Source organism: Dendropsophus ebraccatus, chromosome 1 (genome assembly GCF_027789765.1).
Source record: "Dendropsophus ebraccatus isolate aDenEbr1 chromosome 1, aDenEbr1.pat, whole genome shotgun sequence".
In the NCBI taxonomy this organism is placed as follows: domain Eukaryota; kingdom Metazoa; phylum Chordata; class Amphibia; order Anura; family Hylidae; genus Dendropsophus; species Dendropsophus ebraccatus.
The window spans coordinates 8795956-8861800 of NC_091454.1; the positions used below are offsets into that span (position 1 = coordinate 8795956).

A 65845-nucleotide genomic window follows, 5' to 3' on the forward strand; every position below is an offset into this window, starting at 1 on the left:
TTTTTTTTGCTTCTTTTTACGCAGCTTTTCTCTAAATTTCCACCACATATATTGTTAGGTAGTCCAGAGCATTTGAGCATTTATGTGTATGAGAAGGATGGTAGGGTTGTCAGCCGAACAATCACTGAATATGTATGGCCACCTTAAAAAATAAAAAAAACTCACGTAACATTTAATAATATAAGAAATTTATTACCATAAAAACTTTATTACCAGATGACAATTGTGATACAAATGAATATTTATCATCAGTTTAATTAATATTTTCATCATTTATACATTTATCAGGTTCAACAGTTATACCTTCACCCAACGCCTAACATAATGCATGATACTTGTCTTATTCTTATCTTCTTGTTTATTTTATCTTTAAAGCTTTCTTCCAGAAACATCATGACTCTCGTCTCCAGCTTGGCTGTGGTTTTGCAATTAGGCTTATTCACTTCAATGGAACCAAGTTCCCCACTTGAGACAAGAGTGGTGCTGTATTTGGATGAAAGCGGCCATGTTTTTCTAAGCCTAGATAACCCCTTTAAATTTAAAGGGAACGTGTCAGCTATATAAAAGCAAACTGTACTTTTCCTGCAGCTGATGGTGGTTGCAACCAAGTGTCAAGGAGGTGGAGCTGAGCTGCTGAAGTGTCACCGCCTAGCATACTTCATTTTATGCTCTCTCACCCCAGCTCCTTTTTGACTGATGTATAGGGCCATGAACATCAATCATTAAGTGTCTGAGAGAAGAGGGCACACAAGGAAGCATGACAGGCTGTGGCACTTCAGCACTTTGGTTCCACCTCAACACTTGGCTGAAGCATAAACGAAGAAAACCACTATTAGCTCCAAGAATAGTATAATTTGCTTTTATATCCTATGAACTATCCAACTGTACCTGAAGCCGATAGCAGCAAATACAGCTGACAGATTCCCTTTAAGCTCTAACTGGTGGTTTTAGATACTGTGGTGCTTTGAGGAGGAGCTACAAAGGAGAAGTCACACAATTTCCTAAGTACGTGTTTTAGATTTCTTTGAGTGCCTTATTAAAGTTTATTAAAAGAAGAAGAGACTGTACTTACCTCCCTCGCTTCCCAGCAGTCTCTGTTATTTTGATCCCACTTCCTGGTGCTGGCAACAGCATGAGACATTGCAGTTCATCCAATCACTTGTTGAGTTGGGACCCTCCTCTAGCAATTGACATGCTGAACAACATCAGAAAATGAAGACTGATTACCAGAAAAACAGAGGCTTCAGGGGAGCGAGGGAGGTAAGTACAGTCTTTTTTCTTTCATCACACAGCCTGGGAAAATTTATCTAAAAAAACAAACAAACAAAAAAACTGTAAGATTTGTAGCGTTTTCCAAGAAAAGCTTTTCCAGTAAAAGAGCAAAAGAAGTTACTGGGCCAAATCTGAGACAAATATGTAACCGGTCACTGGCAGATCACCTCTAAGATGGTTTCTCACTGCTGACCCTCCCATACACCTAACACAGCATGAAGGGGCTCGGTGAAGGTGGCGGAGAAGGTGTGTAAGTGTCTGATGGAGTCACCCAGCTCATAAAACGACAGCCGCCCGGCCTCATAATCCAGACAGATCCTGACTCTATTACTGAGGATCTGGTGAGGCAAATAATATATTTTCCTGTTATGTCTCACAGCATATGGCTTATTAAACTGGTCTCCATGGCCTTTACACAAACTCCAGGATTTTTTATTATTTCCAATGTATGACTGACGCCCGCTCCTGTCTATACTGGGATAACACATCCCCACCTTCCATACTTCTTCTTCTCTACTGATCTCCACATCCCAGTAATGTCGTCCTGAGGTAAATCCCTGTTTGCTCATCACCTGAAAACTCTGAAATCTCTCTGCAGTTTCTGGCAAACTCTGCTTCCATTGTATCCTGGTCGCAGTTTTTAGGTCATCTAATACATGAATATCATTCGCTGCTGTGTTAATATCCAGTACTATGTCTACAGGTCCCTGCCCATAGATCTCTCCCTCTTCTGCGGCCAACACCTTCTCCCCAGCACCCCCAGTCCTGACTATTACACCATCGCCCCCACATTCTGTACCTGACACAGCTGAAGCTTGTGGCTGACTGGCTGAAGACTCTTCTACGTGGTGGCGTTTCCTCTTGTTTTCTGGTTTTGCGGGCGAAATGGTTGGTAGATATGTCATAATATCAGAGAAACCTGCCTGTATCATCTCTGTAATTGCATCCACATCTACATTGGGCATCTTATCATGTCCCCCTGTGTCCTCATCACCTCCATCATGTCCCCCTGTGTCCCCATCACCTCCATCATGTCCCCCTGTGTCCTCATCACCTCCATCATGTCCCCCTGTGTCCTCATCCCTTCCATCATGTCTCCCTGTGTCCTCATCCCCTCCCCCCAAGTCACCTGTGTCTGGATCCTGTAAGACAGTCAGTGGATCCGCCATGTTACACAGCTCCTCAATGTGCCTCATCTTTCTGCACAGCTCTTCCTTCTTTATTTCCAGCTTTTCAAACAAATCATGCATTGACAGTGACAGCTGCTCCTCCTGCCTGGAGATCTCGCTCAGGACCCTCTTCTCCAGGTCATCCAGACGTCTTCTGATGTCTATAAACAGGGCAGTGACTCTCTCAACTTCTCCATCTGCATTCTCTTGAGCTATTCTCCAGTGGTCCTCAAAACTCTGCAGTCTTTCCTCGGTCTGCACTCTCTTTGTGGTCAGTTTCCGTAGGACATTTCTCATTTTCGTCTTCTTCTTCTCAGAGGCCTCATCCAGCCTTGCCACCTGATGTCCCTCATGTTCTCCAGCCAAACCGCAGAACACACAGATACAGGCATTGTCCTCAGTGCAGTAATATTCCAGGACCTTCTTATGGACAGAACATTTCCTCTTCTCCAGGGAAGTGCTGGGATCGGTCAGGACGTGTTCTGGTGACTTGCTGTGATATCTCAGGTGATTATCACACAGAGAAGCCTCACACAGCAGACAGGATCTCACAGCAGGTACAGGAGAGTGAATACAGTAAGAGCAGCAGATCCCGGTGATCTCCTCCTGATGGGGCTGAGTAGACAGGAAACGTTCTGCTTCATTACACAGAGTTATGTTCTTTATCAGTGTCGGACGCTCCTGAAACTCTGCTTTACATTCAGGACAGGAATAAACTCCAGCCCCGTCCTGTGTATTCAGGACCTTATCAATACAGTCCCGGCAGAAGTTGTGTCCACATCTCAGGGTTACAGGATCTGTATAAATGTTCTCACAGATGGAGCAGAGCAGGTCGTCTCTCAGATCAGCAGACGCCATGGCTTCAGGATGTACAAGAGATGAGAGAGTGTACCTTACAGGGTGTGTTCTAGAACTTATAGCGTTGCACAACCTATGAATAGAATAGTACATTATTCGAAATACTCAATTTCGATCAAGTATTTGATCAACACCTTAGTAAAAATTGTATTCCCCTTCCACCTTCCCTGGCGTTTTTTTCTAACCAATAACTATGCAGGAGGGGGGGGGGGACAGGCACTAGGAGCACACAAGCAGTGAAAAAAAAATCACCTACATTCATTGGCTGGCTAAACCATGTGACCTTTACAGTTATAGAATAGTGGATTTGAAATTCGTTTTCAGATGAGACTTGGAGCTAGAGAGGGAGACACTGTGTAGAAGGGACAGTCAGGTATTAGAGAGGGAGACAGTGTGTAGGAGGGACAGTCAGGTATTAGAGAGGGAGACAGTGTGTAGCAGGGACAGTCAGGTATTAGAGAGGGAAACAGTGTGTAGCAGGGACAGTCAGGTATTAGAAGGGAGACAGTGTGTAGCAGGGACAGTTAGGTATTAGACAGGGAGACAGTGTGCAGCAGGGACAGTCAGGTGTTAGACAGGGAGACAGTGTGTAGCAGGGACAGTCAGATATGAGAGAGGAAGACAGTGTGTAGCAGGGACAGTCAGGTATTAGACAGGGAGACAGTGTGTAGCAGGGACAGTCAGCTGTTAGAGAGGGAGACAGTGTGTAGCAGGGACAGTCAAGTATTAGGTGATTTTAGGCAGGAGAGACCCCCAAAAGCCCTTGTTAGGGCTAAAATTATAGAAAAAAACACTACTGTACTACTGTTCTGCGTGCTGTGTGCCACAAAGTAAAGTCGAACGCCTGTTGCCTGCTGTAAGGCATTCAGCTATGTCATAGAGAGGGAATACGGCTGTATACTCCTTGTTTGGCATGATTCCCACACTCCCTTATGAGTAATAAGGGCATATGGAAGTGGCAGATGATTTTAAAAATTTAAAGAGGACGTGTCTCACCGCATCACACACACAATGACAGTTAGCGGTGGGTGCTGTTTGATTTCCCCATTGCCTATGCCATCTGTGGTTGTCCTAGGGGTGCAGGAAAATAACTTAAAATGTGGCTTCCTTTCCATACTACTTTAAAGGAAAGAAGGTTTTCATGTATTTGTTCCATTTTACATAGAGGTTATAATGTGTTTGGAGTGTATACTTGATAGGATGTGATAGTGGTGCAATGATGTGACTTTGGCGTGTTAGATGCACCCAGGCAAGCTTCTCCTGCTGTCCCAGATGCATCCAGAGGGGTTGGCATAATTTTCTGAGGTGTCATTGTGGACTTGGTGACCTCCAAGTGGTCGAATTTTGATTTCCAAGAGTCGAGCATTTTTCTCCCATAGACTTTAATGGAATTGGATATTCAATTATTTAATATTTTTTAGTATCGGGGACTACTCGACTCGATGTTCGAATATTCAAATATTTGACTACTCGCTCATCTCTAATTCCAAATCCCTGGGCCAGAGTGACCTGTAGTTGTGCATACGCCTTTAGGCTATGTTCACACTACGTATGAGTCCGGCCGTAGTTCGTACGCAGCCGTACATGTGCGGCTGAAAGTACGGCCATGGGAAAAATAGACATGCGGGCGGATTGCGAACATGCGGGCGAACCGCGAACATACGCCCGTAGTTCAGTTCTGCTTCCCTAGCTTGTTTTGAAGCGATCTGAAACAGGTCATTTACTTGGAAATCTTCGCCCAGCCCAATAAAACACACAAAACCTTTTGGATCGAAAAATCAAGTTTAATTTGGCTGAAATAAGTACTCCGTACGGGACCGCATTGCAATCCACGGCCGTGAGTTGGAACATTTCTGTCCTCAAACAATGGTCTTGTTCATTTTTCACGGCGCCATATTTACGATCCGGCCGTAAGCTCATACGTAGTGTGCACTGTGCGGGCGTATATCGTATACTTTCAAGCGAACGCATCAACCTCAAAACTACGTGCGTATATTCGCGGTTCGCACTACGGCCGGAAAGATATGTAGTGTGAACATAGCCTAAGGATGCATGCACGGTTAAAGGGAATGTCACGCTGGAGGAGAGACCTGAGCACTTCCCGTGCTGGGGGCCTCTGTAGAGGGGACTACACTATACAGGAGCCTACATTGCACAGAGAGCACTATACTACACAGTGGGCTTATACTACAGAGGCTGCACAGAGTGTAACTCTACTACGGAGGGGTCTATACTGCAGAGAGGGGGCTATACTATACAAACAGTTGATCTAGTCATCCTAAAAAGAAGAACAAATAGCATTTCAACATGTAAAATAGTACAGGCAAATCACCACTAGATGTCCTTCTCACACAAGTGCAATACACAGGACTGTAGACAGATACGATACTGTTAGGATATCAGATTAGAAAAACTAATATAAAAAAATTGGAGGTCATGGCATTAGGACTGTTGCTTTATTGAGCCCAAAGACATATAGTGTCTAAAGACGGAAAATCTTTTTTTTTTAAGTAATCTATCAAAAGTTTGTTCTGGCATCTGGTCAATGGGATAAGCCTTATTGAGACTCTGTTCATCTGTCAGCAGTTTTACTGCTTTGCGAGGAGTGGCCCATTCTCTTTCTTAAGACGGACGTTGATGATTGTCATAATGCATTTAGAGTATTTAGCCATTTAAATGTCCTGATCACAATATTTAAAGGGTTAAATGACTGACATGTGCAATTACACTGATGTCGGTCATCAGCGGCGGGCAGCTTCTCCCCTACAGACGTCAACAGCCAGATTAGCAATGTGTAGTGGTTAAAGACCGCAAGGATTATTGCTGATCATGATCAGGATTTCGTCTCTTTAGCGACCACGGGATTCAAATCAGAGAAAGCAGTATATAGTGATTACGTCAGCTATGATAAAGGTCAGTTTGTCAGTCCATAAGCTTGAGAATATGCTTAGTGTCCTGGACCCATCCAAGCACAGAAGGTTTTCATACTTTACTCACAAGCAAAAGTTTTTCTTCATCCAGCCAATGCTGTCCACAATCGGGTGGAGGAGGAAAGGGAACCGCCCTTAGTGAATTTTAGGTATGGATCATCGCTGTGTTTGGCTGCTCCACCAAAACGTACACCTCTTGTTTTTTCATCAAAACTCCCAGATAAAGAACCCTTAAAGGTATTATCCAGTGCTACAAAAACATGGCCACTTTCCTCCAGAGACAGCATGACTCTTGTCTCCAGTTCAGGTGCGGTTTGCAATTAAGCTCCATTCACTTCAATGGAAATGAGTTACAAAACCCTGCCCACACTGGAGACAAGAGAGGGGCTGTCTCTGGAAGAAAGTGGCCATTTTTGTGTAGCGCTGGAGAACCCCTTTAAAATTAGAGATTTTAAATGAACTATATACATGTATATATAGAGGAGGAGTCATTGGGTAAATCTTGAGTACTGTCATCGGGAAACGTTTTGGAGTTTTTCCGATCATCTGCTTACTGACCCCTGTACTCAGATATACTTTAAAAATAGCTCAGCGCACATACCGCCCATCTAACATTCTTTGCAGTTCAAACACTCTAGAATGTCACATGTTCTCAACCATATACACATATCTTCTTTCTCTAACCTACAGTAGACTGTATACCGGCGATAGAAGAAATTCTCATCCTATATCCCCTTTCTCCTATATATGGCAGCATGGTGGCTCAGTGGTTGGCACTGTCACGTTGCAGCACTCTGTTTCTGGGTCTAAAGGGGAACTCCGGATAAGGAAAACTTGTTTTCTATTAAAAGTACATTAAAAGTTATATAGATGTGTCTATACAAACTATTACTGTATCTGTACGGTTCTGCCACACTGGTAGCTGATAGAAATCCAGGAAGTGAAGGAATATGGCCTCTGTGCCAATTCACATTGTCTTCTGCTCTCTCTGCTCTCTCCCCTTAGGAGACAAATCTTCCATGCCTCTATCTCACACTGTGTGTGTTTGCTGAGCACAGGCTGATGATGCAGACAGGGAGCAGGGCGTGATGTCACAGGAGGCTTGGCTGGATCCCCCAATCCCCTGAGTGATCCACTATCTCTGACCAGCCAGAAGCAGGTGCAGCACTAATTTTACTGATTGTGATGGGTAGGGGACTGTGATGATCAGCTGAGGAAAAGCATTGCATTCTGGGAACTGCTCAACCAGGAATGACAGAAACACAATACAGAATAAAACCCCCCAAACAAATGGATTTTTGGTAGTTTCAATACTGGGATTGACAGTTAAGTAATACTATATGCTTTTGCAGAAGTTTCCTCTACCTGGAGTTCCCCTTTAAATCCCCCCAAGCTGCAAAGAGTTTGCTTGAGTATGGGTTTCCTTTGATATACCGCCTATTTTGCAAGTGTTTTTTCCACCTACAAAGAATGGAGAGCTGTGTAATTTTTATTGTAGGTACACTTTACCTGTGCAAGACAAAATCTACTAAAAAATAAAAGTCTAAAAAATTATTTTTAACAAAAACTTGCAACTTTTTCTTTCACAAAGGCACAAATGATAAATTCTCCCAATATTTTCAGGGGATAAAGGAGGAGATTTATCAAACATGGTGTAAAGTGAAACTGGCTCAGTCGCCCCTAGCAACCAATCAGATTCCACCTTTCATTCCTCACAGACTCTTTAGAAAATGAAAGGTGGAATCTGATTGGTTGCTAGGGGCAACTAAGCCAGTTTCACTTTACACTATGCTTGATAAATTTCCAGTAAAGTCTATTAAAAAAAAGGTTAATATCACCTACACACAACAAATTATAATGCGCATGAGGAAAAATTGTTGAAAAGCCCCAATCGATTTTGAGGAATTCCCCAGCCTCAACAATTTATTGTTCAATTCCTAAGACTTGTCTCTTGTGCTTTGGTTACACATTCAACTTGTCACACAGAACAAATATATATAGACGTGTATCAGGTTCAACCGGTCACAGAAATGCCGACTGTCCACATGCTCCGATCGGGAGGCTTTACCTTGTCTTTACCACTTTCCTCACTTCAGTTATTACTGTTAATGGTATACTGAGCATTGTGATTACTCTGTTAGGGTGCAGTATACTGTCTGTTAGTAGTGCCTGTTACTGTTTGTACTGTTAGGGTCCTATTAGACAAAACGATTTTTAACAATTAGCAATTAAGATTGTTTATCGTCAACCTGAAATTGCTCACCATATTACACAGACCGACAGTCGTTAGTTACGATCATTACAACTATCGTTGCTACAATCGTTTCCTCCATCTGATCCCAACAAAAGAAGGAATGATTTGGAATTAAACAAAACAATTAGGAGAACGAATGGGGAATTAGGCTATGTTCACACTGCGTAAAAGTACGGCCGTTGTTGCCATCGGCAACAACAGACGTACTTTGTACGGTGTGGAACACTGCCTATTCTTGTTTGCGATCCCCGCCGGAGCATATACACATTGTATACGCTCCGTCCGGGATCCCATGCGGCGCCGCAAAGAAAGACCTGTCAGTTCACACAATGAAGCAAGCGGCTCCGGCTATGAGAGCATCAGCGCGCACCCGCATCAGAACACTGCGGCCGGAAAGATCATCCTACCGGCCAGGATGATCTTTGCAGAGACCGGCCATTCCGTGAGCCAGCCGGGTCACGGAACGGCCAGTCTCTTATGTAATATGAACATAGCCTTATAGCGAACTATTAGAGAACGATGATTTTAGGTTCAGATCTAAATCAACAATCTTTGACACACAATCAATTTTTCGATTGTTGCGTCTCCAATCGGAAGAAGAGAAGATCCCTGTAGACACCAAACTATATTACATACCCAAGTATGGCTCAGAAGGGTCAGAACTTTCATAAAGGAAGTTACATAGTACGGCTAAAAAAAAAGACACGTCCATCAAGATCAGCCAAGAAGGGGGATGAAGGAAACGATTATGGATGATAGATAAACTCTGTTTTTCTTCATACACATGAATGTTATTTTGTTCTAAGAACTTATCTTTGCTTGTTTTGAAGCCGCCATTATTTTTGTAGTTCCGGCAGCTTCAAAGTTCTCATGGTGGAGACGTCTTGCCGTCTCTGTAGACTGAACCTTTTTTTTTCTCTAAATAGAGGGAGCAGCAGCTTTGTCATTTGTAGGGCTTTTACCAGGAACATCTTTTCACCATATTTCTTATACTTCCATTTATATAGGTATAGATTATGTTCCCATAGGACATATGGCGCATGCAGGTTATTACTCCCCATAGGACATATGGCGCATGCAGGTTATTACTCCCCATAGGACATATGGCGCATGCAGGTTATTACTCCCCATAGGACATATGGCGCATGCAGGTTATTACTCCCCATAGGACATATGGCGCATGCAGGTTATTACTCCCCATAGGACATATGGCGCATGCAGGTTATTACTCCTCATAGGACATATGGCGCATGCAGGTTATTACTCCTTATAAGACATATGGCGCTTGCAGGTTATTATTCCTCATAGGACATATGGCGCATGCAGGTTATTACTCCCCATAGGACATATGGCGCATGCAGGTTATTACTCTCCATAGGACATATGGCGCATGCAGGTTATTACTCCCCATAGGACATATGGCGCATGCAGGTTATTACTCCCCATAGGACATATGGCGCATGCAGGTTATTACTCCTCATAGGACATATGGCGCATGCAGGTTATTACTCTGCATAGGACATATGGCGCATGCAGGTTATTACTCCCCATAGGACATATGGCGCATGCAGGTTATTACTCCCCATAGGACATATGGCGCATGCAGGTTATTACTCCTCATAGGACATATGGCGCATGCAGGTTATTACTCCCCATAGGACATATGGCGCATGCAGGTTATTACTCCCCATAGGACATATGGCGCATGCAGGTTATTAGTACCCACGTGCATTAGTTATTATAAAGCAATTCCAGTGGATGGAAGGAGGTGTAGAGTTCCTGAATTTCCCTCAGAGCTCACTAGTCAGCACACAGCCAAACTCACAACAAGCTACTAACATGAAATACCACCCGTTGGCATTTGCACATTTGCTTTAAGAAAGTGACCGAAACCATAACCTTATTTCTTAACCAATAGCCGTACAATGTTGACAGGTTATTGGCAATCTTCTACGCTTCTTGATCAAGAAATGGAACATATTACGTACGCAAATGTGGAAATCTTAGCTCTAATATTTAAGAACTTTTTAGAAATAGGGATTTGTTCCCTAAGACCCCAACATAGCAAATGCGGAAACCAATATTCTAAAGGGGTCAAAAACTATAATGAACTATAGGCCTGTCTATGTAACCTCCATTGTATGAAAGTTTCTGATAAACTATTCAGCTTATATGCTGAATTAATCCTGAAGTAAAGGTAGTTAACCCTTAACCCTTTCACGTCAGCAATCTGTATATATACGTTCCTATTGTACATGCCCCGTGCAGTAGGAATGTATATATACGTTCCTGACTGACAGGGGCTTTATGATGAGAGCGGGATCGCTGCAGAGAGAGCGATCCCGCTCTCATGTGTGTCCGGGGCTGGAGGTAATGAGAATCAGCTGCGATCCCGCAGCTGACCCTCATTAACCCCTTAGTGACCGCCGATACGTGTCCATCAGACCCCAGTGAAAAGTGTCCATCAGACCCCAGATCAGCCCTCCCTACCTAGTAGGAAATCACTAACCCCCCTCCCCCGGCGGCCATCAGATCCAAGATGGCCGCCGCCATCGCTGTGAACAGAATGTCTGTTTACATTCAGATTACATGTTACATGCCAGATTACATGTAACCCCCCAGATTGCAACCACCGCACGTCGCCTCTGACCACCGCACGTCGCCTCTGACCATCGCACCTTGCCACTGACCACCGACCCTGCCTCTGCCTCTGACCACCGCACCTTGCCTCTAACCCCCCACCCCCACCCCATATACCTGATCCTGGAGCTCCTTTCTCCTCGATGTCCTGGCTGGTTATGAAGTGCGCATGCGCTCCACAACCAGCCAACTCTGAAAATTTTAAGTGACAGAGACCAATTTGGTCTCTGTCACTGAACTGTGATAACTGTGATAGAAAATATCACAGTAATCATAGAAATAGAATGAAAATGAATGTATAAAGTACAAAAAGTGACAAACATACAAAAAAATAAAACACACACTTTTTATTATAGTAATAATTGCAGTTTACTCCCAAATTACCCCTAACCCCCCAGATTACCCGTAACCACCGCACGTTGCCCGTAACCCCCGCACGTTGCCCGTAACCCCCGCACGTTGCCAGTGACCCCCTCCAGATTGTCCGTAATCTCCCCAGATTGCCTGTAACCACCCCAAATTACATGTACCCACCCCAGATTACCTATAAGCACTTCAGTCTGTCCGTGACAATCCCAGATTGTCTGTAAGCCCCCCAGGTTGCCCGTAACCACCGCAGGTTGCGCATAACCACCCCAGGTTGCCCGTAATCATGCCAGATTACATGTAACCCCCCAGATTGCAACCACCGTACGTCGCCTCTGACCACCGCACCTTGCCACTGACCACCGACCCTGCCTCTGACCACCGCACCTTGCCTCTAACCACCCCAAATTGCCAATGACCCCCTCCAGATTGCCCGTAACCACGCCAGATTACAGGTACCCACCTCAGATTACCTATGAGCACTTCAGTTTATCCGTAACCACCCCAGATTGCCCGTAACCACCCCAGATTGTCCGTAACCACAGCAGGTTGCCTGTAACCACCCTAGATTTTCTGTAACCACCGCACATTGCCCGTAACCAGCCCAGGTTGCCTCTAACCACCCCAGGTTGCCTGTAACTACCCCAGGTTGCCGTAACCACAGCAGGTTGCCCGTGACCACCCCATGTTGACCGTATCCACCCCAGATTACCCGTAACCACCCCAGGTTGCCCGTAACCACCTCCAGATTACCCGGAACCACCCCAGACTGTCCATAACCACCTCCAGATTACCCGGAACCACCCCAGGTTGCCCGTAACCACCTTACATTACCTGTAATCTCATTTTTTTTTATTTTAGTAACTGCGCTATTCTAATAACTATTACTAGCTGCGGTTTTGCTCCAGCAAATTGGCACTCCTTCCCTTCTGAACCCTGCTGTGTGCCCATACAGTGGTTTATGCCCACATATGGGGTACCATTGTACTCAGGAGAACCAGCATTGCAGATTTTGGGGTACATTAAACCAACATACTATTGGAAAAATTCGAGTTTTTCATTTTTACTGGCCAATTTTAAATACTTTCCTCTAATACCTGTGGGGTCAAAATGCTCATCCTACCCCAAGATGAATTCTTTGAGGGGTGCACTTTCCAAAATGGGGTGACTTTTGGGGGGGTTCTATTCTGCTGACACTACAGGGGCGCTGCAAACGCACCTGGTGCTCAGAAACTTCTTCAGCAAAATCTGCATTGAAAAAGCTAATTGGCGCTCGTTCCCTTCTGAGCGCTGCTGTGTGCCCATACAGTGGATTATGCCCACATATGGGGTACCGTTCTACTTAGGAGAACCTGCATTACAGATTTTGGGGTGAATTTTCTCTCCTGTTCCTCGTGAAATTGAGAAATTTCTAACTAAAGGAACAAATTATTGGAAAAATTTTAGTTTTTCATTTTTACTGTCTACTTTTGAATACTTTCCTCTTATACCTGTGGGGTCAAAATGCTCACCACACCCCAAAATGAATTCTTTGAGGGGTGTACTTTTCAAAATGGGGTGACTTATGGGGAGATTTTACTCCGCTGGCACTACAGGGGCTCTGCAAACGCACCTGGCGCTCAGAAACTTCTTCAGCAAAATCTGCATTGAAAAAGCTAATTGGCGCTCCCTTCCTTCTGAGCCCTGCTGTGTGCCCATGCAGTGGTTTATGCCCACATATGAGGTACCTTTTCACTTAGGAGAACCTGCATTACAAATTTTGGGGAATTTTTTTTTTTGTTCCTCGTGAAATTTCAAACTAAACGAACATATCATTGGAAAAATTCGAGTTTTTCATTTTTACTGTCTACTTTTGAATACTTTCCTCTTATACCTGTGGGGTCAAAATGCTCATCCTACCCCAAGATGAATTCTTTGAGGGGTTCATTTTCCAAAATGGGGTGACTTATGTTTTTTTTTCTCTCTGCTGACACTACAGGGGCTCTGCAAATGCACCTGGCGCTCGGAAACTTCTTCAGCAAAATCTGCAATGGAAAAGCTAGATGGCGCTCCCTTCCTTCTGAGCCCTGCTGTGTGCCCATACAGTGGTTTACGCCCACATATGGGGTACCGTAGTACTCAAGAGAACCTGCGTTACAAATTTTAGGGTGCTTTTTCTCTCATGTTCCTTTTGAAAATGAGAAACTTTAATCTAAACGTATATATTATTGGAAAATTTTAATTTTTCATTTTTTTACGGCCTAATGGTGAATACTTTTCTCCAGCTCCTGTAGGGTTAAAATGCTCATTATACCCCTAGATTAATTCTTTAAGGTGTGTAGTTTCCAAAATGGGGTCACTTATGGGGGTTTCCAGTATACAAACCTCCTAAATCTACTTAAATAAAGAACTGGTCCCTAAAAAAATCAGTTTTGGAAAATTTCACAAAAATGTGGTAATTTGCTCATAAGTTTCTAAGCCCCGTAACACCCTAAAAAAGTAAAATATGTTTATGAAATGAAGCCAGAATAAAGAGGACATATCGGTAATGTGACTTAGTAACTAATTTATGTGATACGACTTTCTTTTTTTAGAAGCAGAGAATTTCATAGTTCATAAAATGCAAATTTTTTAAATTTTTCATGATATTTTGATGTTTTTCACAAAAAACACACAAAGTAGTGACCAAATTTTGCCACTTATTTAAAGTGCCATATGTGACGAAAAAACAATCTCAGAATCGCTAGCATACGTTAAAGCATCAATGAGCTATAAGCGCATAAAGTGAGACAGGTCAGATTTTGAAAAATGAGCCTGGTCTTTTAGGTGCAAATAGGCTTGGTCTTGAAGGGGTTAACATAAACAACAAAAAAGTATTGTGATATCTCATGGTATTAAAAAAAATTACTACAAAGTGTTACAGAAATGAATGTTTATAAGTTACAAGTCACTGTTTTCATCAATATATTTAATATATTCAATTAATATTTCATGAATTCATTAATTTCACATTTATATCTTCACCCAACACACATTATATTCCCTGGCAGTGAACATACAGCGAACACTGTATCAACCGCCGCCATTTTGGTTGTCACTTTTCTGGTCGCTTCTCAGCAAATGATAACAAACCAATATGGAGGTGGATCCTGCCGCAGCCGTAATGCATGTGGTTACGAGAAACTAAACTAACAAAGTGTGTGCATAGATTCAAAGGGCATACTCTGAGAAAAAAAAATTCTTTGAAATCAAGTAGTCAGAAAATTATATAGATTTTCTATATATAAAAAAAATCTCCAGTCTTCCATTACTTATCAGTTGCTGTATTTCCTGCAGGAAGTGGTGTATTCTCTCCAGTTTGACACAGTGCTCTCTGCTGCCACCTCTGTCCATGTCAGGAACTGTCCAGAGCAGGAGAGGTTTTCTATGTGGATTTGCTACTAGTGTAAAGTGAACTTGCCAAACTGTTCAGGTTAGGCACTGTTCTCTGAACTCGAACACTCTTAGCGCAGTCTTCTCCCAGCTCTATCTCTTGATCAGTCCGAGTCTGAACACTTAGACCATAACCGATTGAAACTTTTGACGTGTCTCTATGACATTTTTGGGAAACTCAATTTTAAAGAGAACCTATCACCTAAAACTAACTATCCCTATTATCAATGTGCAGCTCTCCCTAAGTCTATCTATGAAGATACAGACTGCCTTTGCAGTCTGTATCCTATACTTTACCCAATTCTCTTTTTCCCGGCATGAAGGCCGGGCGCCGCCATCTTGATGACGTCACTTTGCATTCCACCGATGGAACGCAAGTGACGTCATCAAGATGGCGGCGCCTGGCCTTCGTGCAACGGACAAGAGGATCGGGTAAAGTATAAGATACAGACTGCAAAGGCAGTCTGTATCTTCCATTTTATCTATATATGAAGATACAGACTGCCTTTGCAGTCTGTATCTTATACTTTACCTGATCCTCTTGTCCGCTGCAGCAAGGCCGGCGCCGCCATATTGATTACATGACTTGCGTTCCAACGATGGAACGCAAGTGACGTAATCAAGATGGCGGCGCCGGCCTTGCTTCGGCGGACAAGAGGATCAGGTAAAGTATAAGATACAGACTGTAAAGGCAGTCGGTATCTTCATTTTGTCTTTTTATGAGGATACAGACTGCCTTTGCAGTCTTTATCTTATACTTTACCTGATCCTCTTGTTCGAGCTGGTGCACCGCCATCTTGATTACGTTCCTTGCGTTCCACCGCTGGAACGCAAATGACGTAATCAAGATGGCGGCCCCCCGGCCTTGCTGCCGCTCTGCATGTCGGGAGCTTCCTGTCTCGCGCCAGCTCTTTTGAAAAGAGACGGCTCAAGACAGGAAATGACAGTGTGTACAGTGAAAAAAATGCAACAATAAAAATAATTATATTTACAAATATTAAAAAAATCACATTACACATCTAATTAGCTAAAAAAAAAATTTTATTTTTCGCCCATCATTGGTTCTCTTTAAGAATTTCAACATGGTTGGTGACTGTTAAAAGATCTAAAGATGTAGATGCCTGATTTTATAAAGTTGTGTGTTTACCTCCGTTCCAGTTATGTAATAAAAGGGCTCGTATATACACCCTGATACATACCATACGCCCCTTTCACTACTGCCTCCTATAGGCTGAATGGTTCTCTGTGATGTCACCAGTCTCAGGGCAGATTTTCTCCATGATGATGTTTCCTCACAGCGGCTCCTCCCCCTGATATCTTTACAGAACCATTATATACATATAGTGCAGCATGAAGGGGCTCGGTGAAGGTGGTGATGAAGGTGTGTAAGTGTCTGATGGGGTCACACAGCTCATAAAAGGACAGCCGCCCGCCCTCATAATCCAGGCAGATCCTAAATCTATCACTGGAGATCTGGTGAGGGAACGGGATCTCTTTACTGGCGTGTATCACTGATAACACATTATTATTCACGCCTACTCTACACAAACACCAGGACTTCTTATTATATCCAATACATAACTGATCTCCCCTCCTGTCTATACTGGGATAACACATTCCCACCCTCCACAGTCCTGATCTACTGATTTTCACATCCCAGTAATGTCGTCCCGATAAGAATTTCCTGATGCCCATCACCTGATAACACTGGAATCTCTCTGATGTTTCTGGACGATTCTGCTTTACATCTGTCCAGGTTGCAGTTTTCCGGTTGTTTGATATAAGGAGATTATTCCCAGCTGTGTTTACATCCAGTAATATGTCTGCAGGACCCTCCCCATAGATCCCTTCCTTCCCCACAATACTCCCAGTCCTGACTATTACACCATCGCCCCTATATTCTATACCTGACAAAGATGAATATAGTGGGTCACTGGGCTGAGATCGGACACTGGGGGGTTTTGGCCTTATTGCTTTTGGTTTTGCGGGTGAGATGGTCTGTAGATATGACATTATTTCAGAGATACCTGCATGTAACATCCCTGTAATCACATCCACATCTACATCATCATGTCCCCCTGTGTCCCCATCACCTCCCCCCTCCTCAGGATCACACAAGTCACCTGTGTCTGGATCCTGTAAGACAGTCAGTGGATCCGCCATGTTACACAGCTCCTCAATGTGTCTCATCTTCCTGGACAGCTCATTCTTCTTTATTTCCAGCTTCTGGATGACCTCAGACAGTGACAGTGACAGCTTCTCCTCCTGCCTGGAGATCTCGCTCAGGACCCTCTTCTCCAGGTCGTCCAGCTGTCCCCTGATGTCTGTAAACAGGACAGTGACTCTCTCGGCTTCTCCAGAGGCTTTTTCTTGGGCTTTTCTCCAGTGCTCCTCCACACTCTGGACTCTTTCCTCAATCTTCTCCCTCTTTGTGATCAGTTTCTGCAGAACATTTCTCAGCTTCTTCTTCTTCTTCTCTGAGGCATCATCCAGCATCTCTACCCGGTGTCCCCAATGTTCTCCGACCATTCCACAGGACACACAGATACAGATGCTGTCCTTAGTACAATAGTACTTCAAAAGTTCCTTATGGACAGAACATTTCCTCTTCTCCAGGGAAGTGCTGGGATCGGTCAGGACGTGTTCTGGTGACTTGCTGTGAACTTTCAGGTGAATATCACACAGAGAAGCCTCACACAGCAGACAGGATTTCACAGCAGGTACAGGAGAGTGAATACAGTAAGTGCAGCAGATCCCGGTGATCTCCTCCTGATGGGGCTGAGTAGACCGGAGACGTTCTGCTACATTACCCAGAGTTATGTTCCTTTGCAGTGAGGGTCGCTGTGGAAACTCTTCTCTGCATACAGGACAGGAATAAACTCCAGACTCTTCCTGTGTATTCAGGACCTGATCGATACATCCCCGGCAGAAGTTGTGTCCACATCTCAGCATTACAGGATCTGTATAAAGGTTCAGACAGATGGAGCAGCGCAGATCGTTTTGCAGGTCAGCAGACGCCATGGCTTTAGTAATGACAAGAACTGAAACTAAAGTTGTATTGTATAGGGCTTGCCCCAGGAAATATGACAATCCACCACTTTCAGGCCAGTGCATTCCATTAACCCTATAATCTCCTAGATGGGAGTTAACGTCTTGTCTTCAGTCTAAGGTTACAATGAAGGAAATAGATTTTTCTAGGTATACTCCCCCCCATTAGAGTGTAAGATCCTGTGAGCAGCTATTACTTATTCAGCCCCCTGCTTGTTCTCCTATATATTTATTTACCTGCTTTCCTTATTGTACAATGCTGTAATATATAGACATGTTATTATTAATGAGAATAAAGCAACAAGTGATTTCATCAGCAACATGTTACCATGGCAAAACTTGTTTCTTAAATTGGCATTTCACCCAAGAGCTAAAAAATGAAATACTTTCAAAGCTAGCCGGTCTTACTCGCCAAGTCCCCCTGAGTATTTTGAGCCATCTCCCATCTTTGTAGCTCACAGTGTTGCTGAGTTACTAGGTTTTTTTTAAGCCTTTCTACATCCAAGATGGCACCAGCCATGAAATTACATCTCCAAGCTTTGATGCTTGAGAAAGGCCTCATGATGAGGAAGAAGCGTTGTATGTAATTCTTTTTTCTGTTATGGAATAAATACACTTTGGAGTTTTCTACACTAAAGGAAGTGCTGCAGAATTCTTGGATTATTTAGTGGGGAGACTTGGATTTAGTCAGCTGCGCACCCTGAGTAACAGCTTTACAAAGTGCACTCCGTTGTGGATGTTCATCTACCTACTGTACATAGATAGATTAGAAAGATAGAGATGAAACAACTGTTTCATTTCCCCTATACTGCTGAGGAGGTTGTCACTGTTCTGTTTCTGTGTGATGTCAGTGGTGGGCAGGGTTACAGATGAGGTTTTACAGCAACAGAAAAGACAGAGATTATGTGACTTTGGTCACAGAAGGGAGGGGGAGGAAAGAGCAGCTGAGACCATGTGGACCGGGAAGTAAGGATTTTCTGCAGGAGTCAGGATGTGCTGCAGACAAACAGACCACTTAATATAATAGAAGCCAAAAAAAGTTAAATTATGGTCAGGGATTGAACAGGGTTGAATCTTTCTTAACTGAAGTACCCCTTTAATGTCTGTCCCAGGAAAGTGCTTCATTGCTACTATGGTCCCGCCATCTTTTTAAATAGGGCATTGCAGGTAAGGAAGGGTGAAACTGTCACCAACAGGAGATGGAGATGAGGGAGGAGATGTATGGAGGTGAAGCACTGTGGAGAGCTTTGTGGGTGAGCAGTAGCAGTTTGTATTGTTTCCTGTGCTTAACAGGGAGCCAATGTAGTGATTGGCACGGGGGGAGGCATCTGTATAGCGTCTGGCATGGGGGGAGGCATTGGTTTAGTGGTTGGACAGAAGATCAGACTTGCTGTTGCATTGAGAATGGACTGGAGAGGAGAGAGTTCAGAGGAGGGACGTCCGATCAGAGCGACAATGAAAGTTTTACCGGTTCGACAGTAAGGAAGGGACGCATTTTAGATGCAGGTGACAAAAACGTGAAAGATTGAATAAGGGGAGTGAAGGACAGATCAAAGTCAAACAATATCCCAAGGCAGTGAGCATGCTGTCTAGGAGATATGGTTGCACCACAGATAGAGATAGAAATGTGGTGGAGGTGGAGGGCGGTTAGCAGAGGGAGGGAATAAAAGAAGCTCAGTTTTAGCAAGATTGAGCTATAAGAATAGGGAGGACATAATGTTAGAGATGGCAGACAGTCAGTCACTGGTGTTTTGCAGGACTGAGGCCTCATTCACACACCCGTAGTACAGTCCGCGACCATGGCTCGCACTACAAATGTGCATCCGTAGTGCTCCGTGCTTCACGGAGCACTACGTTCACACTCCATTACCCCAGCGATCCATGCCGCACGAAAAGAGTACGCATTACAACGGACATGTCAGGTTTTTTTTGCGGCACAGATGGCGGCCACGTATACTCGTACGGACGTGTGAACGGGGCCATTGGGTAACATTGGTTTCATGTTCTGTCCGCAATTGTGAACAGAACAACATATGTGTGAATTAGGCCTAAGGGGGTGATATAACAGGAGGAAGTATATAATTGGGTATCATCAGCATAGAGATGGTACTGAAAAACAAACTTGCTCATGATTTGCCCAATGGTGAAAAGTAGAGGATTCAAGACTGACCCCTGAGGAACCCCAATAGTAAGGGGAGAGAGAACAGCAAATAATAAGCTAAAGGTGCGGGCAGAGAGGTAGGAGGAAAACCAGGAAAGAGCAAAGTCCTTGAGGCCGATAAAGCGGAGCATGGAGAGGAGGAGCTGGTGGTCTACAGTGTCAAAAGCTGCAGGAGATCCAGGAGAATTAGAAGAGAGTGGTCACCTTTAGATTTGGCGGTGAGGAGATCTTTGGAGACTTTAGTAAGGGCAGTTTCTGTAGAATGGAGAGGACAAAAACCAGACTGAAGGGGGTCAAGGAGAGAGTTTTAAAAGAGATAGTGGGTTAGGTGGAAATAGATCAGGCGTCCAAGAGTTTTGAGATAAAAGGGAGATTAGAGACAGGTTGATAGTTGGCTGTACAAGATGGGTCTAGAGAAAGTTTTCTCAGAAGTGCGGTAATGACTGAATGTTTAAAGTTGAGCGAAACATCCAGATGAAAGGGAGAGGTTGAAGATTTCATTTAAGTAGTGAGAGCAGGAGGATTTCCAAATATCCACCTTGCAGATTAAGAGGCACTGTCATGTAAAGCACTGTTTTAGGGAGAAATAGGCCACTTGCAAGGGTTTATCCAGAGTATGGTGTGGGAAAACCGCACTTGTGGACTAGTGCCCATTGAATAAAGTCCCCAGCTAAGACAGAGTACAGGAAAGCAGAGGTGGAGATGTGGATGTCAGCATGTGTAAACATCACTGGTGTATAGAGCTTTGAAGAGACCTCTCTGTCTAAGACCATCACTCCTCCTAGTCCTAGATGCTAGTTTCTCAGCTTCTGAGGGCAGGTGCCTACCATGTGGCCCTTGTCCCCACAGTAAAGACATAGGTTCTTTGTTTGCCGACATTGGCTTTTCAGGTTGGTAAGTTTAAGGCATTCCACTTGCATCAGCCTTCCTGAGGAAGCAGGCGTAGGAGGTTGCTTGGGCATCTGAAAGGATGGAGTCTGGCTGGCAGGAATTTTGAAAGGTGTGACCTCCCAGGAGTGTTCCAGAAATGACATTTCAATACAGACAGTGTTGAAAGCCAGTTACGACCAGCTAGCTCATCGTTGATCAGTTCAGACAGACTTTGCTATACCACCACCAGTTGTGCTTTTTCATTTAAAGCCAGTTTGTGGCGAAGGTGTGGAACTGGGTGGCATATTGGCCTATGGGTTGCAATCCCTAGCTTAGCAGAGCAGATTCCAAAGAGGTAGCACAGACTGGTTTCTCAACTATCCGGAATGTGACTTCCGAAAGTCACACTACTAAAGTGGGTTTGATATGGAAGTTACAAACTGGTGAAGGGGCCAAACGGTGCTAATCTAGTAGCTGAGGACTAACTGGTGTATCTATTTATACTCTGATATCTCGGTGTTGAAGGGGTCAATTAACTATGCAGATTTAGAATCAAAATCCCTATACAGCCATTCCCTTACTTTATGCTCCAAATAAAACAGCAGAGTGGTCTCCTTTAAAGATTGTTCCAACATGTAATGGTCAGCAAACTGAACTGGTTTCCTGGTGCTAGTGGGAGAGTTATCACTAAGCTGTGACCAAAAAAAAGATGTTGAATTGAACTTGACGTCTATGTGCAACGGTTAAAGGGAATTTAAGACCGCAAGGATTACTGTTGATCAGGATTTCATGTACGTAGGGCCACACCAGTATAGGGATTCCAATAAGGGATGGTCCGAACAGAGTTCGGTTCGGGTTCGTACGAACCCGAACCCTCGGTAATGATTCCCGCTGTCTGCCCGCTCCGTGGAGCGGGCGGATCCAGCGGGAGGACCGCCTGGAAAACTGGGATACAGCCATAGTCATAGGCTGTATCCCAGTTTTCCAGGCGTTCCTCCCGCTGGATCCGCCCGCTCCACGGAGCGGGCAGACAGTGGGAATCTGCTGCCGAGCGTTCGGGTTCATACGAACCCGAACCTCAGAAGGTTCAGACCATCCCTAATTCCAATGAGAGATGTAATGAATGTAATGCAATCAAATAGCAGGATATAGTGAACACACGTCAGCCATGATGGAGGTCAGTTTGTGAGTCCATCCAATAAGCTTGAGAATATGCTTAATGTCATGGACCTATCCAAGCACAGAAGGTTGTCAAACTTTGTCAACACTCCCAGATGAAGGCCCTTTGGGTCAGTTCACACTGAGGAGTCAGCGCCGAAATTCCGAGCAGAATTCCTCTGGGGGAATCCCGCCTGCCTCAGCACCTCAATGTAAGTTATAGGGCGCCTCCGCTCTCTGCTCAAAGAATTGACACGAGTGGAGAGCCGTGGAGAGAGGAGGTGCCATATACCTTACATTGAGGCGCTGAGGCAGACGGAATTCCGAGCGGAGTCCGTGACAGGATTGTGCTCGGAATTACGACGCTAATTCCTCAGTGTGAACTGACCCCTAGAAAGCCATTGGATAAATCTTGAGTACTGTTATTGAGAAACATTTAGGTGTTTTCCTGATTATCTAATTTTTGACCCGTGTTCTCAGAAATACTTTAAAAATAGCTCAGCGCACATACCGTCCATTTACATTCTTTGCAGTTCAAACACTCTAGAATGTCACATGTTCTTAATCTGTCACATACACATTTAATCTTTCTCTAACCTACAGTAGACTGTATACCTGTGATAGAAAAAATTCTCATCTCAGATTCTCTTTTTCCTATATATGACATGGTGCCATATATATGGTGGCTCTGTGGTTAGCACTGTTTCGTTGCTTTTAATTTTTGTATTTGATACACTGCCTATTTTGCAAGATTTTCCACCTACAGCTGTGTGAGACAGGACACAAACAGTTCAGTTCTTAAACAATATTTTCGAGGAAAGTTTGCTTCTGTTCTCAAACTCTTGCCCAGTTATCAATCACTTTTTTGGCCCCCAGTCTTGAAGTACAGTAATACCTCGGTGTTCAAACGCAACTGAAATTGAACTGTTCAGTATTGAAATGCAAATTTACCCGGAAGTAACATTCGTGAACTTTGCGAGCGTGGATGGTGGGTTGTATGTGGTGAGTTTACCACTGGTGAGGCTTCATATACAGTACAATACTGTTAAAAAAACTGGAGTGCTTATACAGTACAGTAGTAGTAGTACAGTGCACCACCATCTCCCATACGTTGAAGTGCTGAGATGGGGGGGGGACTATACAGTAAAGGATGAGTGAGGAGCTGGTGACCACTGTACTATAATTGCCGGTTTTGTTAAACATTTCTTGTAATGTAATAAATTATGCTGTAGGTGATTATTGGTGGGTGCTGGAACCAAATAAAAACATTTACATTATTTCCTATGGGAAGACACTGCTTGGTTCTCAAACTGCCCTCCTAGACAAATTAAGTTCAAGAGAAATTTATTTAAAAAAAAAAAAGTGCAGTTTGCAGGGATTTTTTTGTGTTTTTTTAGCCACTTTTTAGCACCTGGTGTCAGGAGCCTCCTGGAGGTGCCCACTGTGTCCCTAAAAGCCGGCCCGGATTGTTGCCAGGGATGAACCGATGGCGTCCCTGAAAACCGGCTTTGCCAGTTGGTAGGAGTGCGCCGGTGACGGCCTTGTTTTCACTCGCCCCCCCCCCAACCTCAGACTGAGAGGAATGAGTTAATCCATCCGAAGTTTGAAGAAAAATAAACTCTTTTAATAGAAGAAAAATAAACTCTTTTCTGATGAACTTTCCTATTTTTGAACTGAATCCTGTTCAAGGCCATAAAGCTGGTCCACCACCTGTTTTTAGCAGATAATTAATGTTATTTTATTATTCACATTTTTGTAAGCAGATAACAAAATGTTCATGTATCAACATCCTTATGTAAACAATTTTTTAATATCAACATCCTTATGTAAACAATTTTTAATTGAACATTTAATCTTACTATATGTCCATATCTGTCAAAACATATCTGTAGTTATCCGTTCTTTGAAGTTGATGACTTGCATAGTGTATGACTTTGCATTTTACATTCATATCCATTGGTTTTTTTCTGTATAAATAAAGGTGGGTTCTCAGAGATAGCAGAACACACCAGACTTGTTTGCAAGATACGTTGTCTGTGTCCTCATTCTAAGTGCATGGTGTGGGAGAGGGGATCCGGACCCATTCTCCAACTCAATTAGGAAACAGCCAACAACAGTAGGCCTTCTTTGAGAAGGCACCCTAACATTATTGGCGCCCGTGGACAGGGACACGCCCATTACATCGGGAGATCGGATGACCTGCACTGCTGTACCAGGAGAGAGAGGGGTGAACAAGGAGACCACAAAACCTGGCCAGGTAAGAGTAAAAAATTTGTTTGCTCTTTTCTGTGCTCTCCTCCTTCACATCTTTCTTACCTACCTCTGCAGAGTAAGTTATCAAAAGTGAACTCACGATAGGCGTGTTAATTTGAACTCTGTTCTCCTCTTGTTGGCTGTTCTATGTTTGTTTGTCCTAACCTGTGAGGGATAGTATATAGTAGGCGAAGAATTGCTCATTCAGGCTAAAACTGTTACTCAGGGCCCGGCCGTGGTTGTCACACAGATCCTCATAAACACGGAGCGTTGTGCAGTGGGAACAGTGCCAGTGCTAAAACCACTTTGGAATGAGCCTAGTAGCCTAACTATACAAGGACGCTGGACAGTAGTCTGGTTGTTTCCAAGGGAAAGATCTGTAATATGCTAATCCCTGTCCTCTGTATACTTGGGGTAACTTGTTTTGCAATCTACATAGCAGCAAGAGTATATTTCAACATAATAGAAGGAAGCCCTGAACCGTGGAATATTCTAAGTCCCAGCTTCTGGTAGTGATCCGTGGTCATAAGTGTACAGGACACAGGAAAGAAAATCATCAGTTGATTATTCTGGGTGCCTCCTGTCATAAGTGTACAGGACACAAGAAAGGAAATCATCAGTTGATCATTCTGGGTGCCTCCTGTTATGCGATCACGAAGTAATATAAAATGGGACAAACAGAATCAAAAGGGGTTTCTGCAACCCACATAGTGACCTGCCGATATGGCAAAGAACAAGCAAAAAGGGCAAAAGCAATGTTGAAATATTTTAACATCCAACACGATGCTGTTTTTAACCCCAATACTTGGACTAAAGTCCAAGAAGAAAGGGGAGGATTAATAATTGATAATGGATGGGAAATGACAGTTACCCATATGAAAGATCTATCTCAACAGGCAAAAGGCCAACAATGGATATATGACTGGAAAGAGGGAACCTGGGATATAACCCAGAGGGGAGATAACAAAAAGGGACTGAGCCTTACTTCAGTCTCAAATCCCCCCCCTTCTTACACAAAAACAGTACACGTACCCCCGGGATGGGTATGTTTCAACTGTGGTCAACAAAACCCAGACTGGGAAGACACTTGCTTAGCATGTGGGGCACACAAGCCTCATCCTGATGCTTTGCACCCTGTGATTGAGAGAAGGATATTTATTAAGGAACCAATAGATCCTGCCAATCCTGATGCTCCACGAGATTACCAACTAAGAGCATTTGATGAATATAAACCCTGGCAACCTGGGGATCAAATGTCTCTGTTGCAGAATGCACCAAATCCTGGAATAGCTCCTGTTAGTTTTTGGAGGTACCTAGATCAAATTCAAGGTACATATAGAGCCGCCTGGATAGACATGATGGATCTCTGTAGAATGAAAATGAGCCCAGTTCAATTTTCCCAACTCCAGGCACATATTGGCAATCGTGCACCTCATGACATAAGGTCAATGGCATCAGGACAACAGTTTATGCCACATTTAAATGCTTTTTGCCAAATGCAACAGAGACAAAAGGGATCCGCAGGACCAGTAATGCAAGGTCCTCAGGAATCAGTGACTGACTATTCTTTCAGACTAAACCAGTCATATCAAGATGAGGGACTGGATCTACAAGATGCAGCAGTCAGAAGATTGCTAGCAAGAGCTTTCATAGATGGTTTAAGACACCCAATTGCAGATAAACTGAAATTATGTTGCCCAGAGTGGAGACAGGCAGATAATGTGGATGATATGGTTACAAAAGCATGTGGAATCCAATTGGATTTGCAGGAAGGAAAACAAAAAAGAGTAGTGGTAGCTGTGGCCAATGAACAGCAACCTGACCAGAAACCACGGAGAGGTCCCACTTGCTACTATTGTGGTAAGATAGGACATATGATCAAGGAATGCAGGAAAAGAAAACGGGATAATAAAGAAGGAGAAAAGGAGGAGTCAGAGCCAAAGAGACAACAATGACTATATGCAGCAGAGGATAAGGACACTAGAGGACCATTTGTCACAATACCCATACAAGTCTCTGGAGTTCAAACCCAAGCTCTAGTAGATTCAGGAGCCTCAAGATCAATGATACCCTCTGATAAGTTGACTCCCAATGATATATCAGATGATGCAGTGAGTGTAGTTGGCTTTGATGGTCACCTACAACAAATTTCTCTTACCCACCCACTAAAAACAAAAATAGGTCCACATATATTGGTATCCAGATTTCTTGTGGGTGGATCTGGGACAATGGCACTTTTGGGTGCTGATCTTTTGTCCCGCCTGCAGGGGAACATACAATATATGGAAGATGGGAATGTTATGTTGAAAATTCCCTCAGACCTACAACCTGAGGCACTGTGTCAAATACTCAGCCTTGAAGAGCAGAATGACAGCATTCCTGCTACTTCTCAGTCTACACTCCTTGATTCCTTACCTCCCATTTTATGGGCTAAGGATAAAATTGACGTAGGAGACATGCCAGTAGCACCAGTAAAAGTGAAATGGAAAGAAAATATCACACTGCCTCAACTTCAACAGTACCCTCTTAACTCTGCTCAAGAAAAGTCATTATCTGAGCAAATAGAACCATTGTTGCAAAGGGGGGTACTGATTAAATTAAAATCTGCAGCCAATACTCCATTATTCCCTGTTAAAAAGAAGACCATCAAGGGACAACCAACTGTTTACCGAATGGTTCATGATCTAAGAGCCATAAATGCAATACTGGAACCCCTCACTCCAGTAGTCCCAAATCCCCATACGCTGCTCAATCAAATACCATCTGGAACACAGTACTATACTGTCATTGACTTAGTCAATGCCTACTGGTCAGTGCCATTGCACCCTGATTGTTATCACCTGTTCACATTCACACACAAGGGTGTCCAATATGCGTGGACGAGATTGCCACAGGGAATGGTTCACTCGCCAACTTTGTACTCTGCAGCAATGGCATCTGTCCTAGAAGCCTTTCAGCTGCCACCAGAGACTGTGCTCTTACAATATGTTGATGATTTACTTCTTTGCTGTCCAACAAAAGAAGTTTGTGAAAAAACAAGCATGGAATTACTGAATTTCCTTGTTACAATACACTGCAAAGTGTCCAGAGACAAATTACAATTTGTCCAAGAGAAGGTCATTTTTCTGGGACATTGTCTATCAGCTGGCCAGAAACATCTGAGTCCAAGTCGCATACAAACTGTACAGCAAGCTAAACCTCCAACCAATGTGAAGAAGCTTCGTGCTTTTCTGGGACTCGTATCTTACTGTAGGCAGTGGATACCAAATGCTGCAAAACTAATGCAACCATTGTATGACTGCACAAAAGAAATTCCTTTCAAATTTCCAGCAGAAGCAGCAGCTGCATTTCAAACTCTCAAGCAAGAATTGTTGAGAGCCCCTGCCTTGAGTTTGCCAAATTACGAGTATCCTTTCTTTCTCTTTATCAGAGAAATAGATGGGTATGCTTTGGGAGTCCTTACTCAGAAACATGATGGCAAACATAGACCTCTGGGGTACTATTCAGTCAAATTGGACTCAGTGGTCAAAGCAGCTCCCACTTGCCTAAGGACTGTCATATCAGTACAAGTCATTGTGGATAAAGCATCAGATGTATCTCTAGATTATCCTACCACCATTCTCACTACTCATGACGTCTATGCCATACTAACACAGGTCCAAACTAAGCATCTGTCAATGGCTAGACAAGTCCGTATGCAATGTGCACTTCTCCTTCCTCCTAATTTCATCTTTCAAAAACTCACAAGTCTAAATCTGGCTGAACTTCTCATATTCACAGATTTGGACAGGGGGGAAAAGGACAGTGACAATGGTGAAGAAACACTTGAAATCATGGAACACGACTGTGCTGAACTAATAGAAGCAGAGTCACAACCTATTCACAATATTTCAAGAATCCCATTGCCAAATCCTGTGCATGAATTTTTCATTGATGGCAGCAGGTTTGCTGATGAGCATGGCAAATTCCATACTGGATATGCTGTGGTAACCCTGCATGAGACAGTGATATGTGGCCCTTTGCCGCCAAGCTGTTCTGCCCAGGTCGCAGAATTAACAGCACTGAAAAAGGCCATAGAACAAGCAGGAGATGATGCCACCAATATCTACACTGATTCAGCATACGCACATGGCGTAATCCATGACTCAGGCCACATTTGGGCAGTAAGAGGGTTTCTGACTGCAGCAGGAAACCCTATTAAGCATGGGACTCTGATCAAAGAACTCATAGAGATAGCTGCAAAAACCAGAGATCTTGCAGTGATAAAAGTGGCTGCTCACACACGAGCAGATACCAAGGAGGCCAGAGGGAATGATTTGGCCGACAAAACTGCAAAGAAAGCAGCTCTTCTTCCACTGGAACCTGATGAAAAAGTGGATACTGTGAGTGAACAAACAGAATTACAAAAAGTCATTCAGTCTATGACTGAGGAAGAACTTGATGAATGCACAAGAAAAGGGGTGTTGGTGGATGGAATATGGCATATTGAAGGGTTACCAGTTTTGCCAAAAGCCTGGTTTCCAACCCTTTACTCAGCCTTACATCTACCTAGCCATGTCAGTGCAAATGTGATGTTGCAACAAAGCAGAAAATTCTGGTATGCACCAGGATTCAGGCATTATGTGAATGAACGCCTAAGGGTATGTCACATTTGCCAGGCCAATAACCCTGGACAGACAGTAAAAGTCCCACAAAAACATTTACCAAGGGCTTATTATCCCTTTCAGAGACTTCAAATTGACTACATCCAGATGCCAAAGTCTGGTCCACATGAGTATGTACTTGTCTGTGTGGATCTCTTTTCTGGATGGCCGGAGGCATATCCGGTAAAGTCAGCCAATGCCAGAAATACAGCAGCTAAGATTGCTATGGAACTGGTTCCAAGATTTGGCCTACCAGAAGTCATTGAATCAGATCGAGGAACGCACTTTACTGGTCAAGTGTTCCAAAATGTGTGTCAAGCTTTGGGTATAGACTCAGCACTACACACCCCCTACAGGCCACAGGCCTCAGGAAAGGTGGAAAGGCTGAATGGTACCCTTAAGCTGAAAATACAAAAAACAATGCAAGAGACACATAAACCATGGCCACAGTGCTTACCAATTGCTTTGTATTCAGTGAGAACAGCCCCTCAGGGCAAGACTAAACTCTCTCCATACGAAATATTGTTTGGGCGGGCACCGCAGTTGGGGTGTTATCTACCACAGCAGTTGGAAATGAATTGCGATAACCTATCTGCATATGTTATCAGTTTGCAAAAGCAACTAAATAATAACCATTCTCGAGTTTTCTCTTCCCTTCCAGACCCTGAGGCTGATACTGGAAGCCATAAATTACAACCTGGTGATCTTGTCTATGTAAAGAAGCATACTCGAAAAAGTCTTGAGCCCAGATTTGATGGTCCATTCCAAGTGCTTCTGACAACGCCTACATCTGTCAAGTTGGAAGGAAAGGAGACATGGATCCATGCCAGCCATTGCAAACTTGCATCATGATTTTGATCCTAACTGGGTCAAGTGTATCCTTGTTAAAAAAATCTGAGTCTCGAGAAAACATGTTACTAACACATCACAAATTACTTAACATGGAACTAAATGTATCTGACTGTTGGATATGTACCCACTCCCCAGTAACCGCATCTTCTCTTGCTTATCTAGCTATTCCTGTCCCATTTGAAGAATTTCTTGATGTTGATTCCTGTTGGGACCAATTAGCTAATAATGATACACAGTACAGTAGTCAGTGGAATGTCAGTGTCACAATTCCAATAGTAGGGTGGATATCTTTTCCATGGTGGGCAGGGGAAGTGAGGTCTCCAACCAAAGGTTACCAATACCTAGCATTCAAAGGGGGTAGTTGGGTGAGGAGAAACTCTACTCAAATAATACACATGGGAGATGTGCCTTTAGAGAATGTAAAAATAATATTCAATAGGACAGATGCTAGTAAAGGGACATCAGATGTATGGAAACCATCCCTATTAGAGAGAAAGATCATAGATTCTAAATGGGAATGGTCACATTTATTCAAAGGTGGTAATGAGACAACCTGTCAGAATGAACAACATAACTTGTGGTGTAATGATTCATCGGCATACAGTCCAAACGATCCTACATGTGGAAACCCAGATGCTGGATATTGTAGCCCTTTGGGACAAGATCCTGAGTGGTGTGCAATAAAGAGTGTAAGCAAATTGATTGATCTTGCCCATCATCTAGTTTTACAGCATTCTCACCTATGGGACCTCCCAGGAGGAGTGTATTGGGTCTGTGGAAGGAACGCCTACAAATGGCTCCCTGTGGGGATAAATGGTACCTGTACAGTGGTAAGATTGACACCTGCTACCTTTATAGTACAGACTGACGATCTCCCAATAGGTAAGATCCCTAGACATTCACTGACAAAAAGGGCCAAGGACAATAAACCGCGACATAATGGAAGACCTCATCTAGTACAGATGTCAATGGCCAACAAATTCTTTAGTACTTTATTTCTGTATCCTATGGTGATGCAAACTTGGGACAAATTAGTTGAAGCCACAGACTATTTAGATGATCAGATATTTGACATACTGGATATACTTAACACCTCAGTAGCAGTGCAGAGGCAACTTATGGTAGTTACTAACCAGCACACTGTGGTACTTGATTTTCTGACTGCTGCTCAAGGGGGGATGTGTCAGGTAGTTGGCCCTACATGTTGTCATTATGTAAATGATCAGGGAATAGTGCAAATCACAGCAGGACTGGATAAAATTGCACAACTAAGGAAAAAACATGATGAGATGATTCTGGCAGACCAGGATAAATGGTGGTCAGGGGCATTAGCTAGCTTAAATCCTGCAAATTGGTTCAATGGTATAGGAGGATGGTTCATGGGAATACTACAAACAGTTTTTCAGATCATGTTGTTTCTTTTATTAGTCTACTGTGTAATCAAAGGATTATGCTGTTGTTGTCAGCAAGTTACAAAGACTAAATCTTATACTCTATAAGTAATGATGTTTGTTTCTTTTCCTTCTAGATTGGCGTTATGATGAGGAAATTTCTTGGAGGAGGATATGCCCATGTGGCTCTAGGTGATGGTGTTGGACCCAGAAGCATCCGCACCCTGGCAACCCTCGCCGGTCAGAGAGTGTTTAGGGTACATATTGGGATTTAATCCTGTCCAGGACCCAGATTTCTTCATCATCGCCAAAAAGGGGGGAAAATGAGAGGAATGAGTTAATCCATCCGAAGTTTGAAGAAAAATAAACTCTTTTAATAGAAGAAAAATAAACTCTTTTCTGATGAACTTTCCTATTTTTGAACTGAATCCTGTTCAAGGCCATAAAGCTGGTCCACCACCTGTTTTTAGCAGATAATTAATGTTATTTTATTATTCACATTTTTGTAAGCAGATAACAAAATGTTCATGTATCAACATCCTTATGTAAACAATTTTTTAATATCAACATCCTTATGTAAACAATTTTTAATTGAACATTTAATCTTACTATATGTCCATATCTGTCAAAACATATCTGTAGTTATCCGTTCTTTGAAGTTGATGACTTGCATAGTGTATGACTTTGCATTTTACATTCATATCCATTGGTTTTTTTCTGTATAAATAAAGGTGGGTTCTCAGAGATAGCAGAACACACCAGACTTGTTTGCAAGATACGTTGTCTGTGTCCTCATTCTAAGTGCATGGTGTGGGAGAGGGGATCCGGACCCATTCTCCAACTCAATTAGGAAACAGCCAACAACAGTAGGCCTTCTTTGAGAAGGCACCCTAACAAGACGAAAGGTCTAGGTGTTTGTCATCATGATAATGCTGACTGGCGACCATCACCGCCAGTCAGCTCTGTTAGGGGGCTGGAGTCTCTCCTCCTCTTTAAGACTATTGCCCCCATCATGGTCCCTTGTCTGCAATAGAACCTCATTTGACTGAGCTAGAGTTGTATCCTGACTGTGCTATTCCTGATCTTCTGGCTTGGCTTTCTAACTACCTCCTTAGTCTCCTGACTTGGTACTGCAATGACTATTTGGCTTTGACTCGGCTAGCGGACTTTCCTATTATTGTGTTTGTATTGTGTTGTCTCTATTTTCGTGTTTCACGTATTCCAGCATAGTGATCAGTCTTCAGGTTTGGGCCAGCCTCTTAAGGAGCCGACAACTCCAAAAGGCAGGGACAGCAGGGCTGGTGACAGTGCCTCACTTGCCCTGTGTCTCATAGTCCCAACCTGACACCTGGTCATTAAAGAGAAAGGGCAAGCTTGAAAACAAGGGGGAATAAGATGCAAATGATAAATTCCCTCAATATTTTCAGGCCCTTTAAGAAAAGATCAATGTCACAGAAAGACAAGAAGTCATAATGCACATAAGGAAGTATTGTCGAAAAATTATTTCTGAATTCCTAAGACTTGTCTCTTGTGCTTTGGTTACACATTCAACTTGTCACAGAGAATAGACATAAAGACGTATATCAGGTTCAACCGGTCACAAAAATGCTGACTAGTCACGTGCGCCAAGCGGGAGGCAGGGACTTTTACCACTATCTTCACTTTAGACAACTATTACTGGTAATGGTATATTGGTATTTTTAATGATATAGGAGCATTGTGGTTACACTGTATACTGGCACGGCACAGTCCTAACGTTTATTTAGAGCATAAAGGGTAGTATGTGTAATGAAGTGATTTAAACTGCATTCTGCATTTCTGTGTTTTTAACTATGTATTCCATTCACTGACAGAAAACATATGCTATGTACATGTTGTTTTGCACATAACTTGTGTGTCACATGCTTGTAGAGCCAGTCTAAGGTTCCCTCCACTCTCTTATGCCTATCAGGGCTAGAGATGAGTGAATTTACAGTAAAAACAAAGTGAGCTGCTTCGTTATCTCAGCAATCTGCTCATCTGCCGGCTGCCTTTCGCCCTTATGCCACTCATCCTCGGGTGCGTGGAAAAGCTGGATCCAGTCCTGGGAAGCTTCTCCCAGTTTCCCAGGACTGGATCCAGCTTTTCGCAGCACAGAGGTAATAGGCAACTGGCTGATGAGCAGATTGCCGAGATAATGAATCCTGCTTTTGCCGAGTCATGTTAACGCCAAGGTTGGCTCCTACCAGCTATCGCGTTAGGGACAAGTACTCCTGAATGTGCCACAATAAGTGTCACATCATAGTAAGGTGGGATCTTTACAGTGAGTACTGGTTGCCTCTGTCTGTCAACAAAGGTTGTCTGCAACCTAGCCAAATTTGTTAAGACTCTACAGCAAAGCACAGTACTTTTTGAACAGTGCCCTCCTCTAATTAGTCCATCCTGTCACCACTGCCTAAGACTCTGTCAAGTATCCCAAGTTAGAGACTGTCCATCACTAAGTCTAACGTTTCCAAAAGGCTCACTATTCCTGAAGAAAGCAGAAGTCTAAACTTTCTAAAAGGGGAAATATCCCCTAAAGTCACCTTGTGAACCAGAATTGTATTAACTGTATTTCTCCATATTGCACTCTTAAGAATATTAATTAATGTTCAAGTTCTGAAGTTTACTCCTGTATTCCTTGCACCAACACAAATGCCGCAGCATTTCCGCAACACCTGCTTATACCGTCTTGCAGACCCCTCAGTCACCACATAAACTTGAAGATTATTACGCTGTTATAGTAGCAGGCAGGGATGTTGCCGCTGTGCTGATGCATCATGGGTCTGAAAAGAAGGGAATGCAGTTTGAAATCTGAAAGTCTAGATGATGGCTGAGGGCAAACGAACTAGATACATTAGTGAAATGTATGGATGCAGCAGAGCTGGGATGTTGTAGATGTCACTGCAGGTAAAATTAAAGTGAATGCACATTATAAAGGACAAAAAAAGTAAAACCTTTAATGAATACTTATGTCAGATTTGGACCATTGAATTCAAGACTCGAAATTATTGCAATCAAGCCAAAGTGTACCTACAACATTTTGTAAATTTTGATGCTGCAGACTTTACCTCTACACTAAGGACCAGTTTACACTATAGAATCGCCGCAGAGACTCCGCGCTGAATCCCGCCTGTTATGCTTCTTAATGAGAGGTCTCGTGCGTCTCTGCTTTCCGCGCCTTCCTGATCAAAGAATTGACAAGTCAATTCTCTGAGCGGAGAGACCTCCCGTTGAAAGACATAGCAGACAGGATTTGGTGCGGAGTCCACAGGCGGGTGTACCGAACAGAATATCTGCGCCGATTCCGTACTTAGAACGGGCCCTTAAGGTCAAGTTCTACACAGAGCAGACCTTTCTTCGCAACATAAAGATGGGATTTGAAAATCTGCGCATTTTCATTCCTGCTCCTCCTAATATTTTTATAGTACCCCCACATACATAAAGTGCAGCATGAAGGGGCTCGGTGAAGGTGGTAGTGAAGGTGTATAAGTGTCTGGTGGGGAAACGCAGCTCATAAAAGGACAGCTGCCCGGCCTCATAATCCAGACAGATCCTGACTCTCCTACTGGGGAACTGCTGATGTAATCGGATTAATTTACTGTCATGTATTAGCAAATGCTGATTATTACACCACTGCCCTCCATATAAAGCCCAAGACTTGTTATTGTCCCCAATAGATGACTGATCTTCCTTCTTGTCCATACTGGGGTAACACATCCCCACCCTCCAACTCCACGATCCACTGATCTCCACATCCCAGTAATGTCGCCCTGAGGTAAAACTCCTGCTGCTCATCACCTGATAATCCTGGAATCTCTCTGATGTTTCTGGACGATTCTGCTTTATATTTGTCCAGGTTGCAGTTTTTAGGTCGTCTGATATAAGTATTTTATTACCCGCTGTGTTTACATCCAGTAATATGTCTACAGGACCCTCCCCATAGATCCCTCCTTTCCCCCCAGCAGCCTTACTTCTAACTATTACACCATCGTTCCCATATTGTGTACCTGACACAGGTGAAGCTTGTGTGCGACTGGGCCGAGATTGGACACTGGGGGGTTGTGGCCTCATTGATTTCGGTTTTGTGGGTAATATGGTCTGTAGATATGTCATTATATCAGAGATACGTGCATGTAACATCCCTGTAATCACATCCACATCTACATGTGTCTTATCATATCCCCCTCTGTCCTCATCACCTCCATCATGTCCCCGTGTGTCCTCATCGAATCCATCATTTCCCTCTGTGTCCTCATCACCTCCATTGTGTCCTCCTGTGTCCTCATCACCTCCATCGTGTCCTCCTGTGTCCTCATCATCTCCATCATGTCCCCCTGTGTCCTCATCACCTCCCCCCTTCTCAGGGTCACACAAGTCACTTGTGTCTGGATCTTGTAAGACAGTCAGTGGATCCGCCATGTTACACAGCTCCTCAATGTCCCTCATCTTCCTGGACAGCTCATTCTTCTTTATTTCCAGCTTCTGGATGACAACAGACATTGACAGTGACAGCTGCTCCTCCTGCTTAAAGATCTCACTTAGGACCCTTTTCTCCAGGTTGTCCAACTGTTCCCTGATGTCATTAATCAGGGCAGTGACTCTCTCAACTTCTGCAGATGCTTTTTCTTGAGCTTTTCTCCAGCGCTCCTCCACATTCCGGACACTTTCCTCAGTCTTCTCTCTCTTTGTGATCACTTTCTGCAGAACATTTTTCAGTTTCTTCTTCTTCTTCTCAGATGCCTCATCCAGCATCTCCACTCGGTGTCCCTGATGTTCTTTATCCAATCTGCAGTACACACAGATACAAGCATTGTCCTCAGTACAGAAATATTCCAGGACCTTCTTATGGACGGAACATTTCCTTTTCTCCAGGGAAGTGCTGGGATCGGTCAGGACGTGTTCTGGTTCCTTGCTGTGATATCTCAGGTGATTATCACACAGAGAAGCCTCACACAGCAGACAGGATCTCACAGCAGGTACAGGAGAGAGAATACAGTAAGTGCAGCAGATCCCGGTGATCTCCTCCTGATGGGGCTGAGTAGACTGGAGACGTTCTGCTACATTATACAGAGTTATGTTCCTCTGTAGTGTCGGCCGCTCCTGAAAATTAGCTCTGCATTCAGGACAGGAATAAACTCCAGCCCCGTCCTGTGTATTCAGGACCTGATCGATACAGGCCCGGCAGAAGTTATGTCCACATCTCAGGGTTACAGGATCTGCAAAAGTGCTCAGACAGATGGAACAGCGCAGCTCGTCTCCAAGATCAGCAGACGCCATGGCTTCAGTAAGTGTATGAATGGATATTATAAGTCATCTCAAGACATTGTACAACCTACAGCCTGGAGCTGTTTTTTAACCCTAAAATCTGCTAGGTTGGAATATGTGTCAATTCTCCGGTGTACAGTTACATAGCAGGAAGTAAAAGTACTGTGTATACTGTACCTAAATAGACTTCACAAAAGTTGTTATGCAGTTAAACAATGTAGTCTCAGGATCTTAAGTGTCAAAATGTTTAAATTTTATTATTCATATTCATGCACCAAATGGTAATAGCATTAAAAAAAAAAAAAAGTGTTCCAGGGTGCACACAAGTTCGAGACCAAAGGATGAAAAACGAAGGTCATGCCTCTGTGACACTGTCAGTGCAAAATAAAGACTGATAGATACCGCAGGGTCAAAGACCCAGGATAAAGGTACCTATGGGATTCCTCCCCGATTAAAAAAATAAAATCAAACCCCCCTTTCCAAATAAAAAAAAATCAAAAAGAAAAAAAAAATCTATAAGAATCTATAATTATATTATAAAAGAATTATTCAAACTAATAAAATATAACATTCTTGATCTGCATGGTCGATGGCGTATCTATATAAAACAAAAAAATTGCAGATTTTTTGTTACATAACATTTCAGAAAAAAATAGAATAAAACTAATCGAAAAGTTATTTCTTCACAATTGTACTGACAAAACACAACATCACAGCGCAGAAAATGTGACCTCATTTAGTTCTGTAGGTGAAAAATAAAGTATATAGGGATCAGAACATGACAATGCAGATTTAAAATAAAACTTTTGTATTGTAGTGACCTCTTATGTTAAAGGGGTAGTGCGGCGGTAAAAAATTATTCACAGAATAACACACATTACAAAGTTATACAACTTTGTAATGTATGTTATGTCTGTGAATGGCCCCCTTCCCCGTGTCCCCCCCCCCCACCCGTGTACCCGGAAGTGTAGTGCATTATACATACCTGATCCGTGCCGACACGCGTCCGCCATCTTGTGCCAAACGTCATCTTCGGCCAGCCGGCCCGAACACCTCCGATCTTCCCCGAGTGCCGGCCGCGTCATCAGCTGCTCAGCCGCGATTGGCTGAGCATAACTGTGCTCGGCCAATCGTGGCTCAGCGGCTGATGACGCGGCCGCGAGAATTCCGTAGTGTGAACCCGCCCCTATTCAGCAGAATTCAAACCCCATTGACTTCTTGATTTTTCTAGTGGAATCCGCCCAAAAAATTGACATGTGAACTCTTTGGGTACGTTCACACTGAGAAAAAGAGGCCGAAATTCTGAGCGGAATTCCGCCAGTTTTACTCCGTGTGAACTGGCCCTTACACTGGAATCTCTCTGCTGTGTCTGGATGAATCTGCTTTAAGTGTGTCCAGGTTGTCCGATATAGGGATATTATGACGGGAGGGGTTAATATACAGTAATACATCTGCGGAACCCTCCCCATAAATACCCTTTTTTTCCTGAAGCCATTACTAGAGATGAGCGAATTTACAGTAATAAAAGAAGAAAGCGCTTTCTTATGTCTGAAATCCGCTCATCAGCCGCTGGAGCAGTGATTTCCTATGGACATTGGACTCATCTCTTCTAATTTGCATATTGGGCACACAATTTCTATTACTGAAGTGCATGGAGTGTTTGGCTGGATAGCATCTCCTCTCTGCAGTATAGTATTACATGTCCTGTACTGCTGTGAGTGTCTAGTATCTCCTCCCTACAGTATAGTGTGATACTACATGTCCTGTACTGCTGTGTGTGTCTGGTATCTCCTCCCTACAGTATAGTGTGATACTACATGTCCTGTACTGCTGTGTGTGTCTAGTATCTCCTCCCTACAGTATAGTGTGATAATACATGTCCTGTACTGCTGTGTGTGTCTAGTATCCCCTCTCTACAGTACAGTGTGATACTACATGTCCTGCACTGCTGTGTCTAGTATCTCCTCCCTACAGTATAGTGTGATACTACATGTCCTGTGTTGCTGTGTCTAGTATCTCCTCCCTACAGTATAGTGTGATACTATATGTCCTGTGCATGTCTAGTATCTCCTCTCTACAGTATAGTGTGATACTATATGTCCTGTGCGTGTCTTGTATCTCCTCTCTACAGTATAGTGTGATACTATATGTCCTGTGTGTCTTGTATCTCCTCTCTACAGTATAGTGTGATACTACATGTCCTGTACTGCTGTGTGTCTAGTATCTCCTCTCTACAATAGTGTGATACCACATGTCCTGTACTGCTGTGTCTAGTATTTCCTCTCTACAGTATAGTGTGATACTACATGTCCTATATTGCTGTGTCTAGTATCTCCTCTCTATAGTATAGTGTGATACTATATGTCCTGTGCTCCTGTGTGTGTCTAGTATCCCCTCTCTACAGTACAGTGTGATACTACATGTCCTGTACTGCTGTGTGTGTGTCTAGTATCTCCTCTCTACAATATAGTGTGATACTACATGTCCTGTACTGCTGTGTGTCTCTAGTATCTCCTCTCTACAGTATAGTGTGATACTACATGTCCTGTATTGCTGTGTCTATTATCTCCTCTCTACAGTATAGTGTGATACTACATGTCCTGTACTGCTCTTCACCTGTGCTAAGGTAAATTGTTACTTTGGGAACCAGACGTACACAGCTTCATTTTATTTTTCTAGGACCCTGTGTGATCTGTACAGGACTCTGAAAGAGCTCTGGTCTTCTACATAGAAAGTAATTTACCATCTCCAGTAGCTCCTCTGACGGTTGTATATAAAGGACTTGCTTATTTTCCTTTAAATCTTCATTATCTCTCATTTTGGGAGCTTCAGAACCAATTATCAGTTTTCCATTCAGTTTTATTCTCAACATAGTTTCCACGTTCGGTCATCCTGGAACCAATTAATATTGTATCTTAAAGGACTAAAAACACTCCCATAATAATGTAAAATAGCATAGAAGTAATATTCTCTTTTCAGATACTGTTCAAAATAACCAGAGGGTCCCCATTTCGTCTCTACACCTCTTGGTCACTCTTGGCATAGATGTGTTACCACTACTCACTGCAGTTCTGACCAGCAATTAGTGATAGCATCACATGTGAATCTCCTCTAATTGTGTGTCCTGCATTCTATATTGTAGACAAGGTTCCTATAAGGACTTGCCGCAGTTATCTAATCTAACCATAAAAAAATTCAAAAGGACTCTTAAATGTTTGAAACAAGTTCAACTCTTTATTAGAACAGAAACAACCCAAACCTGAGCAATAGATCAATAGCATGGAACATTGAGGTGGTTGCTCTTGTTAACACCAAAAAACGAAATGTTGGTTCCCCCCCCCAGAGAAAAGGCAACCCCGCACACCACCACCACAAAAAAAAAATCCAGATCCCATCTTAATATCAACTTTTTTAAATAATAATGCAGCCTATAAAGCATCATACAAATAAGATTCCCATTCTTTAGTGTAGCCAAAGAAATATGTATGAAACAGGTTACTGTAGTTATTTGGCTGTTAAAGTATTCCAAAGGGTTAATGATCCAATCTATAACAAGCAGAATTGGGAATACCTAGAATTTTAATCAAACTCCTTAAACGACTCTGTACCCATAATCTGTCCTCCCAAACCTCTTGTACTGTCGGATAGCTGCTTTATATTGCAAGATCTGTCCTGGGGTCTATTCTGCAGGTGATGCAGTTATTGTCCTAAAGAAACTTTTAAACTTGTAGCCCTTTGTCAAATTGGCTAGGCCTAGAGTGTGCCCTAGGTTTGAGATGCCTCTCTATCCCTCCTCCCCGCCCTCTTCACCATTAGGAATGCCCCAGGCAGGATTTCTCCTAACACCACTTGTCTGAACACTGCACATGTGCCTTCACAATCCAGAACCTGTGCAGTGGTCAGACCTGATGAATAGGAGAAATCCTGCCTGGGGCGTTACTAAGGGTGAAGAGGGATGGAGAGGCATCGCAATCCTAGGGCACAGACACTCTAGGCCACGTCAATTTGACACAGGGCTGCAAGTTTAAGAGTTGTTTTTTAGGACAATAACTGCATCACCTGCTGTACGGACCCCAAGACAGATCTTGGATTAAAAGCAGCTGACAGTAAAAGCTGTTGGGGAGGGTAGATTGTGGGTACACAGTCACTTTAACGTTTAACAAATGCAAAGCTCATTTAAAAAATTTTCATTCCATGAAGGAAATTAAATCGCTTTTGCTGTTCTTTAGAGACATTTCTAAATAACTGGATTCGGTACAAACACCAAAAAGCAACAGCTGAAACTGAAACACAAGTAACAACATCTATGAGTGGGCTTATTCTCTCCTACAGTCAGTTTCAGCGCACATCTGTCGCGCAACCCCAAAGAACGGCATTGAACCACGAGTGCGGATGGTTCATTGGCTGATCAGGTATTTTAATACATTTCACCATCTAATAAGGGATGTGCAGCCCAAGGCTGATAGCTGCAGATGGAAACACAAACTATTGTTCTGGGGACCCTGTCCACTCCATGATAGGGCCATCTAATTTACGAGATCAGCGCTGCTTTACAATGCAGCTCGATGCGTACACAGAGTAAAGCACCATAGTAAATGTGCAAAAACTATTTTCTACACTTAGATATGAACGCTCTGCAACTTCACCAAGGAAAAGGCAACATGCCAACCAAAACGATTCTGGGTCGGGTGCTAAACAGGCTCTAACACAACTGACTACAGCATTAGTGCTCCCTGCCGCCAGAAAAATGGCTGTAAATTCTTGAAATCTGTACCCTGAATGTCATCAATGTTAACACCAATTTTTTCTGGTTCTTTCCACTGAGTTATGACATTGGCTAAATGCACTGTGAATCCAATTCTACTTCCTGTGATGTCATTAGTCTCTGGGCAGAATTCTCCAATGTGGATGGTTCCTCCCAGCTGGTGCCCCCACCTGATATCTTTATAAAACCATCACATACATATAATGCAACATGAAGGGGCTCGGTGAAGTTGGCGTTAAAGGTGTGTATGAAAAGGTGATCTGTGTCACGGAGCTCATAAAAGGACAGCTGCCCGGCATCATAATCCAGACACATCCTGACTCTGTCACTAATGATTGTGTGAGGTAACGGTATCTCCTCACTGTTATGAATCCCTGAACATTCGTGACAATACACCTCGCCACCCCACAAACACCAGGACTTGTTATTATATCCAATGTGTGACTGACCCCCCCTCCTGTCTATACTGGGATAACACATCCCCACCTTCCACACCCCTGAACTACTCATCTCCATATTCCAGTAATGGCGACCTGATGAAAAACTGTTGCTGCTAATCACCTGAGGACACTGGAACCGCTTTGCCGTTTTTGGACGATTACGTTTTATTTTTGTCCAGGTTGCAGTTTTCTGGTCTTCTGATATCAGGATATTATTATCAGCTGTGTTTATATCCAGTGATATATCCGTAAGACCCCGCTCTCCCTCTTCTTCCTGCATTACCTCCTGCCCAGCATCCTGAGTACTGACTATTACAGGTGAAGCTTGTGCGTCACTTGGTAGAGAAAGATCACTGTGGTGCCGTTTCCTCTTGTTTACTGTCTTAGTAGGTGAGACTGTCGGTAGATGTGTTATTATATCCAAGATACCTGCATGTAACATCCCGGTAATCACATTCCCATCTATATTATGTGTCTTATAATGTCCCCCTGTGTCCTCATCACCTCCATCATGTCCCCCTGTGTCCTCATCACCTCCATGTCCCCCTGTGTCCTCATCACCTCCATCATGTCCTCCTGTGCCCTCATCACCTCCATCATGTCCTCCTGTGTCCTCATCACCTCCATCATGTCCCCCTGTGTCCCCATCACCTCCATCATGTCCCCCTGTGTCCCCATCTGTGTCCTCATCACTTCCCCCATCCTCAGAATCAGACAAGTCACTTATTTCTGAATCACATAAGAAAGTCAGTGGATCCACAATATTACACAGCTCCTCAATGTGCCTCATCTTCCTGGACAGCTCGTCCTTCATTATTTCCAGCTGCTGTATCGGAGCAGACAGTGACATCTGCTCCTCCTGACTGGAGATCTCCCTCAGGACCCTTTTCTCCAGGTCATCTAGTCGACTTCTGATGTCCATAAACAGGGCAGTGACTCTTTCGGCTTCTCTAGCTCCTTTCTCTTCAGCTTTATGCCTGTGATTTTCCACACTCTGGAAATCTTGTTCAGTCGTCTCTCTTTTTGTGGCCAACCTCTGCAAAATTTTTCCCATTTCTTTCTTTTTTTTCTCCAATTTCTCTTCTAGAGACTCCATCTTATGTCCTTGATGTTCTTCCATCAGACAGCAGGACACACAGATAAAAACACCATCCTCAATGCAGTAATATTCAAGGATTTTGTTGTGGAAGGAGCATTTCCTATTTTCCAGGGAAGTGCTGAGATCGGTCAGGACGTGTTCTGGTGACTTGCTGTGAACTCTCAGATGTTTATCACACAGAGAAGCCTCACACAGCAGACAGGATTTCACAGCAGGTACGAGAAACTCCACACAGTAAGTGCAGCAGATCCCGTTGACCTCCTCCTGATGTGGCTGGGTAGACAGAAGGCGTATTGCTGCATTATGTAGATTTATATTTCTCTTTAGTTCAGACCGCCCATAAAACTTTTCTCTACATTCAGGGCAGAATGAAGATTGAGCTCTAACTTGTGTATTCAGGAAATGGTCTATGCATCCCCGGCAGAAGTTGTGTCCACATGTCAGGGTTACAGGATCAAAAAAAGTAGTCAGACAGATGGAGCAGAGCAGCTCTTCTCTCAGATCAGCAGATGCCATGCCTTTGGGATTTACAAGAGAGGGGAAAATTTTTTAAAAATGACACCTCTTCAATCGAATGCATTTATAAACCAATAACTTGTAATCTGAACTTAATTTGTTGTGCTATGAACATGCCGCTGATGACGCCACTAGTAGCCCTTTACAGAGCCATATTGCCATCCTTATCTATCAAGTACCATACTGCTGACAGAGTGGTCCTGGTGTGAGTAGTTACTGGCCTAGGACACCAAGAAAACTAGTCAAGCCATGTCAAATGAGAATCCAGGTGTGGATGACAGGATAACAAAACCTAGCCCTGGCAAAAAAAAAAAAAAAAAATTACAAAGGGAGAATATGCCTACATGATGGGTTTTACTACAGGGGGAATGCCTCCAAGGGGGAGATATTTACTAGGAGGGGATAACTACCAGAGGCCTAACTACTATATGAATGCACATAGGGGACCTAACTTCCATACAGGGCTGTGGAGTCGGTAAGTCGCAGCTCCGACTCCTGAATTTTATCAGGACCGACTCCGACTCAATGCTCCTTCATAAATGGCCGGTCAGATACCAGTAGAGTTATTTATCACACTGGTTCAGCAGCTTCTCCCTAATGTCCTACATGATCCTGTTACAACTTCTGAGTGAATAAAGGAATACTGTATATAAAGCAGCTTCTCCTGTGTGTGCAGAGGATTCAGCCAGTCTCAAGCCTCCATGTCCTGAACAACTCAGAACTAGACTAGATAGAGCAGGTGGTTTTTCCTGCTGACAATCTTCGATGTTTCTAACTAATATTCACCATACACAAAGAAACACTGCTAACACTGCCAAATCCCTGTGACACAGAGGGGTCAGCCATACTGATAGAGTCACACATAGTGATGTTGAGGGTCACTGTGGGGGCAAGCAATAGCACACACGCACACACACACAGCCTGCTGCAGCCATAGCATCCACACACACAGCCTGCCGCAGCCATAGCATCCACACACACAGCCTGCTGCAGCCATAGCGCACACACACACACACACACAGCCTGCTGCAGCTATAGCACGCACACACACATACACAGCCTGCTGCAGCCATAGCACACACACAGCCTGCTGCAGCCATAGCGCACACACAGCCTGCTGCAGCCATAGCGCACACACAGCCTGCTGCAGCCAAGGCGCACACACAGCCTGCTGCAGCCAAGGCGCACACACACCTGCTGCAGCCAAGGCGCACACACAGCCTGCTGCAGCCAAGGCGCACACACAGCCTGCTGCAGCCAAGGCGCACACACACAGCCTGCTGCAGCCATAGCACACATACATACACAGCCTGCTGCAGCCATAGCGCACACACACAGCCTGCTGCCATAGAACACTGAAGAAAAAACACACAATCTTCTCCCAGAGAGAAAACACCACACGGGGCACTGAGTTTACTGCTACACTACTTATGTCTTCTCCTCCTCCTCTATATTACACAGGATATCTTCATATTACACTGCTGCTCAAATACAGTCATCCAGCATCCAGGAAGAGAACAGCACAGATCTCCCCCCACACAATGGACTCTTCCAGCTCAGAAACAAACTGCCAAATAGTGGCTGACAACTTTTCCCTGACCACCCTCATGTAATAGAGCCAGTGATCTATTAGAATGTTGCTCATAAAATATATTGATGAGCAAATCTTAACATTAAAATTCTTATCAAAACTCAATTCTAAATTGTTTAAAGATTTTTTTAAAGCTGGAGTCGGAGTCGGTACATTTTTTTCCCGACTCCTACTCCAGCCAAAACTAGCTCTGACTCCGACTCCACAGCCCTGCTTTCATATGGGGCAAATTGGGGCCTAATACTATAGGAGGGCACAGAGGGACCTAATTCTACATGTGCTGGAGCAAGAAACATAAAAAGTGCCAAGAGGAGCTAGAAAAAGAAAAAGTGAATGATTCCAATCATTAAAGACACCACCTGTGACTCACTCGATAAAAGTGCACTGTAATCATTTGTACTGCCTGTAGAACTGCTATCTACCAATATATGGCCACGTTTAGAGGGATATTGGTCTTAGTATAGGATGAAATTCTAATAATTATGTATACTTGTTACGCTAGGGCTGCAAGGACATCAGTAACTATGTCCTTGCAGCCCTTGTTTAACGATAATCGGGCCAGGGAATAGGCCCAGTAAACGAGCACCCATCTAGAAGATTGGAACTCGTTTAACGGGCCCCATCAGCCCGTGGAATACTACTCTAAAAATAACTGAGCTCTGGAATCAAGGGCACTTTATAAACAAATAATAATTGAGCTACACTGCAGGTTTTGTCCCAGCTTGCTGGTTATTCTTTGGTGGGTTTAACCATGTCCTTGCAGCATCACATTAAATTCCTCAACAGTACTACTAAATAACAAATTGGGCACACAGTAAATGTGCAGCATACAGTACACAGGGGTTAAGTGTGACTACAAAAGCAAAGTGAACAGTGTCAAAGTAAAATGCATCATTTTATTCCAACCACTATCTGTGTGACTACTGCAGCAGGCCAGAGTTCTATGAAGATCTGCTAGGAGCACTATAAGTACAGTAGAAGTGTGACTTACCTGCGTTCTCTCTACTCATAGGTTCGGGAAGCTTTAATAGGTCTGCCATGGTTACCATCCAGTGCCACCTCCTGGATTCTACAGCACCTGACAGGTGTATTCAGCGACCTAGACTGATCATATAATAAGGAAACCATATCACTCTCAGTCAGTGCTCAAACATATTGAGAATTTAAAGCGTACCAGTCACAATTTTTTTTTTTATAAAAATCAACAGGCGTTATGAATGTTATACACATGGCCAAACTGTGGTCCATGCTTCCTCTGTGCCAATATTTGATCTTTCTCTGATCAAAAAATTATATTAACTTTTTTTAAATTATGATATTAATTATGCATTACTGATGCATATCAATACTATCAATTCTTGGGGGCAAAAAAAATGTTTCGATACCAAATGCTAAACAGAGTATACTGCAGAAAACATGGCAGACGAAAAGCTGAGCAGCTGCCATGTTCTCTCCTGTGTGCCACTCCCTAGTGTGACCTCGCCGGCCAGCTGTGCATTCGGTAAAATTTACAACGGTCTAGAAGTCTATAAGATATTTTAATTAAAAAACCTAAAGTTCTAATAATCCCCATTTTCACATTTCCAATCATATTTAATATCATGGGTAATTTAATTAATTGCACAAACTATAAAATATCACATTCCTGATCATGCACAGTAAATGGCCGAAGTGCAAAAAAAAAAAAGTTCCTAACCCTAACACCCCCCCCCCCAATATTCAACTATGCATAAGCAGGCTGGTCTTTAGCTAGGCATGACCAAAGGAGGAGGCGCTCCTGACAAGCTTATTTACATATTTCTGTTTGATCAAAGTTATCGAAAACTGTGGGAACTGACTCAATAGAGACCATTCCACGACGCCGGCCCAATAGACACCATTCCATGACGCCGGCCCAATAGACACCATTCCATGACGCCGGCCCAATAGACACCATTCCATGACGCCGGCCCAATAGACACCATTCCATGACGCCGGCCCAATAGACACCATTCCATGACGCCGGCCCAATAGACACCATTCCATGACGCCGGCCCAATAGACACCATTCCATGACGCCGGCCCAATAGACACCATTCCATGACGCCGGCCCAATAGACACTATTCCATGGTCGGGCGGATTCCGCTGAAAGAACTGACATGTCTATTCTTTCAGCGGAATGCAGAACTGGCCCGGCCATAGAATGATGTCCGTGCGGATTCCATAGTGTGAACCTACCCAAAGGCTGCATTCACACATACAGGATCCGTTGCAGATTTGCTTTGAATCTAATCTGGGCCATAAAATCTGCTGCAGATTCAAATCTGCTGCAGATCCTGTACATGTGAATGCACTCTAAAGGGGTTGTCCGGGATAATGTGATACTTGGGGGGAACAAGTACGTAATGTACACTTACCTGACTCACTCCCTAACCCCTCCGAATCTTGGGCTGCCCGTTCTCTGCCGTTGTGAAGTGTTTTGGAAACATCTGATTATGCCCTGGTCCCTTCAGTAAAGGACAATCAGCATAGATCCTATACTGTCTATGCTGACCGGCCATTTATAGTGAGAGCAGGACGTTACTACAGGGGTGTAGCTAGGATTCACAGGGCCCCATAGCAAAAAATTTTAAGCCCCCCTCCACGCACAACACAAAGCACTGCGTATATATCTGCTTTACTGCTGATGCACTCATAACCCCTGACCTCTGCACATTTTCCTTTCCTACTTGATTGCCAGCTGTAAAACAGAGGTCAGAGTTTATCAGTGCAGTGAAGCAGAGATCTCTGTCTTCTGCTTGTTAACCCTTTTTTTTTAGTGTTGCAGCATATAAGTAAACATTTGGTCACTTACACACTGCAGTACATAAAGGGTTAAAGGGGTAGTGCGGCGCTAAACAATTATTCACTAAATAACACACATTACAAAGTCTGGTGAGTATAGATCACTACACGGGTCTAGTGTGGGTGGGGGGAAACACGGGGAAGGGGGCCATTCACTAACATAACATACATTACAAAGTTGTATAACTTTTTAATGTGGGTTATTTAGTGAATAATTGTTTAGCACCGCACTCCCCCTTTAACCCTTTAAGGAGGGGGCCAATTATCGTTTTTGTTTTTTCCTCCTTGTGTTTAAAAGGCCATAGCACTTGCATTTTTCCACCTAGAAACCCACATGAGCCCTTATTTTTTGCGTCACTAATACTACTTTGCAATGACAGGCTGAATTTTTGCATAAAGTACACTGCAAAACCAGAAAAAAATTCAAAGTGTGGTGAAATTGGAAAAAAAAAAGGCATTTCTATTATTTGGGGGGGGGGGGGGGGGTATTTGTTTTTACGCCATTCGCCCTAGGGTAAAATTGACTTGTTATGCATGTTGCTCAAGTTGTTACAATTAAAACGATATATAACATGTATAACTTTTATTGTATGTGATGACTTGTAAAAAATTCAAACCATTGTTAAATATACGTTCCTTAAAATCACTCCATTCCCAGGCTTATAGCGCTTTTATCCTTTGGTCTATGGGGCTGTGTCAGGTGTCATTTTTTGCGCCATAATGTTTACTTTCTATCGGTACCTTGATTGCGCATATACGACTTTTTGATCGCTTTTTATTACACTTTTTCTGGATTTGATGCGATTTTTTTGCGCTTACGCCGTTTACCATGCGAGATCAGAAATGTGATTAATAGTTCGGGCGATTACGCCCGTGGCGATAGCAAACATGTTTATTTATTTATTTACTTTTATTTAAAACATGGGAAAAGGGGGTGATTCAAACTTTTATTAGGGGAGGGGGCTTTTTACTAAGAACACTTTTTTTTTTTTTTTTTTTTTTTTACACATATACTAAAAGCCCCCCTGGGGGACTTCTAGTATATACTCACTGATCTCTCATTGAGATCTTTGCTGTATACTTATACAGCAAAGATCAATGAAATCGGCACTTGTTTGCTTTCGGCTGCTGCAGCCGAAAACAAACGAGTGCCGAGCTGTGGTCAGCGCCATCTTGGAGCGGACCCCGGCCGACACCAGACACGGAGATCGCTCCTCCGGGACAACATCCCGGAGGAGCAATCTCCGCCACTAGACACCAGGAAACGGCTGCACACGGTAATCGGATTCCGCTGTCAACTTTGACAGCTGCCTCTGATTACCTGATTAGCGGGCACGGTGATCGGACCTTGCCAGCTAATAGCCGCGGTCCCGGGCTACACCCGGCACCCGGGATCGCGGCCCCGCTCTGAACACCTCTTGGGAACATATGAAAAAAAGTTGTTTATAGTAAAAAGCCCCCTCCCCTAATAAAAGTCTGAATCACCCCCCTTTTCCCAGGTTTTAAATAAAAGTAAACAAACAAATAAATAAACATGTTTGGTATCGCCGCGTGCGTAATCACCCGAACTATTAATTAATCACATTCCTGATCTCGCGCGGTAAACTGCGTCAGCGCAAATAAATCCCAAAGTGCAAAATTGCGCATTTTTGGTTGCATCAAATCCAGAAAAAAATGTAATAAAAAGCGATCAAAAAGTCGTATATGCGCAACCAAGGTACCAATAGAAAGAACACATCATGGCGCAAAAGATGACACCTGACACAGCCCCATAGACCCAAGAATAAAAGAGTTATTAGCCTGGGAATGGAGCGATTTTAAGGAACGTATATTTGTTAACAATGGTTTGAATTTTTTACAGGCCATCAGATACAATATAAGTTATACATGTTATATATCGTTTTAATCGTAACGACTTGTGGAACATGCATAACAAGTCAGTTTTACCCCAGGGTGAATGGCGTAAAAACACAGTTCCCCCAAATAAAAGAAATGCGTTTTTTTTTTCAATTTCACCACACTTTGAATTTTTTTCTGGTTTCGTAGTGTACCAAATGCAAAAATTTAGCCTGTCATTGCAAAGTACAATTAGTGACGCAAAAAATAAGGGCTCATATGGGTTTCTAGGTGGAAAAATGCAAGTGCTATGGCCTTTTAAACACAAGGAGGAAAAACCGAAAACGTAAAAAACGAAAATGGGCCCCGTCCTTAAGGGGTTAAGAAAGATACTGAGAAACAACCTCACCATAAATGCTCAGGCAAAAAAATACATGTATGGCCTAATAAATATATATTATATAGGGTACAGTACAGGTTAGTGTGGTGTATTTACAAACGCAATGTGAACAGCGCCATAATAAATACCCTGCCTCACACGGCTTTTATTCCACCACAGCCCGTCATGGTGGTCTCACCCCCAGCACCCTACCCTCTCTATTACCCTGTACTGCAACAGACCAGGATATATCCATGATGAAGAAACCTGTCAGCTAACGCCCTCCATTATGTCCCCACCTGCTGGGAAGAAACGTTTCTTTAAGATGGCCGCCGCTCTGTCTCTCTGGTAACGACGACTGCGTGAGGTAAAGAACTGAAAGTGAAACTCCGCACTAGCCACGCCCAGTGATCTCGTCAGCTTCCTTCTGGTCATGTGATAAGCAGTGCGTGTCTATGGGAGCTTGCAGTACCACTTATTACCACAGGTGGCTTTTTCGAGCTCTGTTGGTCATGTGACAAAGAATCGTGTTTCAGCTTGCAGTACCACTAACTGCCAGAGGTGGAGTTTACACAGATTCTCCACAGAAGCCATTACAGTCATATACAGTTCTTATTGTGTATGTTTACATGGTGGGGACATGGAGATTAGAATTGTCCTCTATTGTCCAGGATTGTTATGTTAGTGGGGACTTGTGTAGGGGTCCCCATGAAGCCAGAAGTCTCCCACACTGTTGGTGTGTAATCAGGTAAATGTCCTCACAAGTATAGCAAAAGAAGTCTACATACATACACATACAAACATATACAGTATATACATACATATATACAGTATGCATACATACACACATACATATGCATATTTACATATACACACATATATACAGTATATATACATACAAACACATGTATACATAGATATGCACAGATATATATATATATATATATATATATATATATATATATATATATATATATATATACACACTCACCGGCCACTTTATTAGGTACACCTTTCCAACTGCACGTTACCACTTAATTTCTAATCAGCCAATCACATGGCGGAAACTCAGTGCATTTAGGCATGTAGACATGGTCAAGACAGTCTCCTGCAGTTCAAACCGAGCATCAGTATGGGGAAGAAAGGTGATGTGAGGCCTTTGAACGTGGCATGGTTGTTGGTGCCAGAAGGGCTGGTCTGAGTATTTCAGAAACTGCTGATCTACTGGGATTTTCACGCACAACCATCTCTAGGGTTTACAGAGAATGGTCCGAAAAAGAAAAAACATCCAGTGAGCGGCAGTTCTGTGGGCGGAAATGCCTTGTTGATGCCAGAGGTCAGAGGAGAATGGGCAGACTGGTTTCAGCTGATAGAAAGGCTACAGTGACTCAAATAGCCAACCGTTACAACCAAGGTAGGCAGAAGAGCATCTCTGAACGCACAGTACCTCCAACTTTGAGGCAGATGGGCTACAGCAGCAGAAGACCACCCGTTACTAGCATGGTGTACCTAATAAATTGGCCGGTGAGTGTATATATATATATATATGCATACACACCCACCCACATACATATGTGCATATATATATATATATATATATATATATATACACATGCATACATATATACAAAAAAATGTACATATATATATATATACATATACATATACACACACACACACACATATATATTCACACACATGAAGAAGTCACATGTCACATGCACAGCAGGGACAGAGAGTATGGTGGCTTCCAGGCACCAGGGCGAGCTCACTACAGCACACTCGTACAGCACAGCAGAGACAGCATACGGTAGAGCTTCAGACGTCAACGAAATAACAGCAGAATCTGGCAGTAGGGGACAACGGGGATGGCAGCAGGTGACGGTCTTCATATCCTGCATGCAGCTGTTCTGCAACGGACGGTGAAGGTAAGGGACAACTGCAGCGAGCTAAAAATAATCACAGCTGCATGCCCTGGTGTGCTGTTCGGCGGCATGTTTCAAAACAAAAACCTTGCTAGGTCTTACTTTTGGGGCCTCATATTTAGCAAATAAGCAAAAACCTCTACTAGGTCTTATTTTCAGGGGATGTCTTATTTTCGGGGAAACGGGGTACATGCTCACCACTTAGGCTAGGTTCACAATGCAGTACATTTGAACAGGATGCTAATGTGTATCATGGCATACTGCAGTGGGCGTTATTCTTTTGGCACCTAATGCTGCTATATGTTAATCTAATGGGAATCAATAACATTGACTGCTGTACAACTGAGTTTCTTTCTTTATGTTAGCACATACAGTCTCAATGGAGTCACTAGGTGACTTTGTTCAGGACACTGAAATAAATGGCACAAAAATACTGCGGAAACACCATCACGTGTTTCTCAACAACAGCGAGCTAGCCGGACCTTATATTGGGAAGAAACAACCAAGCCAAGGGGGTCTCCAGTCAAGGAAACCGCCTTCCAACAAGCCACAGTCAAGCATGACCTGACCTGGGAAATACCCAACTAAGGTATCCATCCACAGACAGCTGTTTCGGGATATTTTCCTCTCATCAGTGCCGAGCTGGATAACAGCTGCCTGTGGATGTATACTTTGCTTGGGTATTTCCCAGGTCAGGTCATGCTTGACTGTGGCTTGTTGGAAGGTGGTTTCCTTGACTAGAGACCCCCTTGGCTTGGTTGTTCCTTCCTGCAAATACTTTAAGTACTTTGTACTTTGTCTTCGGGCTGCATTCACCTTCTCCAGGCACCAGGATTTAAATGCTGATCGTTCAGGTTCGGACAAACCTTAACTTTTGCCAATTTTTCTTAGTAAATACCTTGATGTGTCCTCTTTCTAGATAAGGTGAATGTAAATGTATTTTTATGATAAAAATATAAAAAAGAGTCCAGAGGTTAGATGAAGCCACGTGTTTGTAGTTTATTAACTAGCACCACCCGTGTGCACACAAAGCAATACCACTCCTAGAAAACCCCAACGTGTTTCGGATGTGTTGTGTACTCTTACTTATGGCCATAGCCATGAGTAAGGGTACACAATGCATCCGAAAAGCATTGACATTTTTTTTTGTGTGGGGGGGGGGGAGGTGTACCGCTTTGTATGCACGTAGATGGTGCTAGTTATTAACCTGCAAACATGTGGCTTTATCTAACTGCTGTACAAAAGTCTTTTTATGTGTTCCATATTGACATGGGTAGAAGTGGGAGCCCGGGTTAACTGTTTAATAAAAAACAAATACAGAAATGAATCAAGAAGTAAAAACTTTAATTATGTGAAAAATATTACACATGAAATAAAAAAAAAATATTTTTTTCCACATTTTAAGGCTTTTTGTAAGATTTAGAAAGAAAATGGAAAGTAACATCTAAGATGTTCCCAATTGTATTCTTCAGTGGCCACACAATGTTGCTGGGACACCACGTGGTTACTGGAGAAGGCAAGGGGGCATGGTTTTAAATCCATGTGGGAACCACAATGTGGAGACATGGATTCAGGCTCTGAATACATCCAGGGAGGGGGTTAAAAACTTTAAAAAGTGCATTATGTGAGCACAGCCTCAAAAAAATTGTTAATTAGATCCTTCATAAGGCCCTTCTCATTGCTATATCCTAAGAACCAAATGTTCCACCAATCATATTCCGCTCCCAGTGATGTCACTAGTCTCTGGGCACATTTCCTCTATGATGATGGTCCCTCATATCTGTTGGTGACCTTGATATCTTTATATAACCATCATATACACCTAGGACAGCATGTAGGGGCCCGGTGAAGGTTGTCATAAAGGTGTGTAAGTGTCTTATGGGGTAACACAGCTCATAAAAGGACAGCCGTCCGGCCTCATAATCCAGACAGATCCTGACTCTATCACTGGAGATCTGGTGACGTAACTTGATCTCTTTACCAACATGTATCACTAAATACTGATTATTACACACCTGCCCTCCACACAATACCCAGGACATGTTATTATCCCCAATGTATGACTGATCTCCTCTCCTGTCTATACTGGGATAACACATCCCCACCATCCACAATACAGACACATTGATCTCCACATCCCAGTAATGTCGTCCTGAGGAGAATCTCCCGGTGCCCATCACCTGATGATTACACAGGAATCTCTCTGCTGTTTTTGGATGATTCTGTGTTTCCTTTCTCCAAGTTGCCATATTCAGGTCATTTGATATAAGGAGATTATTACCAGCTGTGTTTACATTCAGCAATATGTCTGCAGGACCCTCGCCATAAGTCCCGACCTCCCCCGCACCCCCAGTCCTGACTATTACCCCATCACCCCCATATTCTGTACCTGACACAGGTGAAGCTTGTGTGTGACTGGGCCGAGATCGGACACTGGGGGGTTGTGCTCCCATTGCTTTTGGTTTTGCGGGTGAGATGGTCTGTAGATATGTCATTATATCAGAGATACCTGTATGTAACATCCCTGTAATCACATCCACATCTACATCTTGTGTCTTATCATGTCCCCCTGTGTCCTCATCCCCTCCACCCTCTTCAGGATCACACAAGTCACCTGTGTCTGGATCCTGTAAGACATCCAGTGGATCCGCCATGTTACACACCTCCACAATGTGTCTCATCTTCCTGGACAGCTCATCCTTCTTTATTACCAGTTTCTGGATGACATCAGACAGTGATAGTGACAGCAGCTCCTCCTGCCTGGAGATCTCACTCAGGACCCTCTTCTCCAGGTCGTCCTGCCGTCTCCTGATGTCTAAAAAGAGGACAGTGACTCTCTCAGCTTCTGCAGATGCTTTTTCTTCAGCTTTTCTCCAGCGCTCCTCCACACTCCGGACTCTTTCCTCAGTCTTCTCTCTCTTTGTGATCACTTTCTGCAGGACATTTCTCAGTTTCTTCTTCTTCTTCTCGGAGGCCTCATCCAGCTTCTCCACTCGGTGTCCCTGATGTTCTCCATCCAATCTGCAGGACACACAGATACAAGCATTGTCCTCAGTGCAGTAATATTCCAGGACCTTCTTATGGACAGAACATTTCCTCTTCTCCAGGGAAGTGCTGGGATCGGTCAGGACGTGTTCTGGTGACTTGCTGTGAACTCTCAGGTGATTATCACACAGAGAAGCCTCACACAACAGACAGGATTTCACAGCAGGTACAGGAGAGTGAATACAGTAAGTGCAGCAGATCCCGGTGATCTCCTCCTCATGGGGCTGAGTAGACCGGAGACGTTCTGCTACATTACGTAGAGTTATGTTCCTCTGTAGTGTTGGCCGCTCCTGAAATTCTTCTCTACATTCAGGGCAGGAATAACCTCCAGCCCCGTCCTGTGTATTCAGGACCTGATCAATACATCCCCAGCAGAAGTTGTGTCCACATCTCAGGATTACAGGATCTGTATAAAGGTTCAGACAGATGGAGCAGAGCAGCTCGTCTCTCAGATCAGCAGACGCCATGGCTTCAGTAATGAAATGAAACTAAATGTAAACTTAATGTGTATATAGTTCAGCCCTTGAAAAAAAAAACATGTATAGGGCGTGTTTAAGGACATATGACACTGCAGAATTTGCGAGTGAGAGCATTCTGTTAACCCTATTTTCTAGACCAGAGTACATGTCTTGTCTTCAATCTAAATTACCGGTGCCGGTCTATTGATGAAAAATATTAAAGCAATATATCTGCTGGTACATTCGCTTTAAATTTATAAGTGCGCCAGTACTATTCACATGCTGATTTCAGTCAGCTTAAGGGGGTACTCCGGCCCGGGGGTATTTTTAGGCTATGGTCGGGAAGTCCCGTCTCGGCCGCTGAATGGCTGCCGCAGCTCATACCAGGAAGTGGCCGCAGCTTTAGTAAACCTATGTTAGAGTAAGATAAGGAAGTGGGTATTGTGGCAAACTAGCCAGTTATGTAAAGTATGGATTGAAATTGTACAATTTCTTCAGCCCGGGCCGTGACTGTGCTCGGAACTGGGCCGCAGTTCAAAAAAAGGACGTCAGCAGGTGTAAATCATGATCCAAACCTACACTTGCTGGAAGCAGGTGTAGATTTGGTATGCCGGGCGCCGGTGCGGCCACCCGGCCAGCCAGATTCACTTAGAGGTGTGCCAGATTAATGGTGCGTTTACACAGGCAGATTTATCTGACCAATTTTGGAAGCCAAAGTCAGGAATGGACTTGAAAAGACAGGGAATCTTAGTCTTTCCTTTATGACCTGCACCCTATTTATAGTCTTTTCCTGGCTTTGGCTTCAGAAATCTGTCAGATAAATCTCTCTGTGTAAACACACCATTACTTAGAGGCGTGATGGGTGCTGATGTTAGCCCATTAAGTGTACATGCATTTAGTGTGGGAGCAGATACAGTTAAATCTAGTGCTCTGAGTAACAGGCTGGGAGTCATTGGCTCCCGACCCTGTCAATCACTCTGAAGGCCAGAGGTAGCATTATACCTCCATACAGGGGCGGAACTACCGCCGTAGCAGCCGTAGTGGCTGCTACAGGGCCCTGCCGGATCAGGGGGCCCGTGGCGCGGGCCCTCGGAGCTAACATAGCCTGTAGCACCCGGCGGCCGAGCAGGCCTCCCAGGTGCTGCAGCTGTTTGGGGTCCGGGGGTGTCCTGGTACCTGGGGGCAGCACTGGTACCGGACTCAGCATCCGCCCGGGCTAGTTCTTCTGGCTCACGGAGCGTCTGTGCCGGAAGTACAGGCCGGGGGCGGACTCTGAGCTCTCTGGTACCTGTGCTGCCGGGGATAGGACGGGACGCGCGAGGGGCACAGTCCACAGACGCTCTGTGCGCCGGAAGTACTAGCCCGGGTGGACGCTGAGTTTGGTACCAGTGCTGCCCGGGAATCCCCGGGACACCCCCCAGGAAGCCCCCTGGGGAGAAGCGGAGAAGACAGCCGACGGGGGAGTTAGGTGAGTTGTGTTTTTTTTTTTATCTGCTTTGCAAAGGGGGATCACCCAGGGGGCATCTATGGGGATATTCAAGGGGGGGGGCATCTATGGGGGATATACAGGGGGGGGCATCTATGGGGGATAATACAGGGGGCCATCTATGGGGGATAATAAAGGGGGGGTGGCATCTATGGGGGATAATACAGGGGGGGTGGCATCTATGGGGGATAATACCGGGGGCCATCTATGGGAGATATACAGGAGGCATCTATGGGGGATATACAGTTATGCAATTGTCAACAAAAACAATAGGAAGAGTTCCCTATTTAGATTAGTCTCACAATGGCAACAATTTAAACCAATCATTCAGATGGTGTGCAAGTGTTTAGAGAAAAAATAAAATAAAAAATCTTAGAATTTAGTCTACCTCACTGTCCTTTATTACATTTAGAGTCTTGTCCTTAAAGTGCACCTGTCATCATAAAAAAACTTTTGACATGTCATAGAGACAACTCAGACCCGGACCGATCAAAACTCTTGACATGTCTTCTCCCTCCTCAGTGTCACCTGATGAGCTTCTAATATAACTCTTTGAGCCCGGCTCTTCACACTGAGGGTGCATTCACACTGAGGAATAGGCCAGGAATTGCAGAGGAAAGTTTTCTGCTTGAAATTCCTCGCCTATTCAGCTCTGGCAAAATAGGAGCAGAATTCGAGCGGAATTCAAGCAGAATTTAAGCCCCCATTGACTTCTATAGGATTCCTCTAGCAGAAGCCATTTAAAGAATTGACATGTCAATTCTTTGGGCAGAAAATGGATCTGCGGCAAAAAATTCTGCACAGAAATTCTGCAGTGTAAACAACAGAGCGGAAATTCCATTGAACACAATGGGACATTGCTCTGTTCATATTTTACAGAAGGAATTTCAAGCAGAAATGAAGAGCGGATTCCTCTTCAATTCTTTGTCTATTCCTCAGTGTGAAGGCACCCTGGCACAGGGTAAGGTCCTTTAACTCCAGGTCTGGTGTGGTGGTGTTATCCAGTCACAGTATCGTGGTATTGGTCAGGACTCGTGTGGTGTTATCCAGTCACAGTATGGTGGTATTGCTCAGGTCTGGTATGGCGGTGTTATCCAGTCACAGTATGGTGGTATTGGTCAGGTCTGATGTGGCGGTGCTATCTAGTCACAGTATGGTGGTATTGGTCAGGACTGGTGTGGTGTTATCCAGTCACAGTATGGCGGTATTGTTCAGGTCTGGTATGGCTGTGTTAAATGTAACACCTGGAGCTATTACCTATCAATCCTGTGGTGAGAATTCCTTCAAGCAATATGAAAACGACTCTAATAGTTGACTCAATGTGGAAATTTGTTCATTTTTTAAACAATGATTCAGACAATGCTCCCCAAGATGGGGAGGTTTAGTTCAGGTTTAGTTCCTAGGGCAGCAGCAGTTGTTAATACAGCCCTGCACTGTATACATCGACATTCTATTCTTTGTGGTATGCTGACAAATACCTTTGATGTACTGCTATAATGCAGTGTGAACCTGACATTGCACAGACACTATGACACAGTATTCGCACTGCGTTTTGGGCGATTCTCAATAAAAATCTGGCCCTGGGAGTTGATCTGCCCTCCAGCAGTCATACTTTGGGGGGAGGGGGGTGATTGGTCAGTAACGCACCACTCCTGTCACTAACACACTTGTCATCAGAAAATGTGTCATCAGAAAACTACCAATTGTTTAAAAGAAGTTTTTATGTTAAAACTTAAAAAAAAAATTGTGATGTTTTTTCAAAAAAAATTTTTTTATTGTACTTTTTATATAATAAAATAATCTTGAAATCTTGCGGTTATCATTCTCACCACAAGGTTAAAAACTAAACTGGGGCTTCCTGATCCATCTGAGGTGATAAGAGTAGGCTGTTGCAAAATGATCTCTACCGCATTACAGTGACAGGTAACACCAGTAGATAGAGACCCTCAGTACAAGACGGTAGCATCTTAAGCTTTGGCTATCCAGGCATTATGGAATTGTAATTTTGTAACGGCTGGAGGGCTGCAGGTTCCCCATCCCTGTTTTTGGGAAAAAATGTCTTCTAGACTAGTACATCAGCAAAGACACTATGGAGCTTGAATATCATTAGCCCTAGGCCAAAATGGGCACCCTCCATTCTAGGCCATGCCAAGTGCCCAGAGAAAAAAATATTGCATGAAATCCCCTGAAATAATTTTGTGTCTGGATTAGAGATGAGCGAACCTCGAGTATGCTTGAGTCCATCTGAACCCGAACGTTCGGCATTTGATTAGCGGTGGCTGCTGAAGTTGGATAAAGCTCTAAGGTTGTCTGGATAACATAGATACAGCCAATGACTATATCCATGTTTTCCACATAGCCTTAGGGCTTTATCCAACTTCAGCAGCCACCGCTAATCAAATGCCGCACGTTTGGGTTCGGATGGACTCCAGCATGCTCCAGGTTCGCTCATCTCTAGTCTGGATTAAACAAAAATCAGAAAAAATATAGAAACCAAAGGGGTACTATATCCATAACTAAATACCTTGAAGTGTTCTCTTTTCCAGATGGGTTGATTTGTAGATGTCTTTTTATGATCTGACAGCAGAAGGCCTCAGCATCACCATATAATGTTTAAAAATCACTCATCCCTAGGCCTAAATGGGAGTAGCGTTGTGCCAAGTGCCCAATAAAAAATAGCAAACATATTTGTTATTTATGTAATCAGTACAAATACAGAAATAAATCGAGAGGCATACAGAAGTAAAATCTTTAATCATGTGAAAAATGTTATACATGAAACTTCTTTTCGAGGCTTTTTGTCAGATTTAGAGAGAAAGGGGAAAGTAATATCAAGATGTTCCCAATTGCATTCTCCAATGGCCGCACAATGTTTTCGGGAGTTTTGGCAACACCACGCGGTTACTGGAAAGGTTACATGCAGGGACCATAATGTGAAGACGCGGCCTCAGGCTCTGAATACATCCAGGGAAGGTTAAAAACTTAAAAAGACAGTGAGAACACAACCTAAAAAAAAGTTAATAAGATCTTTCATAACGCCCTATCTTATAGGCCGAATGTTCCACCAATCAGGTTCTGGTCCTTGTGATGTCACCAGTCCCTATGCAGGTTTTCTCTATGATAATGGTCCCTCACAGTTGTTGCTCCCCTATGATATTTTTATGCAACCATCATACAGAAATAATGCAGCATGAAGGGGCTCGGTGAAGGAGGTGGAGAAGGTGTATAAGTGTCTGATGGGGGTCACACAGCTCATAAAAGGACAGCTGCCCGGCCTCATAATCCAGACAGATCCTGAATCTATCACTGACGAGCTTGTGAGGTAATGGGATGACTTTACTGTCATGTATCACTGCATGCCGAGTATAACACCCCCACCCTCTACACAATACCCAGGACTTGTTATTATATCCAATGTGTGACTGACCTCCCCTCCTGTCTGTACAGGGATAACACATCCCCACTCTCCATATCGCTGACCCACTGATCTCCACATCCCAGTAATCATACCTCCCAACTTTTGCAAAGAGCAAAGAGGGACATGTGCGCTGCGGTCCCCATAGCCACGCTCCCATAGCGGGCTTCCATAGCCACGCCCCCATAGCGGCCTTCCATGGCCACGCCCCCATAGCATCCCTCCATAGCCACGCCCCCATTGCAACCTTCCATAGCCACTCCCCTACAGTCACCACATGCTGCTGACTGAATACTGCCCTATACAGTATCCAATCCCCCCAAAAATGCCCTATATAGTATTCAATCCCCCATTATAGTGCCCCACATAGTATCCAATCCCCCACATAGTGCCCCACATAGTATCCAATCCCCCACATAGTGCCCCACATAGTATCCAATGCCTCATATAGTGCCCCACATAGTAGCCAATCCCCCATATAGTGCCCCACATAGTAGTCTATGTCCCTATATAGTGCCCCACATAGTAGCCAATCCCCCCATATAGTGCCCCACATAGTAGCCAATCCACATATAGTGCCCCACATAGTATCCAATCCCCCATATAGTGCCCCACATAGTAGCCAATCTCCATATAGTGCCCCACATAGTATCCAATCCCCCATATAGTGCCACACATAGTAGCCAATCCCCATAGAGTGCCCCACATAGTAGCCAATGCCCATAGAGTGCCCCACATAGTAGCCAATGCCCCATATAGTGCCCACATAGTATCCAATCCCCCTAATATAGTGCCCACATAGTAGCCAATGCCCCCATATATGCCCCACATAGTAGCCAATCCCCCATATAGTCCCCCACATAGTAGCCAATCCCCCCATATAGTGCCCCACATAGTAGCCAATGCCCCCATATAGTGCCCCCCATATAGGAGCCAATCGTCCCATTTGTGTGGCCCCACAAAAAAAACAAAACAATAAACCAGTAACTCACCTGTCCTCCGGTCCCAGCAGCTCCTCTCCCGGCAGAGCGCGCACTCCCATACATAGTAGCCAATGCCCCCATATAGTGCCCCACATAGTAGCCAATCCCCATATAGTGCCCCACATAGTAGCCAATCCCCATATAGTGCCCACATAGTAGCCAATGCCCCCAAATATGCCCCACATAGTAGCCAATGCCCCCATATAGTAGCCAATCCCCATATAGTGCCCCACATAGTAGCCAATCCCCCTATATAGTGCCCCACATATTATCCAATCCCCCATATAGTGCCCACATAGTAGCCAATCCCCCATATAGTGCCCATATAGTAGCCAATGGCCCCCATATAGTGTCGCAAATAGTAGCCAATGCCCCCATATAGTGCTCCACATATTATCCAATCCCCCCATATAGCACCCCAAATAGTAGCCAATCCCCCCATATAGGAGCCAATCGTCCCATTTGTGTGGCCCCACAAAAAAAATACAATAAACCAGTAACTCACCTGTCCTCCGGTCCCAGCAGCTCCTCTCCCGGCAGAGCGCGCACTCCCGTCATCCTCCGGCGCGGGCAGCGGGGTACAGAGACACTGACTGTGCCGGAAGTAATTCATGAGGCTACAGGTCACTTCCGGCACAGTCAGTGTCTGTATACCCCGCTGCCCGCCCCGGAGGATGATGGGAGTGCGCGCTCTGCCGGGAGAGGAGCTGCTGGGACCGACGGACAGGTGAGTTACTGGTTTATTGTTTTTTTCGGTGGGGCCACACATAATGCGGGACACTGGGTGCCGTTGCGGGACCACGAAAACGGGACTGTCCCGCGGAATCCGGGACAGTTGGGAGGTATGCAGTAATGTCGTCCTGAGGAGAATCCAATCCTGCTCATCACCTGATAATAATCCTGGAATCTCTTTGCTGTTTCTGGATGATTCTGCTTTATATATGTCCAGGCTATAGTCTTTAGGTCATGTGATATAAGGAGATTATTATTAGCGGTGTTTACATCCAGTAATATGTCTGCAGGACCCTCCCCATAGATCCCTCTCTTACCCCCAGCACTCCCAGTCCTGACTATTACACCATCGCCCCCATATACCTGACACAGGTGAAGCTTGTGTGTGACTGGGCTGATATCGGACGCTGGGGAATTGAGGTCTCATTGCTTTTGGTTTTGCGGCGAGTTGGTCTGTAGATATTTCATCATATCAATCACACCTGCATGTAACATCCTTGTAATCACATCCACATGTACATAATGTGTCTTATCATCTCCCCCTGTGTCCTCATCACTTCCATCTAGGGATGCACGATGCACCGAAATATCGATACTACTATCGATATTTCGGGCGAAAAAACGATTCAATACCAGGATTTCCTGGTATCGATACTTCATGTTACGCTGCATAATAGTGCAGTGCATAAAGTACAGTGCAGAGAACACGGCCGGCGGCTATCTGAGCGCCGGCCGTGTTCTCTGTATGCCTCTCCCTGCCCCCTGCGGTCACCTCCGCTGCGCGGCTCTCCCTCTGCTCCCAGCGGCGCCATTTTCAAATAGCCGGCACTTACTGTGTAGATGCGGCTGTCACACTGACAGCGGCATCTAACCGCTCCGTATGCAGCAGGGGTGGCTACTGTGTGTAGCAGACCCCCGCTGCCGGTGTCTCTCTGATAATAGAGTCCGGCTCGGCCAGACTCTGTTATCAGGGAAATGATTTATGCAGCGGAGCCGGAGCTGCACAGAGGTCTGGGGGCTGGGGAGAGAAGACTTAGAGCAGGAGGTCCCGGAGAGGAGGACGGAGGAGGCGGCTGGGGAGAGAAGACTGAGAGCAGGAGGTCCCGGAGAGGAGGACGGAGGAGGCGGCTGGGGAGAGAAGACTGAGAGCAGGAAGTCCCGGAGAGGAGGACTGAGGAGGCGGGTGGGGAGAGAAGACTGAGAGCAGGAGGTCCCGGAGAGGAGGACGGAGGAGGCGGCTGGGGAGAGAAGACTGAGAGCAGGAGGTCCCGGAGAGGAGGACGGAGGAGGCGGCTGGGGAGAGAAGACTGAGAGCAGGAGGTCCCGGAGAGGAGGACGGAGGAGGCGGCTGGGGAGAGAAGACTGAGAGCAGGAGGTCCCGGAGAGGAGGACGGAGGAGGCGGCTGGGGAGAGAAGACTGAGAGCAGGAGGTCCCGGAGAGGAGGACGGAGGAGGCGGCTGGGGAGAGAAGACTGAGAGCAGGAGGTCCCGGAGAGGACTGAGGAGGCGGGTGGGGAGAGAAGACTGAGAGCAGGAGGTCCCGGGGAGGAGGACTGAGGAGGCGGGTGGGGAGAGAAGACTGAGAGCAGGAGGTCCCGGAGAGGACGGAGGAGGCGGGTGGATGTGCAGCACATGTGAGGATAGAGCCGGCTGGCAGGTGGGGGAGGGGACGGGGCTGTGAGGAGCAGATATCAGTGATGTGGGGGGTGACTGGGGGGAGGTCGGCCTTGCTCTGGCTATAGTCTGTGTGTGATCCTGTGTGACCTCCTCTTCCTCAGCAATTTTGGTGATTGGTGCAGATAGCAGCTGTGTGGGCAGTCAAGGTATCTGATGTAGCAGAGCTGTCTTAGTGATAGCTGATGCAGCAGAGCTGTCTTAGTGATAGCTGATGTAGCAGAGCTGTCTTAGTGATATCGGATGTAGCAGAGCTGTCTTAGTGATATCTGATGTAGCAGAGCTGTCTTAGTGATCGCTGATGCAGCAGAGTTTTCTTAGTGATAGCTGATGTAGCAGAGCTGTCTTAGTGATAGCTGATGTAGCAGAGCTGTCTTAGTGATATCTGATGTAGCAGAGCTGTCTTAGTGATATCTGATGTAGCAGAGCTGTCTTAGTGATATCGGATGTAGCAGAGCTGTCTTAGTGATATCTGACGTAACAGAGCTGTCTTAGTAATATCTGATGTAGCAGAGCTGTCTTAGTGATAGCTGATGTAGCAGAGCTGTCTTAGTGATAGCTGATGCAGCAGAGCTGTCTTAGTGATAGCTGATGTAGCAGAGCTGTCTTAGTGTTAGCTGATGCAGCAGAGCTGTCTTAGTGATAGCTGATGCAGCAGAGCTGTCTTAGTGATATCGGATGCAGCAGAGCTGTCTTAGTGATATCTGATGTAGCAGAGCTGTCTTAGTGATATCGGATGTAGCAGAGCTGTCTTAGTGTTATCTGATGCAGCAGAGCTGTCTTAGTGATAGCTGATGCAGCAGAGCTGTCTTAGTGATAGCTGATGCAGCAGAGCTGTTTTAGTGTTATCTGATGCAGCAGAGCTGTTTTAGTGTTATCTGATGTAGCAGAGCTGTCTTAGTGATAGCTGATGCAGCAGAGCTGTCTTAGTGTTATCTGATGCAGCAGAGCTGTCTTAGTGTTATCTGATGCAGCAGAGCTGTCTTAGTGTTATCTGATGTAGCAGAGCTGTCTTAGTGATAGCTGATGCAGCAGAGCTGTCTTAGTGATAGCTGATGCAGCAGAGCTGTCTTAGTGATAGCTGATGCAGCAGAGCTGTCTTAGTGAAAGCTGATGTAGCAGAGCTGTCTTAGTGATAGCTGATGCAGCAGAGCTGTCTTAGTGATAGCTGATGCAGCAGAGCTGTCTTAGTGATAGCTGATGTAGCAGAGCTGTCTTAGTGATAGCTGATGTAGCAGAGCTGTCTTAGTGATAGCTGATGTAGCAGAGCTGTCTTAGTGATCGCTGATGTAGCAGAGCTGTCTTAGTGATCGCTGATGTAGCAGAGCTGTCTTAGTGATCGCTGATGTAGCAGAGCTGTCTTAGTGATCGCTGATGTAGCAGAGCTGTCTTAGTGATAGCTGATGTAGCAGAGCTGTCTTAGTGATAGCTGATGCAGCAGAGCTGTCTTCGTGATAGCTGATGCAGCAGAGCTGTCTTAGTGATATCGGATGCAGCAGAGCTGTCTTAGTGATAGCTGATGCAGCAGAGCTGTCTTAGTGATATCGGATGCAGCAGAGCTGTCTTAGACTGATATCACTAACTTTATTTTTAACACAATAAAATAAAAATAGTCCAGAAATTGGTATCACTGTAATAGTGCAGGGGTATTATATTTCTACCACTGTATTTTGTTTTGTTTTTTTATATTTTACTAAGTATCGAACTGCTATTGAGTATCGAAATAAAAAAGTTAGTATCGGTATCGAACTCAAAATTCTGGTATCGTGACATCACTAACTTCCATCATGTCCCCCTGTGTCCTCATCATCTCCATTAGGTCCCGCTGCGTCCCCATCACCTCCCTCCTCAGGATCACACAAGTCACCTGTGTCTGGATCCTGTAAGACAGTCAGTGGATCCGCAATGTTACACAGCTCCTCAATGTGTCTCATCTTCCTGGACAGCTCTTCCTTCTTTATCTCCAGCTTCTGGATGACATCAGACAGTGACAGTGACAGCTGCTCCTGCTGCCTGGAGATCTCACCCAGGACCCTCTTCTCCAGGTCGTCCAGCCGTCTCCTGATGTCTATAAACAGGGCAGTGACTCTCTTGGCTTCTTCAGATGCTTTTTCT

The 65845-nt window shown here is 44.2% G+C and overlaps 5 protein-coding genes across 5 annotated transcripts; all 5 read right to left on the reverse strand.

Moving 5' to 3' along the window:
- Positions 1 to 1454: 1454 nt before the first annotated feature.
- LOC138771393 (E3 ubiquitin/ISG15 ligase TRIM25-like) lies at positions 1455 to 15259 on the reverse strand. The gene is made up of 3 exons (XM_069951059.1): positions 15198 to 15259; positions 2402 to 3372; positions 1455 to 2140 (listed from the first exon to the last, which is right to left on the reverse strand). The coding sequence occupies exons 1-3, from the start codon at positions 15257 to 15259 to the stop codon at positions 1455 to 1457; spliced, it is 1719 nt and encodes a 572-aa protein (XP_069807160.1).
- Positions 15260 to 16160: 901 nt separating this feature from the next.
- LOC138771397 (E3 ubiquitin/ISG15 ligase TRIM25-like) lies at positions 16161 to 25007 on the reverse strand. The gene is made up of 2 exons (XM_069951071.1): positions 24986 to 25007; positions 16161 to 17923 (listed from the first exon to the last, which is right to left on the reverse strand). The coding sequence occupies exons 1-2, from the start codon at positions 25005 to 25007 to the stop codon at positions 16161 to 16163; spliced, it is 1785 nt and encodes a 594-aa protein (XP_069807172.1).
- A 9626-nt stretch (positions 25008 to 34633) lies between these two features.
- Positions 34634 to 36574, reverse strand: LOC138771406 (E3 ubiquitin/ISG15 ligase TRIM25-like). Its single transcript, XM_069951082.1, has 2 exons — positions 35614 to 36574; positions 34634 to 35463 (listed from the first exon to the last, which is right to left on the reverse strand). Exons 1-2 carry the CDS (start codon positions 36572 to 36574, stop codon positions 34634 to 34636), a joined length of 1791 nt encoding a protein of 596 aa, XP_069807183.1.
- A 5770-nt stretch (positions 36575 to 42344) lies between these two features.
- On the reverse strand, positions 42345 to 50482 carry LOC138788374 (tripartite motif-containing protein 12A-like; the record flags this gene model as incomplete). The annotated part of the gene is made up of 3 exons (XM_069966178.1): positions 50312 to 50482; positions 45965 to 46072; positions 42345 to 43384 (listed from the first exon to the last, which is right to left on the reverse strand). Coding segments are annotated over exons 2-3 (1098 nt in total), but the record flags the coding sequence as incomplete, so codon positions are not given.
- Positions 50483 to 53378: 2896 nt separating this feature from the next.
- LOC138788310 (E3 ubiquitin/ISG15 ligase TRIM25-like) lies at positions 53379 to 55449 on the reverse strand. Its single transcript, XM_069966062.1, has one exon. The coding sequence runs from the start codon at positions 55447 to 55449 to the stop codon at positions 53674 to 53676; it is 1776 nt and encodes a 591-aa protein (XP_069822163.1). The 3' UTR covers positions 53379 to 53673.
- Between the last annotated feature and the right edge of the window lie 10396 nt (positions 55450 to 65845).

Bases quoted from the DNA above. Each gene is read 5' to 3' on its own strand.
- LOC138788310 (XM_069966062.1), bottom strand. From the start codon at position 55,449: ATGGCGTCTGCTGATCTGAGAGACGAGCTGCTCTGCTCCATCTGTCTG.
- LOC138771397 (XM_069951071.1), bottom strand. From the start codon at position 25,007: ATGATTTCCTTTCTTGTGTCCT. The intron at 17,924-24,985 runs GTACACTTATGA...TCATTACTAAAG, and splicing joins GATTTCCTTTCTTGTGTCCT to CCATGGCGTCTGCTGACCTG.
- LOC138771406 (XM_069951082.1), bottom strand. From the start codon at position 36,574: ATGGCGTCTGCTGATCTTGGAGACGAGCTGCGCTGTTCCATCTGTCTG. The intron at 35,464-35,613 runs ATGAGGACACAG...ATGATAAGACAC, and splicing joins AGGGGGACATGATGGAGATG to ATGTAGATGTGGATGTGATT.
- LOC138771393 (XM_069951059.1), bottom strand. From the start codon at position 15,259: ATGCAAAGTGACGTCATCAAGATGGCGGCGCCCGGCCTTCATGCCGGG. The intron at 3,373-15,197 runs GTAAAGTATAGG...TTCTATTCATAG, and splicing joins GCCGGGAAAAAGAGAATTGG to GTTGTGCAACGCTATAAGTT. The intron at 2,141-2,401 runs GTGACTTGGGGG...CCGCAAAACCAG, and splicing joins CTTACAGGATCCAGACACAG to AAAACAAGAGGAAACGCCAC.